The following is a 71,801-nucleotide window of genomic DNA, read 5'->3' on the forward strand; positions in this document are numbered from 1 at the left end:
GGAAAGGGGTGCGCTAACTGGGACAGCCGTTCCCAGAGGTGGGAGCGCGCAGACTCACCCCGGGAGGTGGTTAAATACAGACTCCCTGACCCCACCCCATCCCAGAGGTCCTGGTGCCTGGGTCTGGGGAGAGTCCGGGGAATCTGCATGTTCACAAGCCCCTCCTCCATTCGGGAGGCTACCGACCACACTTTGGGGACCCTGAGGTGTCCTCCCATCCCTATTCTTTTGTCTCTGTTTTTCCTTTTTTCTTTTGCCCTACCCAGGTACGTGGGGAGTTTCTTGCCTTTTGGGAAGTCTGAGGTCTTCTGCCAGCTTTCAGTAGGTGTTCTGTAGGAGTTGTTCCACATGTAGATGTATTTTTGATGTATTTGTGGGGAGGAAGGTGATCTCCACATCTCACTCCTCCGCCACCTTGAAGGTCCTCTCTAGAGTACATCTTTAAGGACAGCAGCACACATACACTGAGTGCTTACTGGGTGCCCGGCCCCCACAAGCTCTCATTTAATGCCCACCACAGGCCTATGTGTGATAATAGGTGACAATCAGGGCTGGCGTCTGTTAGTCAGAGCTACGGGCCAGCACAGTTCTAAGCACTTCAAAAGGATTAACCCTTAATCCCCACAAAGCCCCAGGAGACTTGCACTATAATTAACTTTCACTTCCAGGTGACTTACATCCCTTGACTGAGGCTGCTTGGCTGTCGACGGCTGCTGGGCTCGATGGGACCGTGTATCTGGGCCTCGGTTCTGGTTGTCAGCGGCTTCAGTTCTTCCCCTGACACGCCTGCTGGGGCTGCGATGGCCCAGATGCCGTCTTCCCTCACATGTATGTCACCTGGGATGGGCTCAGCTGCCACAGCTGGGGTCAGCAGGCATCACTCTCCCCAAGCCATCCCTCCCCTGGTTTCTTGGGCTTCCCCACAGCCCCTAACATTGGCCTCCCCCAGAGAGGCAGGGGGAGCGGGCTGGGCCCAGAAACCAGCCCAGCATCACTTCTGCCATATCCTATCGGTCAAAGCAACCAAAGACCACCCCCGTCCAAATTCAAGGGGACAAATCACACAGAACCACAGCTGGTCTGTGAGTTGTGTGTGACAAACGTCACCCAGAGGCAGGCCCCACCTGCCCCCAGCCTTGAATCCCTATCCTATCCCACCTGCCTTTCCAATAAAGCCTCTTGTCCCACTGCATGAGCTCTGCGCCCCCTCCGCACCTTTCCCCATCATCTGCCGGACCCCTGGCCCACTCAGCGTCCTCCAGTTCCAGCCCAAGCCCCGAGAAGACACCTCAGGGTCCCCAAAGTGTGGGCGGTAGCCTCCCGAATGGAGGAGGGGTTTGCGAACATGCAGATTCCCTGGACCCTCCCCAGACCCAGGCACCAGGACCTCTGGGATGGGGTGGGGCCAGGGAGTCTGTATTTAACCACCTCCCAGGGTGAGTCTGCGCGCTCCCACCTCTGGGAACGGCTGTCCCAGTTAGCTCACCCCTTTCCCACCACCCCCAGGCCCTCCTGGTGGTGCCAGCTGCGGCTGACCTCTGCCCACGTGCCCCGGGCCGTCCCCCCAGCAGCCCCGTGGCCCGAACCACCACCGCCCTTCTCCGGGGTGTCAGGCGAGGCTCAGGGGGGAATGATGCGTCCAGTCTCTGCCCTCAGCTCCACCCCTGACCCGCTCCTCCCCCTGGACCCCATCCCTGGGCCGAGGACCTTGATGGGGGCAGCTTCCTGGGTGGGGAGGGCCCTGCTGACTCGCTCACACCGGCCCCCCAGGAGGGACTGAGGGGCCCCGGCCTCAGCTTCAGAGCCCTGCGGCCCCAGGAAGAAATCGGGAAGCGCTCGGGCGTTTGTGACTCAGCCGACCGAGCAGGGCTCCACCACCGCGGCCGCAGCCCCCGCTGGCCAGGCCGGGCCTCGATCCGGCCACGGGACCCGCGGGAGCCCTGGTCAAGTCAGGGCGGAGCCGCGGCTCTACTTTCTCCCGGTACAGTTCCCGGACCTCACCTCAGGGTCCAGGTTCGCGGTTCAGTGAGAGAGAGACAAAATTACCCCGATACCGGCTTCCTAACGTTCCGTCACCAGGCGATTGGGGTCTCATGGAAAGTTCTGGAAGCCAGGCACACGGCCCCACCTGCATCGCCTCACTGAACCCTGGCCACAGCCGCACGGGGTGTGCTTCTCCCCCTTGTCCTGGGGGGGGGGGGGGGACGTGAGGCCCGGAGGGCTGTGCCTCCCGGCCACAAGGCGCGCGGCCACTCAGGGGACAGGGCAGGCGGTGGACCCCGAGCCCCCGCCGCGGCGCCGCACTCCGTCCAGCACCTCCTGCTCCGCCCGCGGCCTCCAGCGGCCCCTGGGCGGGGACGGTGCCCCGGGCTCAGCCCGCCCGGGAGAGAGGAATCACAGCCCCGCCCGATGCGGCTGTGTCCGCCGCCGGGGTCGCCGCTGCGGGAGGAGCGGGCAGAGACCGGGGCGGGGGAGCCGCCCGTCAGCCCCGCGAGCTCCGTCCTCCGAAGACCGTGGTGCGCCTGCGCCTCGTTCTGTAAATTCTGCAGCGGCCTTTGGCCAAAAGCAAGAAAATCGTGACCTAGAAAAGGTAAAAGGCCTTTGAAAGTATGAGCCCGGAGCGCTGGCCTGATGTGTGGCCGGGGACAAGGTGGCTGAGGCGGCAGGAGGAGGAGGAAGAAAGGTGCGGCCGCAGTTCCCTCCCCGCGGCTCCTCCAGGTTTGCGCTGACGTCCGCGGGCCCAGAGCCCCGACCCGACCTGCAGGCGGAGAGGAAACGAGGGGGTGGCGTTGGGGGGCGCCCAGCGTGGGGAGGGGCACGCGCAGGGTCACCTCGCCCTGAGGACCCCCAGGCCCTCCAGCCGGGACGGCCGTGCAGCCAGGAGCTCCGCAGTGAAGGGGCGGCTGCCCACCTGCCAAGGCCAGGATGGTTCTCAATATTTGGGGTTCGTAGCGCCCTGGAATTCAGGGCAGCCCACTTAAAGGTGTCCCAACAATCCAGCCATGATGACAAGGCCACGTTTTGCCATGTCCACGAGTTCCTCTCGCCCTCTGCTCTGGGTCTTTCTGTGCAGGCTGTGCTCTCCCACACCCTGACTGCCCCTTCTAGATATTTCTAGCTTAGGCTCAAAGCTTAGATGGGTCCGCCTACCTTGCTCCTACGTGAGTTGAGATTGGTTTACATTTGTCTGACCACAGGAGGGAAGGACGTTCAAGAAGGGAAGGGGGGCATAGGGCCAAGCTTGCAGTCTCTGACCTAACTTACTCAGTAGTTTTTTGGACAAAGTGGGAAAGGTGAAGTGAGTCCTGCCTACATCTGCCCACCACATGGCAGTGGCAGAAAGTGGAAGAGAAAGGCTATATGGGCTCCGGCCTTGTAGCACAGTAACCCTGTCCCCCAGTAACTGCGGCTCTGATGAATCAACTCCTCCGCCTCTGCAGGGGTCGGGGGGGGGTGGTCAGGAAGGCAGAGGTGGGCGAGACTGGAAAGGAGGGAGAAGACTCCCTCCCCCTCTGTCAATCATACACTCCTCAGATGCTGCCCAGGTCCCAGGCACATCCCCTCGACAATCCTCATCCCAGACCCTACCACTAGAATGTTCCATCAGGCACCTGTAACTCTCCATCTGAGGCTTCCTCTCGGCCTGCATGCCAGGCAGCCAGCCTTCCACCAGCAATGGGTGAGAACCTGGAGGACCCATGTGGGATAGCTGGCAGGCATGTTCTAGAATGTCTCCTAGAATTCTTCACTGGGACCGAGCCCCAGTTACCCCCAGTGGTAACTGTTCTGAAATGCGCTTGGGCTGCTGACTGAACCCTTCCTGGCTGTGCCTTAGGTAGGTCACCTCCCATTCTGACTTCAGTTTCCTCCTCTGTGAGGATGCCCACCTGGCAGCTTGCTAGGGAGGTTTGTGGTCCTGGATGCCAAGTGCTTAGACCAGCATCCGTGGCAGTAGGTGCTTCACTGCCGTTGATGTGTACTCCAATGGGCATCAGTTCTTTGCTGCCCCAGTACTCACCTCCTCTTATTCCAACAACAGTCCTTATCTGGGGAGGGATCAAAGGTACCCCCCTCCTTCTACTCTCAATCTGTGGTTCTGGGTGGCTCCAGCTAGTCAGGGATTTACATTAACTTGGCCACAGCTATTGGCTCAAGGATGGTCACAAGGCCTGATAAGAGCCAATAAGGTGCAATGAAATAAATGCTGGATGGGAATGCTGGGACTGAAGCACTTGCTCTTTGCCTCTGAAATTGAACCTGAGGGGACAGAAAGGCTGCTGCAGCATCTTGCCAACACAGGGTCTGAGGATGGAGCCAGTGGGGCAGAACCAGAGCAGGGAGAGAGAAAGAGACTCAGACCTTGTTTGAGCTCTTGAGCAAGCCATTCCTGAAACCCTCCTCTTTGACTTTTCAGTTACCTATGTCAATACTTCCCCTTTGTGCTGAAGCCAGTTTGATATGAATTTTCTTCTCATCATCTGTAACTGAAAGCAATGACCCAGATATTTTTTGTTATTACTATTATTATTTACTCTAAGGCCTCAGTTTCACCATCCGCACAGTGAAAGGGTTGAGTCTGATGGAATCTCAGAGTCCAGCCCTGAATTGCTGGGATTCTAAAGAACCTGAGGACCTGACAAGGCTTGGAGCTACCAGAGGCAGGGATGGGTTTTCCTTGCTCAGGCCACAGGGAGGATGGCAAGCTGTGGGAGGAATATTGATAAGGACAAGTCAATCATGGCTTTCACTTGCTGGCCTGCTGGGGGATTTGGTTTGGAAAAACAGAGCCAGTGAAGGGAAGAAGAGCTTCTTGCTGAGCCCTGGGATGCTCAGTGGTGACAATGATACCCAGGCTCACAATAATCCCTCTCACCTCTCAGGTGTGTAAAATGTATCCTAATCCGCTTGAACCTCCCCATTGCACTATGCAAGAAGCAGAGCCCAGGAGGAAAGGGCAGCCCAGAAAGGTTAAGTTGTTTGCCTGAGGTCACACAGCCATTACAGGACTAAGCCTCCACCAACCGGGTAGTGGCTCCAGACAAGTGGCTTCCCCTCCCCAGGCCTCAGTTTCTACATCTGACAAGTGGGCATGACCATCCCTGCCTGACAAACCTCACAGGGTTTGGGTGAACAAATGAATGGGTGGTTGGGTAGGAACTGCTCTGAGATGCCAGGACAAGGCATTGGAATATGGAAAAGGAAATGGGGAGCCTGGTAAGGCAGCTTTCTGGCACATTCAGCCCACATTCCATTCCTGTCTCCCTCTAGGGCAGGGAAGGCCATGCCGAGGTCAGGGGTTGTACAAATGCCAAAGATTGTCATCAAACTAGCCATCTTGCACCTTTGTGTCTATGCAAACATGACGTGGCTGTTGAGGAGGTGATCCTGGGGGTCGTGAGGGCTGGGTGGGAATTAGGCTTGTGTTTCTCTAGGGTTCCCCGTCTCTGCCTCACTGCACAGCAGCTCTGATTTCCAACTTCTAAAGCCTGGGGTGGAGGAAGGACCAGGACCCGGAGCTGCCTGCCCTGGGCCAGCCAGGAAGCAGAGCGGAAGGCAGGATGGCGAGTTAGAAACTGCACGACCGTGGCACCTCATCCCGCCTGGTTCCTCTCCCACTTCCCGCCTCCCGCCTCCTCCATGCAGCCTGGGTAACGTTCTAGAAAGTAAATCCAATCACATGCCTCCTGGCTTAAAACCCTCCAGTGGCCTCCCACTGAACTTGGAATAAAATTCAGCCTTCTCACCATGGCCTCCATGGCTTCCTGTCTGTCCACAGCCTGGAATGCTCTGCCCCAGCTCTCCATCCCACAGGCTTCCCTCATCTTTGAAGTCTCAGCTGAAACGGAGTCAGCCGCACATGTGCCACCCACTTATTCTCCATCCATGCCCCTATGATCTGTCTCCCTGGCTGGCCGGCACCCAGCCGGCACAGGGCCTAGTGGGTGTTTGAAAGAATGGATCAGCTAATTAATGCACTAGAGCAAATCTGTTTGACTTACTGGAGGTCACAAGATTCAAATCCTTAACTCGTCACTCCCAGGCCAGGCTCTTACTACCAACCGATCTTAACTTCACTATGAAAGTTGGGAGTGGGGAAAAGAGGAGGGAAGGGGCCAAAGGACAGATGCCAAATCCATTTCTCTTCCTAAATGAAGGCCCCTCAATCCAGGCTTCTCCAGTGTGAGAGAAGAGTTGGGAGCTGTTGAATAGATGGGGTGGGAGACATGACATGCTCAGGACCTTGGCCTTTGCTACTAAAGCCCACAGACTCTGGCGCCAGACTGACCAGGTTCAAATCCCTCATCTTCCAGTGACTAACTGTGTGACCTTGGGCAAGTGATCCAACCTCTCTGTTGGGCTGAGCACAAGAGGAACCCAGGGAAGGGTTTCGGCAGGTGGGGACTGGGTGATACAACTGGGTTTGCAGAGAAATGGGTTGGAAGGAGCCAGTTTGGGTGTGAAGAGTTGTCATCTGTAATTACACTCCAGACCCAAACAGGCTCCTGCAGAGTGGGCTTGCAGTAAATGTCAGCTAAGCTGGAGTCTGTGGGTCCCATCCCTTGTCCCACACTTGGATGGCAAATACGGAGGTGGACGCCACCTTAGTCATGGTGTTCAGGCAGCACCGTGCCCACCGTCCCCAATGTCCCCTCAACACTGACCATCTGCTACTCACCCAGGAGGCCCCCTCTCAGCTCTTCCTCCCTGCGGCCCTCTGATATCCTCCTATAGTTTTGGCAAAGATATCCCCTAACACCCCACTTTTGTCAAAACACCAGCTTTGATTTCATTGAGCAAGACACAATCTGAGATCCGACTGATGCCACCAAAATAATTTTAAAATAATGAGTTTTGATTTTGTAAAGATGGCAAATGTATAGTGTAAAACATTTAAGCAACACTGACGATTACAAAAAATAAATGAATTCAACATTTGGTGGATCTCATTCTAGGCACCTCTCTGTGCACATATGTAGCATAGAAGGAAAGATAGATGAGGAAAAATGAAATTATACACTATTTTTAATAAAAGGGTGTTAAATATAATTTTACTTAAATTTAACAGAAGAATTTAAAATCAAGGTTAAACTGAAATAAGTATTAACTTCAGATAAATGTTGCCTCACAAGATATATCCTTTTCCTAAAAATATTTTTACAGTTAAGAAGAAAGCTTGAAAAAAAAATTAAGATGTTGTGGTCATGCTTTAAAAAAAAAAAAAGCTTTATGTTTTTATTTTAGACTGAATCTACTGACTCCCTAGTAATAAAAGTTAGGAAATTAGTGCATTTATACTGTCCCTTAAAACGTTATTTTTTATCTTGTCAGGGTTTACAACATTTCGTGCTGTTATGGAAGCACAATTCTCATGGCAATTTAGAGTGAGCTTTGCATTTAAATAGAATCACTTCTCAGCCCCAATCCTTCCTTTCTTCCTTCCTTCCTTCTTTCTTATTTTAACTTTTGACTATATCTTTGCTTTTCCTTTTATCTTTTTTACTTTCAATTTTTGTTAATAAAATATTTTTTTCCAGAATGACTCATGAATGTTGTTTCCTGAGCTCCAGACAGTTGAAAATGTCCCTGTCACCTTTTTACTTGAAAGACAACTTGGCTGGGTATAATATTCGGGAGTTGTATTTTCTTTCCCCCAGATTTTGTAGACATTGTTCCAATGTCTTCTAGCATTACTGTGGAGACCTTTGTGCCAATCTGATTTCTGCCTACATGTGATTTGATTTTTCTACCTAGATGAACAGATGAATCTTTTATTTCTGAAGCTCAGTTATTTCATTCAGATTTGTCTTAGAGCTGATATTTCTTCAGCAATTATTCCTGGAAGATTGTGTGTACTTTGGACCTGAAGATTCATGACTTTATTTTCAGACTTTTATTTTAGTATAACTTTGAATATCTTTATACCATTGTCCCATACAAGGTTTATCCGTTGGCTAACCTTTGTCTGTCTTTTATGCCTCTCATCACTCTAATCTTTTTTTTCTTAATCTTATTAATTTTATTTTTTTGGCTGCATTGGGTCTTCATTGCTGAGCGTGGGCTTTCTCTAGTTGCGGTGAGTGGGGCTACTCTTCATTGCAGTGTGCAGGCTTCTCATTGTGGTGGCTTCTCTTGTTGTGGAGCATTGGCTCTAGGTTCACGGGCTTCAATAGTTGCAGCACACGGGCTCAGTAGTTGCAGCACTTGGGCCCTAGAGTGTGCAGGTTTCAGTAGTTGTGGCCCATGGGTTCAGTAGTTGCATTGCACGGGCTCTAGGACACATGGGCATCAGTAGTTGTGGCACAAGGGCTTAGTTACTCCACGGCATGTCGTCACTCTAATCTTTGACCCCCCAAAAAAGTTCTTCTTTTCTGTTTAATGTTGCATGACTTTCCATAGCTTAACCGCAATATTTCTTACTGTAGTTTAGTCATATTCATTTTATTTGCTGGTGTTTCTAATGTGGCTTAATCTCTTTTGTTCTTTTTTTCTATTTCATTCCTAAGAACAGCCAGCTTGATTTTCACTATTTTATAGTCACTTCTTTCCATTCTTATATTTCTTACTTGAGTCTTTTACGGAGGCATTGTGTCATTTGAAAATGATGAAGACTGTAAAGAACAATTGTTGTTCCCTGCTTCTTTGGGCAATTCTTCTTGCAGAGTATTTTCCTCATCTGCTTTCATTTATGTTCCTTTTCTCCCCTTTCGCAGCACCTCTGCACAGTTCCTGTGCTGGTTTCTTCTTAACTCAGTTTCGAATGGGGCCAGCTCTTTGTGGGAGGGTAGTGTGGGAAAGGGTGGGAGAGACGACCTCGGGGAGACCACAGCTTCCATTTGGGTTTGTCGTCTTAAACAATTTTACCACATCAGTTTTTTCCTTTGCTGTGGAAACACAGCTCAGAGTTTGACACCCAGCGGTCAGTGTGGCCCCTGCAAAGCCTCGAGAGAGGCTGTGACTGGGTCCCAGGGCTCTAAGCCAAAGATTTTTGGATAAAGTTTTCAGGTTTGGGATGTATCCTGCAAAGCCTCAACTTTCCTATCCACAAAACATACTAGGGATGTTTACATAGATTCTCTCTTTCCTCTGGGCAATGGTCTAGATTTCACAGTATTTGGGCAAAAGGACTTCAGTGTTTGTGGTTTGGGGCTGTGGCAATTTCTGATTTCAATAAAAATTCAGGGGAAAAAATTCCCCTATATTCCAGTTTTGGTTGTTGCTGTCTTTAGCTTATTTTGAGAGAGGAAGGTGATTCAAGTGTCCTTTAGCCATCATTTTTACCTGGAAATTAAATGGTTTTTCATCCATTATCTCTTTTAATTCTAACACCAACCTTAAGAGGTGAACTACGCTATATCACCCTAGGCTGGGTAGTGGTGGCAACAGGACTAATAACTAGAAGACACAGGGCCTGAGCATAACATAAGGGTGCATGCTCATCTTAGGTAAGAGCTCCCTGCTCTGCCTCAGGGACAAGTCCTGATATGTCAGCAAAAATTCTCTCATACTTTGGGTTTGGGTATACACAAGACTTAATGGCTAATGCATAGCACTCACACTGCTGCTTCTGTGTTCACCATCCATGGCAGACATCACTAATCAACCACAGTAATCTTTTCTTCCCCCTCCATCTTTTCAACGCTACATTATAGGCAGACATTACCAACTAACTAACATTGGCAAGTGAAATGAAGCCTATTTGCCACCCCAGTATTAGAGATTCTTCAGCTGCATCAAAAAATGACAGAGGAGTCAGAAAAACCTGGGTTGAATTTTAGCTCTGGGATTACTAGCAGAATGACTTCAAACAAGGCTTTACTTCTCTGAACCTCAACTTTCCCATCTGTAAAATGGGGATCATTGTTATTACAAAAAATTATTGAGGGAACCACATTAGATAGTGCACGTTAGTCATGGTTGCATTAAAAAATAACTCCAAAACGTATCTTAAAACAGTAAGCACTTATTTATTTCATGAGTCTGCAACATAGCTGGGGAATTCTTTTGGTCTGGATAAACTTGGCTGATCTCACCTGGACTTGCACATCTGTCTGTGGTCAGCTGGCAGGTCAGCTGGAACTGGCTAGTCTTAGGTGGCATTACTCGAATGAATGACAGTTATCTGGCTGTCATCTGGGGTAATGGGGGTGATTAGGCCCAGGGGTTCTCTCATCTTCTAGTAGGTTAGCCCAGGCTTGTCCCATGGCAGCAGTAGGATTCCAAGAGATTGGGTAGAAGAACACTGCGTCTCTTGGGGTAAGGCTCTGAACTGTCACACTGTCATTTCCATCCCATTCTATTGGGTGAAGGAAGTCACAAGCCGGTCCAAGTACAAGGTGGGGAGAAATAAACTCCCCCACTTGATGAAAGGAGCTGCAAAGTCATATCGCAAAGGCCTTGATTACAGGGACGGGTGGAGAATTGTGGCCATTCTTGCAGCGAGTCGAGCACAGCCCTTCGCTCACTAACAGCCGCAGTTGAAGCTCAATAGTGGGTTTGAGAGATAAAAAAATTAAAACTCACAAATTGCCTACTTTTTCTCTTGGTTGATGGAGCTCATAAAGACTGGATATGGGCAGTAGCTTTTACCTCACGAGTTAACTCCCGTATTGGATAAGATTGTGCGATCCACGCTTAGTGGGAACAGTGCTGAAATCCATCAACACCGTCTGCCATCAGTATGTGATGGGAGTTGGTGGTAAGTGTGCCACCATGTGCTGGGCAGTGAGACTAGAGCTCAGAGGAGACAGGTCCTGCTTCATTATGCCCTCCCCACGTAAATCACAGGTGCATGAAAAGAAGAGTCTTCTTATGACAACGTGGCATTTTTTGCTAACCTGCTGACAGTGTGTTAGCCCAAAGCTGATAGGGACCAGGATTAATGGGTGCAATGGGAAGGTCACTGGCGTAGCATCAGAAAGCCTGTGTTCTGGTCCCAATTCCCATGGACCAGCTGTGTAATGTCGGTATGAGTCTTTTCCTTCCTGGGGATGGAGGTTGGTTGGAAACGGATGGAGGAGGAATGTTGTCTGACATTCCAGATGAGCTCTGAGATGTGTAATGAGTCAGTCTATTAAAGAGAGCCTGCCACCAAATCACCGCACTCCACCCCAACCCCAACTGCGTTCCCCACCCTGCTTCCCCATTTCCTAAACAAACGCTTGAAGGTCACGGTTGGTCCCCATGGAGGTAATGGGCACAAACCTGCCTCCTAATTTAATGCAAATCTCAGCCCACCTTATTGTGCGGGAGTTTCAGTTCATTTGTACTTTCTTGGTGACACAACTCATCTCTGTCTCCAGTGGAGTCTGTAATCCCTGCAATTTCCATGGTGCTAGTAATTATGGGGGAAAAAAGTCGGAAGCACAGAAATTCTGCACCCTGTCTATGAGATTACACACTTTATGGAGTTTATTAAATTTATTTCGCAGGTACTGAGGAGATTAAACTCACTGTGTGGCTCCAGAGAGCAAAACGAGGACCAGTTGGCAGAACCTTCCAGGAGGTAGGTAAGAATTCAAAGGAAGAAGCACTTTCTGATAATCAGAGCCAATTGGTACTGAGTGAGCTGTCCCAGGGGGCCAGGGGTGAGGCCAGCAGGGTCCAGAGCCCAGTGTGGTCACAGTGGGGGTTGGTGAAGAGCAAGGGTTGATGGCCATTTCTGGGTCCATTTCCCAACTCGCATTTCTCAGGAGTTTGGAAGAGTGAGTCAACTTTCCTAAGCCTGTTTTCATAAGAGGGTGGCCTCCCTGCTTAGTACAGAGCTATGCCCGGCGAGTGGTCACACTATTATTTCATCATTTAGAGTTGGGGGGAGGCTTCCTCTCCCCTCAAGATTCCCCATTAACAGTGTGGAAACTGAGGCAGAGAGAGGTTCGGTAAATTACCAAAGGTCACGCGGCCATTAAGTGGAGGAAGAGGGATTTGAACCAGGGCACTCAGGTTCTAGAACCCACGTTCTTAGCCACTACACTGTTCTTCAGCAACAGAGGGGTGGGTCAGTTTTGACTTTAGGAACAGTCCTCTAGCGGCCAGTCTAGGTGGTCGATTCAGGGACACAAAACTTGAGCCTGGTGATAGGTTTAGAAGCACATGACCACTGTCCAGTGGACAGTGGCACTGGTCACATCTACTGGATGGGGGCCAGCTGTGGAGCGTTTGCATGGACCCAAACATCAATGTGTCAAATTCCCATGTTGGCCTTAGACCAGACTATTGGGGAAACCGGCATGGGAAGCCCCCAAGACAGTGTCAGATATGTCACAGGGGGCAACTGCGCTCCTCCAGACTGCTGTTGACAAAGACTCAGATTTAGAGCAAGAGCTAGAAGGGCCTGCGTCATAGGGAAGCGACACCCGGAGACAGAGCATATGAGCAGGAGCAGCCGGGATTCTCAGACATGAGGACCCATAGGACCCAAGCCAGGCAAGAAGGAAGGGAGGAACAGAGACCTTTGTTGGAGCCACAGCTGGATAAAGGGTTTTCACTAGTTGCCTAGTAAAAAGACATTGGAAACTCAAAAAGAGATTTCATTCAGTCATTCATTCTTGGAGACTTATTTAGCAGCTTCTACATGCTTGTTATGTACTGGTGTGCACCAAAAGGGTGGACGAGACAGACCAGACCCTGCCCACATGGAGTTTGTACTCTCCAGGGCCCCCATCGGTTGGGATACTGAATGCTGGTCAACACCATAGACACACCCCCAAATCTCAATGGTTTAATAAAAAGGTCTTTCTCATTCACATCAGTCTGATGTGGGTCTGTTGGCTCTTATAGCTTTGCTGTCTGAAACAGGTGGCCCCTAGGTCACTCTGAATGGGAAGAGAGGGATGGAGGAGTCACATTAGCTGTTTGCCATCTCAGTCTAGAAATGACATGTTACTTCTGCTCACGGCCCATTGGTCAGAACGAGTCACGTGGGGAGGACTAAGCTGCAAAGGAGGCTGGGAAATGCGGGCAGCACCTGCATTTCAGCAGATTCAGAGCTAGAAAGACATGGTCGTAATCAGAAGCATTGCTAGGTACTGGAAAAGGGCCATCCGACAGTGAAGATCAGGATTCACATCCTGGGACCCTATCCACCATGAGCAAGACCCCGCACAACCTCTGGAATGTCGCCAGCATTTCGCCATTCTGGCCAAACGATATTGGTAACATCCACAACTTGACAATGTCTTGGCCACAGGTTCCGTCATTCAAAGTTGCATTTAGTTTTACGGTGCACATATGGTGAATTGTCAACAGTCCTCTTCTTAGAGGCTGACCTGTCTTTCTCAAGGAATCATCCAATCAATGTCCTAAAGCTCTTAAGTCTGGGAGCTCCTGTGGGTCAATGGAGGAACCGGGACCACAGGACCACAGTCGAGTTCTGGAGCCCAGAAAGGGCCACACCAGAAAGACAGCCCCTAGAGAAAGTCACCTCAGCAAGGCTTCCCTTTTCCTCTGGCTGACAGACAACTTGAACACCACTTTTCTCCTGGATGTGACAGGAAGCGCAAAGAGAAACAAGACTGGGGTGAGGACTGAGTCTCCGAGAAGAGCCTCATTACTGGGAAGGACCCAGGTGCTAGCTCTGGAATGTTCCATGACAGTGACTGAGTGGCCAGGCTTGGAGCCTGCATTAAGCGTGACAGCAGGAGAATCAGGAGATATGGCCAGTTCATCACATCTCTTCACCTGAGCGGTGCTAACGTTTCTGAGTGACCAGGGCCCCCTTCTCAGGAGGCTGCAGGAACCAGGAAATCAAAGGGCACAGAGTCATGGGCCCGGCAGGGACCCCAGAACAGTTGCCAGTCCAGGCTCCTCATCTTATCAATGGTCCACAATTGTGCTATGCTCTCATATTTATTACCTCAAGAACCTGTGTGTGCGTTGGAGGGTGGGAGGAGGAAGTTCTTGTTATCCCACATGTCAGAAGAGAAAATTGAACCACAGAGAGGGTAGTGCCTTGTCTAAGGTCACACAGCTGGTGTGTGGAGGAGTTGGGTGTGGAAACCAGGGCTCTGCTGGCTTCCACGCTGCTATTCCTCTCCAGGAACCAGAGAAGTGACGAGGCCTGAATTCATCCAGCAACAGCAAGCCCTCCTGTATCCTAAAGAGATATTGTTCTGATGTGTGATTGAGGGATAACCTTCCCAGCCCCTGTAACTTTATCAGTCAGGACAAGGAAGGCTCTGCTGCAGTAATAAATAGCCCCCAAATCAACAAAGATCAAAAATCTATCACTCAGGCTTTGTGTCCATTGAGGCCCAGCTGAGGCTCTGCCCCTCATGGTCTTCACTCAGGGACTTAGGCCAACAGAGTGGCCACCATTTGCTACATTGCCAGTCGCTGTAGCAAATCAACAGAGAACTCTGGAGGGTCTCCCATCAACATCAAATGCTCCAGCTCAGAGTTGGCACACACTACTGTCTCAGTCGGCTCAAGCTGCCATAACAAAATACTAGAATAGTATTGAGTGGCTTAAACAACAGTAATTTATTTCTCACAGTTCTGGAGACTAGAAGTCCAAGATCAAGGTGCTGGCAGGGTTGACGTCTGGTGAGCGCTCTCTCTCTGTTGCAGACAGCCGCCTTCTTGCTGTGTCCTCACATGACCTTTGCTCCATGCATGAGTATGGAGAGAGGGAGAGGAAGCAAGCTCTGGTATCTCTTTTTATAAGGACACTAATCCCATCACAGGGGCCCCACCCTCAGGACTTCTTCTAAACCTAATCAACTCCCAAGTACCCCATCTCCAAACACCATCATATTGAGGGTTCAGGCCTCAGTATATGAATTCTGGGGGGGACACGATTCAGTCAATAGCAAGCACTTTTGCTCACAATTGGCCAGAATGAGTTGCTCAACTACTCCCCCCACAACCACAGGGGGCCGGGAAGTCAACCCTTCCTTGTGGAGAGCAGGAATACTGGGCAAGAGGTGCTGGTGACCCCCACACCCAGCTTTTCAGCAAGGGTGACTGGGTGGCTGCTGCTGCCTTTTAGCAAAGTCACAGGACCCTGGGGCAGGAGCACAACTGAGGGAAAGATCATGATAATGACTTTCATTGAGAAATTGCCCCGAGTCAGGCCAATGATGCGTTCTATATATACACGATGTAATGTAATCATCATGACACATGTATAGCGGAGGTGTTGACACCCCCTTTAATAGGTTGATTTGCACACAAATAGTTATTGAGTGTCTTTTGTGTGCCAAGCTATGCTCTAGACAGCAGGAAATAGCAGTGAACAAAACCAGCCTAATCTTTGAGCTTGCATTTTACTGTAGAACGTGCATAATGATCAGAAAAACACATATGCATATGATCCCATGATGTCGGAGAGGGACACGTGATAGAGAAGAATAAAGCAGAGGGGCGGAGGGAGCCACGCAGAGGCTGCAGTGACGGGGTGTTCAGAGAAGGCCCATCTGGGGGCGGTGGGGGGACATCTGAGCAGAGACCTGAGTCAGGTGGGTCGTGTGCATCCAGGTGGATAAGCATCTGGGGCAGAGGGAAGGGCACATGCCAAGACCCTGGTGTGGGACTGTACTGGGTGTGGTCATGGGATGGCCAGGAGACCAGTGGGGCTGGAGCAGAGTGAGGAAGAAATGGAGGGAGAGGAGGTCACAGAGGATGGGGACCAGATCAGGCCAAGGCCTCGGAGGCCTTGGACTTCGTCCTGCATGTGGGCTGACCTGGGGGTGATCCAGATGTGTGGGCACGTGGGCAGCGTAACTGTGGCACCAGGAAATTCTGCCTCTGAATCCTGGCTGTGCCACTCCCCAGCTGGGTGAACTTGAGCAAATATGTCTCAGGTTCCTCATGCTCCGGGATGCCACCGCATCTACTTCAGGTGACGTCTAATCAGGGAAGAGCGTATAAATGACTCTGCACAGGGCCAGCTCTTGCAGCCGTCTCTCATGACTCCACTGTGTCATCTTAACTATTCCTGACAATATTTCTCCCCCACTTCCGCCTCCAGAATACCCACCTGGCCTTGTCACCGTTGGGCGACATTCTCCCCCTGAGGGGCTCCTGGGCGGCCTTCCCAGTTAGCCTCCCCCGCTCCACTCCCCCCTCCCCCGCAAGCAGTGGGACCCACAGCCTTTCTGTGCATCACCCTGCTCCCAGCACAGCTCCCTTGACCAGAGCTGGGCCTGGCAGGAGTAATGGTATTAGACCCATGAGTTATTCTTCCCTTGGCCAGACCTATAACGTGTAAACTGTAAACTGCATAAACTCAAGGGGTCTGTGGTGGGGTTCTGTCGTGGGCCTGGTCAAGGAGGATACTGGTGGGGGGGAAGGGGGGACCACGACGTGTAAGAGGAGCAGAAACCCAGGACCGTGAGGGAGACCCCCAGCTCTGCCCACTCCCTGCTCTCCGTTCTGGGGTCTGACCACACTCCTGACCTTGGATCTGGGGGGCCACCCCAGGTCCTGGATCCCCCTCTGGGTGTAAGTTAGCTTGAGTGAGTTTCTGATTCCTGCCATCAAGAGGACTTCATTGCCTGTGACTGCACACCCTTCTTTCAAGGCCCCATTCATCTGTGGCCCCCTCCGTGGAGCCCAGCCTGACCTTCCGCATGGTGGGCTTCTCCCGCCACCTCTGAGCCCAACACCTTGAACGTCCCTGTGAACCTCCCGTTCAACAGTGATGTTTGTCCATGTAGCACATCATGCCCTCTGGAAGGTCTCTTCCCAGGGGGTTGCAAATCCCGTTTCCTGATTCAAACCCCCAAACCCCAGGCCCCGGCGCAGGCCATACATATAGCAGGTGCTCAGTGCCAGTTTATTGAGCCAAGAGCTAATCAGAGTAGAGGTGACTTCGCTGGGTGCTGTCCCCGTGCCAGGCATTTGCACTTCCTGCCTCCATCATCCCATTTAATCCTCATGAGGAGCCAGACATCCTAGGTTCAAATCTCAGCCCTGTCGCTAACTAGCTGTGCGACCTGAGCAAGTTGTTGAACCTCCGAGTGCTTCGGTTTCTCATCTGTAAAATGGGGGTAATCATGGTTCCTCCCTCATGAGGTTGCTGTGAGGATTCAATGAGTTAACACAGGGAAGGTGCTAAGACTTGTACCTGGCACCGATAGGTGCTGCGCAAACATCAGCTATTTTGAGGCTGACTCAGATAAGGCGGCCTGAGGTCTAAGGTTACTGAATACACAACAGCACAGACCCTGCTTGGGAGAACGTGGAGATGCTGGGCCCACCGCTCACTGCCACTGGCACCGCGGCGAGGTCCACCTACAAGGCTGGTGGCCTGTGGGGCAGGCTGTTCTGAGCAGTGGCCCACGCGTGCTAATAAAGATCTACGGAGGAAGTGTGCACAGATAAGCCTGAGGGTGCTGCTAAAGCCGCGAGGAGATGTTGATCTGAGAGAACAAGGTGGGTGGTCTGGGCAGAGCTGCGGTCAACAGGGAATGTTCACCAAGAGGCACTGGAGCAGCCAGAGCAGTTGGTAAAAATGTAGAAATGTACCTTTATTGGCTGGTATCAGTTGCCATTCTGAGCCCCGTGTGCCCCAACCCCTCTCCAGGTACCCTCACACCTCTTCACCCTCCAGTAACTAAATAGTTACCATGCAGCCCAGCAGGGGGCCTCTGGGGCCCTGCCCAGCTCTGGCAGCCTCCAACCCTATTGGTCAGTGCCTTGGGTCTAGTGGTTGGTAAGTATTTTCAATCTCTCCCCGATCAAGAGACTATTTTTGCCGGCTTGAAACCTACTCCCTCTTTCTCTAGAGTACCGCCTCCTCCATTTTTCTTTGGGGACCCACTGCCACCACTTCCTAGGTCCTTGGTGGTTCGGGTTCCAGGAGATGAACACATAATGTCAGCCTGGCCAATTAGTAATTAAAAATACTGCACATAACCTCTGGCCATAGCAGTTAGCTTAGAGATGGGCATATACCTCAGGACTGACCACTGAAATTCTATCCTGAGACTTCTTTGGAATTACTGAGCTAGTGAAGCTCTCCCTTCTGCTGGAACCTCTGGGGGCCTCCAGGAAGAGAGGGGTTGTGTGGTAGGGAAGCGAAAAAGGAGAAAAATAAGAGTCAACTTACAGGGAGAGATGGATTCCTGAAGACCTCATCTGATCACCTGGATCCAGCCATACCTGAAATTCCCCTGGACGTTTCATTTAATACGCTTATAGTTCCTCTTCTGCTTTTCTTTCCCTTATAATCAAAAGGGTCCTGACTGATGCAGTTATTATCCCCATGAAATATTGTCCCTGGGAAGTAACTTCTCTACACTCAGGCACCTGGTCACATACAGAGATTCAAATCCAAAGCCAGCTGTCTCTAGTGGTGATGGTCTTTGAAGAAAGCTTTAATAGTTGGGCTGAGGGAAGCAAAGTAACAGGCCCTGCTCAAGATGCAATTTGCCGAGTCTGAAATCACTCAGCAAGGCAATCTGATTTGAGGAGGCCTGTTTTGCCGGCAATCTCCACAATTTCCTGGAATCCTCACCACTCACCTCCCAGGGCCAGACTGTCCACCGACCATGACAGTTCTGTTATCAGGCTTGGCAGGACACAAGCTGTTGCTGTGGCTGCCAGCCCAATAGGTGGTGAAGTACAGTGGAAGGTAATTTTCCTCTCTCTCACTTCCTGGGGAGCAGCTTCCCTGCTGCCATCAGGACGGCCTGATGCAGGGGGTGGGGAGAGTCTCCAGGAAGCCACGCGCTCAAATGAACCTTGACAGGTAATCATTCCCCAGAGCAGCTGGTGAGTTGTGATTAGCGCTCCCAAGGAGAGAGAGAGGTGGCCGTGCCTCCGCCAGTTCCCTAGGACTCCAGCCTGGAAGTTGCTGGAACCAGTGCAGGTGAGGGGAGGCTCCAGGTGCTATGGGATCATCTTCCTGTGACAGCCCAGGATGTACCACCAAAAGGCCCTTCTAGACTGGTCTCTGTTCGGGGATTCAGGGTTAAAGTCAAGGTGAAGCCGAGACCACGATCCCCGAACAGTCCCACGTCTGTCTCTCCTTCTATATGGTGACCCCCTTGAAGGTGGGGAGGCTCTCATCCCACTGTTGGCTCCTGAAGGCCCAGCACAGTGCTAGCTCCTAGGAAAGCTTTGTTACGTATTTGTTGACTGATTGAATAAATGGAAAAATAAATGAACTAAGAGGCCATCACTCCACAGGTGGGGAAACTGGGACCTACAGAGAACTCACAGCTCATTTGCAGCTACCACCAGCTATAACACAAATGGGTAGGGGACCTTATGCCCCGCTTGGCCCAGGACAGCCCAGTATATGCCTACTGCCCTGGCGTAATAATTAATAGTGCTTCCTCTCTCGCTCTCAATAGTTTCCTCATTTGGATAATTTTTCAGGGTCACTGACAGGGTGGGGTCTTGAGAGAGGGACGGGAACCAGCATCACCAAAAACTGCCTGAGGCTCAGCTTCCTTCTTTTAATCCTCACAACCACCCCCAATTCTCCATGGCTTTCCCACACCTTGAGCTTTCAAGTGTTCATAGATGCTCCATGACAGAGGTGTTCCATGGCCAAGTAAGTTTTGGAAAGGCTGAACTAAACAACCGTAAACTGACTTTCTCACCGTAGTGTTTCTCAGTGCCCCTCCTATGCTAATACAAGCATCAGGAAGAAAGAAAAGACACTCCTCCAACACCACAACTCCAGAAAGCAGTTGGTGTGGGACAAATCTTTATGCTAGTCCCCTTTAGTTTATGTCTTCACCCAGACAGGCGGTTTGCTGTGCCTCAGAATGTTATTGAGTTAACAGGAAGGGGGAAAAAATGCACAGGCATTTTATGGGGCTAAAGAGAAGCTCAGAATAAATGGCTTTTTGCTCTGTCAAGCAAAGCAAGGGTTTTTGATTATGCAAATTTGAGCCCTAAGCTGGGGTGCAGGTGGAGGTGGAAAAAGGAGAACAGGCACGGGAGGGACATGGATAAAACTGAGAAGAGAAAGGAAACCAGGAGAAGCAGTGATCAGGAGACCCTAAGCCCGGGGGAATCTGTAGACCTCTTTGGGAATGCCCTGGACTTTGCAGAGAGCCTGAGCTGTGGTTCAAGCCAGTTTACAAGACATTAAAGGAAAGGTGGCACCAGTAATCTGGAGGACTGTGGGCAACCCAGCTGAGCCATCTGAGGCCAGGGTGTTCTGTGATTCTGAGTCTCAGTGTTACAGTGGTAGGTTGGACTTTTGTTTCCCATCTTTTACTCCCTGCCTCTGCCATGTGGATTTGTAGAGCCCTAGAACAGGCAAGCTCACGATCTTGGCTTGGCCGTATGACTTGCTTTGGTCAATGGAATGTGGGTGCAAGTGACCATGGCATTTCCAAACTGAGGCCTTACAAAGTAAGGGGGCCCTTGGGAGTCAGAGAGTATAGGAGAAAAGCACAGGGAAGTGGGGAGCTTGAGAAAGCCATCCAATAATGCTGTGTATGAAGTCCTGGATACAAGCTGGGCATGTATGTAACTGACCCAAAACAATATACTAAAGGCTTGAAGAACTGAATTACAATGTAGTGTGCCCTTGGGGGAGGGGAGGCACACACTTGGGGAATAATCAGATAGTATTGCAATCTTTGAAAACTTAACTGAAATCGAAACTGCTGGCCAGAGAAGATGGGTGAGGATTTGTGGCCTGCACCCTCCTAATCTAACTGCCTTCTTTTAAAGAAAAATCAAAGTTCTCCACAAAATTTTAAAAGAACCCCAAAGTTTCAAAATGTCCAGGATATACTCCAAAATTACTCAATATACAAAGAATCAGAAAATCTCAACAACTTGTAGGGGAAAAGAGTATCAATAGGAGCCCATTCTGAAATGATAGTCATGTTGAAATTAACAGACAAAGATTTTTACAGCAGCTATGATAACAATGTTCCATGAAATCAGGGAAAATACTCTTAAAACAAATGGAAAGATAGAAATTCTCAGCAAAGAAATAGAAGCTTAAAAAAGAACCAAATGATATTATTCAGCCTTAAGAAGAGAGGAAAATTCTGACATATACTACAATGCAGAGAAACCTTGAGGACATTATGCTAAGTGAAATAAACCAGCCACAAAAGACAAATTCTGGATGGTTCCATTAACACAAGGTGCTTGGCATAGTCACTAGCATAGAGACAGAAAGCAGAATGGTGGTTGCCGGGCCTGGGGGGCAGAATGAGGAGTTTCTATGTAATGAGTATAGAGTTTTACAAGATGAAAAGAGTAATGAAGATGGATGGTAGTGATGGTTGCACAACATTATAAATATATTTAATACCACTGAACTATACATTTTTAAATGGTTAAGGTGGTAAATTTTATGTCACGTGTACTTTACCACAATTTTAACAATGGAAAAAAAATAACCAAATGGAATTTTAGATCTGAAAAAAGCAATAACTGAAATTTAAAATTTCATTGGATAGGCTCCATAAAGCAATGGATGTAACAGAGGAATGAGTCAGCCTGAGGACAGATCAATAAAAGTTATCCAATATAAACAACAGATGAGGGGATAGAAGAATGAGAAAATAATGAACAGAGCCTCAGGAAACTGTGAGGCAATATCAAAAGGTCTAACATTTGTGTCTTTGAAGTCTTTCCAGAAGGAGAGAAGAAAGAGATCAGTGCAGAAAAAGTGTTTGAAGAAATAATGGATATAAACTTCTCAAATTTGTAGAAAGACATTATTTTATGAATTCAAGAAGTTTAGCAAACCCAAAATGGATATACCCAAAGAAAATCATGCCTTGTTATATCATAATCAAGTTACTGAAGACCAAAGACAAAGAAAAAAATCTTGAAAGCAACCATAGAAAAACAACATTTTACATACAGGAGAAAAATACACACAAATGACCATGGATTTCTAACTAGAATTCATAGCGCCAAAAGACAGTGGAACATTCTTTTTTTTTTTTTGAATTTTATTTAATTTATTTTTTTATACAGCAGGTTCTTATTAGTTATCAATTTTATACATATTTGGAACATTCTTAAAGTATTAAAGGAAAACTACTGTCAACCCAGTATTCTATAGCTACTAAAAAATATCCTTCAGGAATGAAGGCAAAATAAGGACATTCTCAGATGAAAGAAAATTAAGAGAATTTGTCACCAGCACACCTTCTCTGAAATAAATGCTAAAGGGAGTTCAGATAGAAAGGAAATGGTACCAGTGAAAAACTCGGAACTTCAGAAATGAAGCTAGAGTAACAGAATTGGTAAACATCTGGGTAACAATAATAGACTATTTTTCTCCCTTTAGTACTTTAAAATATGTATGATAGTTGAAAACAAAAATTATAACATTATCTGGTAGTATATACATGTAAAACTTATGACAACTGTAATACAAAGGTTGGAGAGTAAAAGAAATAATGGATTGTAACATTTCTAAATTTCCCTTAAGTGGTAAAATATTAATTTGAAGTAGACTGTTCAGTATGTATATTGTATGTTAAGTGTGTATATTGTTATCCCTAGAGAACCACCAAAAAAATCTGTACAAAGAGATGTAATAAAAAGACCAAGATATAAATTTAAATGGAACAATAAAAATATTCAAATAACCAAAAAGAAGTCAGGAAAGGGGAAATCAAGGGAAATACGTACAAGGAATAAATAAAATCTCAGTCTTAAATCCAAACATATCAATAATTACATTAAATGCAAATCATCTAAACACCTCAATTAAAAGACAGAGATTGCTAGATTGGATTTCTTTTAAAGACCCAACTACATGTTGTCTACAAGAAAACCACTTTTTATGTAAAGATATAGATAGGTTAAAAGTAAAAAGCTGGTAAAAAAATGTACTATGCAAACATTAATCAAAAGAAACTTGGCATGGCTATTAATATCAGAAAAATGTAGATTTCAGAAACAGGAGAGTTATCAGAGATAAAGCAAGATATTACATAATGACAAAAGAGTCGATTTAACATGAAGACATAGCAATCCTAAATATGTATGGAGCTAACAAAAGAGCTTCAAAATATAGCGTAAGGAGAAACTGACAAGTCCACAGTTATATTTGGAGACTTCAACATTCCTCTCTGTGATTGATAGAAAAAGTATACAGAAAATCAGTAAAAGTAGACCTCAACAATATGACCAACTTAGCCTAATTGTCATTTAAAAAATACCACACCCAACAACAGCAGAAAACATTCTTTTTAAGTGCACATGGAATATTCACGAAGATAGACCATATCTTGGGTCATAAAACAAAGTAACAAATTTAAAAGAATTGAAATCCTATAAAGTATGTTCTCTGGCCAAAATGGGAATAAACTATAAATCAATAACAGAAAGATATCTGGAGATTCCCAAACACTTGGAAGTTTAGCAGCACACTTATGACTAATCTATAGGTCAAAAAAAGTCTAAAGGTAAATCAAAAAATATTTTGAGCTTAATGAAAATTTGTGGGATGTAGCTAAAGCTGTGTTGGTAGGAAATTTTATGTTAAATGCTTATATTAAGGGAAAAAAGAAATATCTCAAGGCCAATAATCTAAGCTTCCATGTTAAGAAAGTAGAAAAAGAAGAGCAAAATAAAAATGCAACCAGAAGGAAGGAAGTAATAAAGACAGAAGCAGAAACCAATGAAATTTAAAACAAAAGCAGTAGAGAAAGACAAAATCAAAATTTGGTTAATTTTTAAAAATCAATAAAATTGATAAACCTTGTTCAGACTGATCAAGAAAAAAAGGGAGAAGACACAAATTACCAATACCATAAATGAAAGCAGGGGCTTCACTAATGGCCTCACAGACATTAATATGAGAATAAGCAAATACTTTGACCAACTCTACACCTATAAATTTGACAATTTAGATGAAATGGACCAATTCCTTGAAAGATAAAAACTACCAAAGCTCACTCAAGAAGAATCTGATGATCTGAGTAGCCCTCTGTCTATTAAGAAATTAAATTTATAGTTAGAAAACCTTCCAAAAAAGAAAATTCGAAGCACAGATGGTATCACTGTCAAACTCTATCAACATCTAAGGGACATAATAATAACCAACTCTACACAATCTCTTCCAGAATGTAGAAAAGGAGGGAACACTTCCCAACACACTTTATGAGGTCAGCATTACCATGATAACAAAACCAGACAAAGACCATATAGGAAAAGAAAACTAAAGATTAATATTCCTGTGTGAATATAGATGCAAAAATCCTCGATAAAATATTAGCATGTCGAATCCAAGAATATATAATAAGAATAATACATCATGGCCATTTTGTTTATTCCAAGAATGAAGATGATTGAAATTTAAGAATCGATCCATGTTATCCATGATGTCAACAGACTAAAGAAGAAAAAATATGCATACACATACATATATATACACATATACATATATATATGATCATATTAACAGATGCAGAAGACATTTTGACATTTGACAAAATTCAATATATGCTCATGATTTTTTAAAAAATCTCTCAACAAACAAGGAATAAAAATGAATTTCCCTAACCTGGTAAAGGGCATCTACAGAAAATTTACAGCTAACATCATACTTATTTTTTAATTTTTTTTTAATTGAGGTACAGTTGATTTACAATGTCATGTTAGTTTCAGGTGTACAGCACAGTGATTCTGATATATATATATATATATATATATATATATATATATATATATATATATATATCTTCTTTTTCAGATTCTTTTCCCTTATATGTTATTACAAAATATTGCATATAGTTCCCTGTGCTGTACAATAGGTCCTTGTTGGTTATCTATTTTATATATAGTAATATGTATATGTTAATCCCAACCTCCTAATTTATCCCTGCCCCCTCCTTTCCCCTTTGGTAACCAGAAGTTTGTTTTCTATATCTGTGGGTTAAATGTTTTGATGTCATTAAAATTATTAAAGTAAGAAAACTGGGAAAAAATGAATGCATCTCTATTTACATTTGGGGGGAAATGTAAATATGTATTTACGTTTAGGGGGAAAACATGGAAGAATAGACTAGAGCAATGGCTGGGAAAGGATGTCCTGAAGGCTAAATCTGGCCTGCCATGTGTTTTTATATGAGCCACAAGCTGTGAATGGTTTTTATATTTTTAAATAGTAAGGGTAAATCAAAAGAAGAATAATATTTCATAATATATAAAATTATATGAAATTCAAATTTCAGTGTCAATAAATAAAGTTTTATTGGAACCCAGCTATGCCCATTCATTTACGTATTGTCCATGTCGGCTTTCACACTATAATGGCAAGGTAGAGCAGCTAACATCATACTTGATAGTGAAACATGGAAGGCATTTCTGCTAAGATAGGGAACAAGACAAGAATGTCAGCTCTCACTATTCTTATTCATCTTTGTACTAAAAGTCCTAGACAGTCTATTAAGAGGAAAAAGACATACAGATTGAATGATTTCACAATATATGTATACATATATCAAAACTTAAAGTAGCACACTTTAAAATACACACATTTTGTCAGTTATACCTCAATAAAGCTGAAAAAAATAAGTAAAACTGTCCCTATTCACAGATGACATGACTGTCCATGTAGAAAATCCCAAGGAATCTATTTAAAAAAATTTCCTAGAACTAAGAAGTTCTGGCAAGGCCATAGTATACAAAGTTAACATATGAAAATCTCTTTGTACTACAATGAACAGCTAGAAATCAAAAATTTTAAAACAATACCATAGGGGCTTCCCTGGTGGCGCAGTGGTTGAGAGTCTGCCTGCCAATGCAGGGGACACGGGTTCGAGCCCTGGTCTGGGAGGATCCCACATGCCACGGAGCAGCTGGGCCCGTGAGCCACAACTACTGAGCCTGCACGTCTGGAGCCTGTGCTCCGCAACAAGGGAGGCCGCGGCAGTGAGGGGCCCGCGCGCCACAATGAAGAGTGGCCCGCGCGCCACAATGAAGAGTGGCCCCCGCTTGCCGCAATTGGGGGGGGGCCCTCGCACAGAGGCGAGGACCCAACGCAGCCAAAAATAAATAAATAAATAAAATTTTTAAGAAAACAATACCATTTGCAATAGCTCCAAAAAATTAGAAATACTTAGGTACAAATGTAACAAAATATGTACAGGATCTATATGCTGAAAACTACAAACAAAAAAAAAAAAACTGATGAAAGAAACCAAAGACCTAAATAAATGGAGAAACATATCACATTCATGGACTGGGAGACTCACTACTGTTAATATGTCAATTCTCCCCAAATTATTCTATAGATTTAACATGACCACAATCAGAAGTTTAACAAAATATTTTGTCAGATATAGACAAGCTAATTCCAAAATTTATATGAAAAGACAAAGGAACTGAGTCAAAACAATTTTGTAAAATAAGAACAAAATTCTTAAGACTCAACTGTCCCAACTTTGAGACTTACTATAAAGTTATAGTAATTAAGGCAGTGTGATAATAGTGAGAGGATAAACATATAGATGAGCGGAATGGAACAGAGACCCCAAAAATGACTCACAAGAATATGGTCAATTGATGTTTGACAAAGGTGCAGAGGCAATTCAATAGATAAGGGATCATCTTTTTAACAAGTGATGGTGGAATCTGTGTGCAAAAAAACTGAACCTCGAAACATACCTCACACTTTACACAAAAATTAATTCAAAATGGATCATAGACTTAAATATAAAATGTAAACCTATAAGCTTTAGAAGAAAACATAGGAGAAAATCCTTGTGAACTTGAGTTAGGCAGAGCTCTTAGATGTGACATCAAAAATATGATCCATCAAAGAAAAAATGGATAAATTGGACTTCATCAAAATTAAAAACTTACTCTGTGAAAGACACTGGTAATAGAAAGAAAAGACAAGGGACAGATTAGAGGAAAATATTACAAATCACATATCCAGCAAAGAACTTGTGTTCAGAATCTATAAAGAACTCTCAAAACACAATATAAAAATGAACAACCCATTGAAAAAATAGACAAGAGATTTGAAGACAAAAGACTATTCACCAAAGAAGGCATATGAATGGAAAACAAGCACATGAAAAGGCATTCAACATCACTAGCCATTAGGGAAACATGAAATAAAACCATAATGAGATACCACCACACATCTACTAGAATGGCTATTAATTTATTTTAATTGACAAGGACGTCAGCACATCTCAATGCAGTGCTGGTCAGCATGCAAAATGGTACAGTCCTTTTGGGAAACAGTTTTGCAGTTTCTTATGGTGTTGAGCATGCACTTACCACATGACCCAGCCATACTGCTACTATGTATTTGCACTAGAGAAATAAAAACTTACCTTCACACAAAAGCCTGTATATGAATGTTTAGAGCAGCATTATTTACCGTTGCCCCAAATTGAGAACAACCCAAATGTTCTTCAACAGGTGAATGAATAAAAACCCCGGTAGAGTTAACCCTCCAGATCCCCGGGCTCCGCATCCATGGAGTCAACGCAGATCAAAAATATTAGGAAAAAAACTTTTCTAGAATGTTCCAATAAGCAAAACTTGAATATGCTGCACACCAGCAAGTTTTTACATAGCATTTACACTGTATTAGGTATTATAAGTAATCTAGAGACGAAAAAGTATATGGGAGGATGTACATAGGTTCTAGGAAAATACTACACCATTTTATGTAAGGGACTTGAGCATCCTCAGATTTTGGTATCCACAGGGATCCTGGACCAATCCTCCTCAGATACCAAGGGAAGCCTTTACATCCATTCAGTGGAACACTACTCAGCAGTAAAGAGGGCCGAACTACTGACACACACAACATGGATAGATGTCAAAATAATTATGCCAAGTGGAAGAAGCCAGACTCAAAAAGCTACATGCTGTGTGTTTCCATTTGTATGACATTCTGGAAAAGGCAAAACTATAGGCATGAGGAACAGACCAGGGGTTACCAGGCTTAGAGGTGGGGAAATAGTGTGACCACACAGAGGCACACAAGGGAATTTGGAGGTGATGGACTGTTCTGTGTCCTGATAGTGGTGGTTGTGACACTAAGTCACGCAATGTGTTAAAACTCAGAGACCTGTACACCACCAAAGGGTGGATTTTACTGTTTGTAAATTTTTTTTAATGTTTAAGACAAAATATTTGAAAAAGAGTCGAATGTTCCTGCTCACCCCTCCTCTGCTCTCTTCATTCGTCACGGAAAATCCTCCCCAGGGGAGCTGCTGGCTCAAGAAGGACCTGAGGACAGACCGGAGCCCACCTACACCCTCAAGAAGAGCCCTCTCACCTGCCGTGAGCAAGAAAATACGTTTGCTATTGTAACCCATTGAGATTTCCAGATGACTAATTACGTAGCAAAAAACTGACTAATACAGTTATACAAACTGATCTGATCATAGAAGACACCTGCTGGCATCTCTCAGCACTCCGTGTCCCTCGGAACCTGCTGCTCTGGGAAGGGTAGACTATTCTTGTAATCAGAATGTCTCAGAGCAAGAAATAAAGGGGCCACATTAACATCAGACAACCGCCCTGCACCTACCCGAGGACCATAGAACCTCACTTCCCTCTTGGATCTCCCCTGTTAGCTCTGAGCATCCACGGTGGACGGGGACACATGCTTAGGGCTCTGACCACCCTCAGCGTCCCCTCTGCCCTCCTCCTGGACTGCTGACCCCTGCAAGCCGTCAGTGGGGCCTCCCACCTCTGCCTCCAGTGCTGGTGTCTCTGGGAGCCTGCGCCTCTGCTGAGGGCTGAGGTCTCTCCCTGCTCCAATAGGCAGTGACCCCAGAAGGCCCAGGAGGTGCTGGGCGGGTGGCCTGCTCTGGGGAGAATGCCCCATCTCTTGTCTCTGGATGTTACCTGGTCCCTGAGCCGCACTGCTCAGAAGCTGAGGCTCACACAGCATCTCATGAATACAGCCATGCTCTGGCCTTAACCCGTCTCCCCATGGAATTGGAGAACTGTCCCTGTGGCCAGAAAGAGAAAGAGCACGATGCAGGCAGCTGCTCCTCCCCTCCCCCCGCCCACCAACCATCGCTTCCCTCTTTACCCACAGGCACCTGCTTCCAGAAATAAATTCTTCTCTTCTCCTTTAATCTAATGTACTTGAATAATGAAGAAAAGATATTTATGGAAGGGATGATGCCTAAGTCTACCTGCCAGGAGAACATGGGCCCCAGTTCCGATTCGTTCAAAGCACCTCTGCCCATTTAACAGATGAAGAAACTGAGACCCAGGGAGTAAACACAAGTTGCCCAAGGTTGCACAGCTGCTAAGGGGTAACGATGGGGATGAGCCTATAGCCCTGTGCTTCCAAAGATCTTTTCCATGTAGAAGGTTCAGGGGGTGAGGTTGGGGGTTAGGGGGTCAGAGGCGAATGAGTCAGGGGCGAGTGGAAAGTCCTTTGAACTCATGTTTATCTATAAAATTTATGTGACTCCAGACAGATGTATCTATCTTGGTTTTAATAAAAAGTGTTTCATGTTTGCCCTGGAGGGTAGTATAGGGTTTTATCTCTTTATTAATGTCCCTCTGTCATGGAGCAGATCCCCAGGGCTGAGCCTGCCCTGGGTTGAGAATTCCAGAAGTACACACCCAGCTGTCTCTGGGGATGGGGGGAGAATGTGCCAGGGGCGGGGGGTGAGTCTGATTGACCTGCTATTAGAGGCTCAGGAGAATTAGCCTAAGGGGGAAGGGGGAGTGTCTCTGTGTCATCTGCCAGCACCAGGGCCAGAAACCAGGGACTTCAACCTGGAAAACTAATGAACTGTCCTGGACACTGATGTCTCCATTTTAGAGATGGGGAAATTGAGGCCCAGCAAGGGAAGGCGACCTACGCAAAATCACCCAGTGAAGTGGGAGCTGAATCCGGGCCAGAATCGGGTCTCCTCAAGCCCACTCCGTGGAGTCCAGAGGTTGGGGGCCACCCTCCCGCGTGCCCCAGGCCCTGCAGTGGTCCCTGGTGGCCTCACTGGTGCTGGTGCTGACCGGAGGTGGGAGGTTATGGGCTCTGTCCTCCAGGAGGTCACAGGTCAGGGGTGGGAGGGCGGGGAGTAGGCCACCTCCCCAGTTCCTGCTCAGGCACCTCCCAGCTGTGTGACCTTGGGCAGTGACAGCCTCTCTGAACCTGGATCTCCTCAGCTCTGAAACAGGGACAGTGATGGCTGTGTACCGAGTGACATGAGACAAGGGGCGCTGACGAGGGCCCGGCAGAGTGACCGCTCTGCACAGGTCACCTGTTATTTTCCTTATGATTTTGACAGTTGTCATTACGGTCACTCCTACAGGCAGATTCAGGCTGAGGGAGGGTCTGGACAGCACTTCAGAGCCAGACCAGGCTTTGTCTGGTTGGGGCCCGGGCGGGTTTTAAGGAGACTGCACCTGAGCCAGGCAGGGAGCACATTGGGTAGGGAATGAAATCTCAGTGCCAAGGGCAGAGGAGCCCAGCAGACAGGGAAAGCCCTGCTTTGAGCTTGGAAAGGGTGGGAGGGGACACATCCAGGGAACAGATGAAGATGCCAGTGTGACCTGATGTGGGTCCAGGGCTTGTCACATGCAAACCACGATCTCCACTGCTCAGAGCAGCCGCATGAGGCAAGTGTCACGTCAGGGCTCAGGGCAGGCCAGCCCAAAATATGCCAAAGTGGCACATTCATTAGTGTGAATTATAGCTCCTTGAAGAACAGGCAGTGCAAGAAGAACACTCTGACCCTCCTCTTTGTCTCCTGAAGGCAGAAAATAAATCTCCCGTGTGAAGGGTGCCCTCCCTGTACCAGGAGGTAGAGAGGCAACCTTATCGCCAGAGATCGGGAACTTGGGGCCAAGAAGGCTGTGTAAACAAACTGTGCTTAGATAATTCACTAATTAGTACCCAAGCCCAAGTTTCTTTGTCTTGTCAGTTCTTCATAAATATATTGTTTCTATGTCGAAAAGGTATAAAGCTGCCTGCTTTGGTCATTGCTATGAGTCTCACATTTCTATAAATTCCCGTACGCACAAAATTAAAATTTGATTTTCTCCTGTGAATCTGTCTCATGTCAATCCAACGACTAGACCAGCCAGAAGAACCTAGAGGGGTAGAGGAAAATTTTTTTCCTCCCCAACATTTGGTGTAGTCAGCAGGATAAATTTTCCTGGCTAGATGCTGAGAGATCCTGGGACCTCTGACAAGTACAGGCAGAAGGTTAGCACTCTTACCATGTCAGCCTCCTGGATCTCTGCCTACAGACTCTGTTGCAAGCAGGAGTGGCGAGAGTCCTTTTCTTTTTCTAAATTTTGATTATCAGGAGAAAATATTTGTGGAACTCGTTCCTTGTCACATAGCGACTTGGTAACAAGGACTCTTGATTTTTATTGATCCTTTTCTTCCCAGAGATGGTTACTGTTTTTCTTTGTCTTTGTTGTGTCATTTGTCATCAGGAGGAAAAACCACAGGGCAGAACACAGGCACAGACCCTACAAGCTACTCACAGACTGGTAAGCTCCCAGTTCTCATCAGAGCAGAGTTTGTTTAGACAAACTTTTCTGTTTTTCTAAAATATCCCCTATGTAAAAACTGGATGAGGTTTTTCCTTTCTTCTTGTTTCATTTCCTGAGAACTTGCTCTGTGGCCAATGAGAATATTTTCTCTGGTATCTGCCGTCCGAATAGACTGAGATTTCAAGACAGGAAGTCACAAGCAGCACTCCATTTGTCCAGCTGTTCCAGCTGGCAGGGGGGTTTGTCATGAGGGGTCCCAGTCCCCCCAGGAGCCTTTGTCATCTCAATTTTCTTTACTTTGTTAGTGCTGGAAAAATCGCATTCCAGTAGCACTTGCCTGGTGTCACAGATTAGCAAGTTTGTAACTGGAGGTGTCTCATGTTCCCATGAGAGACAGGAGACACCATTTTCACTACACCATCCTCACACCTGTGCAATGAGGACCTTTGCTTTCTTAGACTATCTTTGAGAGTGAACTTTCTGGATCTTTTGAGAGCTGCACTCTCTGATGGGACACCCTTTGCATCCTTCCTTAACCTAAAAAGGCTTGTTGGTTTGAGTTGCTAATAAGATTCTATTTGTCAGTGGCCAGACAATGGATCCTTTAAATTGAAAATTTAAATTGAAAAAAAAGAAAATTTAGACAATTGTCTTATCTGTACCTATGGAAAGACCAAATTAAAAAGTATAATGACCAAAATATATATATAGTGGCTAGGCTTAAGGACTCCCTAACAAGATGAAAGAAGAGGAATTAAATTTAGAACAAAATTAAAGTCCACATCCAACATAAATTCCCCTTCTCAAACTCCAGCCCCAACTCCTTAGCACTTAACTCCCCAAACTCCACCTTCCCCAGAAAATCCCTTAAACACCCAGCTGTTTGTTTTAACTTCCCTTTCCCTACAAGATTTACAAAGAGCACTCCAGCCTACTCTCTAGGCCTAGAGTATACAGGTTACCCATGTAAATGCTAAAATCCAAGAAAAAAATTTAACAGAAGCATCCAGAACAGACAAAAATGTTTGTTTTGCTGGGGTCTATGATCAGGCTTTGCCAGCTTCAGACCTTCCTATGCAATGTTCTTTGCAGGTATAATCCTAGAACCCCACCGAAAAAATTCATGTCCCCTGGGCCACAGAATTTAGAAATCCTTTTATTTCCATCTTAGTTGGAAATTTTCTCCCTGATATAAAAAGGAAAATTCAAATAGTGTGGTGGAATGGGCAAACCAACTTCTAAGCATTATAATGGAAATGGCTACCCAATTCTTTGAAGATAACTTGAATGAATGCAAATTAAAAAAAAAGAGTTAAAATCAACAATTCTTAATTTACAACTTGACTCTAGAAAAACAAAAGTATAACTCTGAAAACAACTCAAAATCCACTCAGACCTTTTCCTGTTTGCCTTCAGACATTTGCAGATATTGTGAAAATCACGACATTGAAAGTACAATTGTCCTGCACCTAAGAAAAAAAAAAAAAAAAAGGAAATTTTTTTTTTTTTTTAGGAAATTTTTAATAATAATTACCTTAGGCTAATAATAATAGGCAAATATACTCCAAAACTCCTAGGGAAAAAAACTTGCATTCTTTCTCTGTCCCTTGAAGTTATACAGCTTATCCTGTCTTTGAAATGTGAACACAGCCCACAATTGCCTGAGACTAAAGGGTAGAAAAATAAAAGAGAAAGAAATCTTTTTAAAATACAAACTGCAAAAAAGCTCTCTTGCCAAACTCTAGACCACAGCCTCCTTAAGGTTACTTCCAGAGACAAATACAATTATTAAAATTCTTCTCCACAAATAGTAAAAGCCTTTAGCCATCTGAGCAAGTAAACTTTACTTATTCCAACTTGTTGACTGAAAAAAAATGCGCAACCTAAAAACTGAGAGCTATGTTTTATTCGGCAGACAAAACTGAGGACTTAAACCCAGGACACAACATCTCAGATAACCCTGAGAGGCTGCTCTGAAGAGGCAAGTGGGGAGAGCCAGGACATATAGGAGTTTTTGCAACAAACACCAGGTAGTGGGAACATCAAAAGATTATGGTTAATTCAAGAAAACCAGATGTCTCAAGTTAAGGAATTTAGCATTTTTCTATGTATGGGAAGATGCGAAGTCTGGGCTCATTGAAATCATTCCTTTGATCTGCACCTCAGCTGTCTGGGGCTGGTATCTGGTACTTTCCCATCCTGAGTCCCCTCAGAGTGCACCACTGGGGGTGGCTGCAGTGACTGACTGCTAGATGGGGGGCAAATCCTGCCTCCACCCTGAGATCCTTCAAGGCTCACCATTGGGCAGCCATAATGTGATGGCTTGATGGCTGCAACTCCTTTGTTTACTAATATGGCAGGTGGCATTTTTAGTTCACAAACTGTTATTTATAAACTAGTGAGTTTTATATTGTTTTAGAACAGAAGCTATAAGATCTCTGTATGTATGTATATATGTACATCATAAATATGGTATTTTTCTATCTTTAGATGGAATTGCCAACATTAATTTGTAAAAGAGCTCTACTTAACTGACTTAAAAATAAGCACTCATATAAATTCAGTATTTGTATACTGTCAGAAATATAGAAACTAACCCACATGCATTCAAGTTCACGTGATCTAGGAAAAATCTTTGGTAAATAAAAACTTGTTTAAATGTGTTGGTTTAATTAATACAGACATGTTTTTAGAGTTATCAACATTAAATACTCTTATTCTACCTAGATTTACTAAAAGTCAAATAAGCTTATGTTATCTGTTACAAAATTTGTCATCAGGAAAAATAGTTCGGAATGGCGGTTCACTTTGTCTAAAGTCTCATGAAGTTTTCATGAGTAGTCTAAAAATAAATTCTAGGAGCAAATAATATATAGAATGATATATATAATTATATACATATATATATAATGTCGATGGGATAAGAGTTTATAGTTGAACTTTTTAACGATAATTATGTGTTATGGTATGTATATATCTTCCAAAATCTTTTTGGTAGCTTAAAACTTTAAAGCTTTGCTAAATTAAATGACAGGATTTCACTGAGTGTCTAGATCATTTCCAAATAAGATAAAATACTGAAACATTAATTGCTAAACAAGTCTAAGTTTACCTACTTTTGACACCTTACTACAGAGACTATAGACGTTTGGGTCTATTAATAAACATTAATAAACATGTTTTGTGCCACATTGAAAAAACGTGCTATGAGGAAATATATCTTTCTAGAAATTATTAAATGAATTCATGAATTTGCCAATCTAAAAAATGCTGATGTAACAGTTCACAATTGATTACTTCTTAGTCTTCAATAGAAACTAAAATCTCTAAGGGTTAGGAATTCTAGTTAATATATGTAATTAAAGCTACTAAAGTAATAAGGATAAAAGGAAATGACTGTATATGAAAAGTAGGATGTATATTTTCAATAAAAGAAGGTATGCAGAAAGGAAATACGTTTTTACTGAGGAAAATGAATGTAATTTTGTCCTAAAGTAAAATGATTGTTCCAGAACAGAAAAAAAGAAAAAGGTAAGACAAAACCTAAATCAACATAGAAAGTTATAGAAGGTTTGTGGAAAAGGAACTTTTATACATGGACAGGACTAGCTAAGATTGGAATGAATGAGTTTTAATATCAAAAGTAAGCTGGGGGGCTTCCGTGGTGGCGCAGTGGTTGAGAATCTGCCTGCCAATGCAGGGGACACGGGTTCGAGTCCTGGTCTGGGAAGATCCCACGTGCCGCGGAGCAACTATGCCCATGAGCCACAATTGCTGAGCCTGCGCGTCTGGAGCCTGTGCTCCGCAACAAGAGAGGCCGCGACAGCGAAAGGCCCGTGCACCGTGATGAAGAGTGGCCCCTGCTCGCCACAACTAGAGAAAGCCCTCGCACAGAAACGAAGACCCAACACAGCTATAAATAAATAAATAAATAAATAAATAAATAAATAAATAAATAAATAAATAAATTTAAAAACTAAAAAAAGATGAGTTTGTGTACTAAACTCATCAGTATGTGTACTAAAAAAAAATTTTAAAAAAAAGTAAGCTGGTACAAAATTAGAATTTGTTTTTCTCTCTGTTAAAAGGATAAATTTTTCTTGGACTTTTGATCTACTTTTGATAACAGATTGTGAAAGCTTCTTTACCTTTTAAGTAATATGCCTAGAAAACAAAGATTTTGTGTTTTGTCAGAACAATTTTGTGTTTGTTTTTATCAGGTCTTTAATTACCTAGGAAAACTGAGTCTTCTTAACATTAAAAGAGCTAAGTTTTGTACACAACTGTGTAAACTTTTGTATTTGTCTTTTATTGTCACTTCAGTCAGATACATAATTGAGTGTTATTTCATAATGATTTATAATCCTATTTAGTCAAAAGTCTAAACATTTTGATATCTTTTTACAAACTTCCCCAAATCAAATTCTAAATATGGTCCTTTTTTACCTCAAACTAACTTTGAAACTTTCCAGAAGATCCCTTGAACATTTCAAAAGATTTGTTCTCTCTCCTTATAAAAAGGGGGATATTAAGCTAATTAGGCTTATCTGATATGTTAAACTACATGGAAAACATTGTCAAATAAGAAGTACTACAAAGCCCTCTTTATGTTGTGTACATATTGATGTATATTATGTTATAAATATTATATAAAATTTCTAAAATTCTATGTCCTAGTATAATGTTATCAGCTATAATTTTATTTATCTTAAAATGTTTTTTGTTACAGGAATAACCAAATTTCCTTGTCAATTCTATTATAATGAACTCTCATCGGATCTTTAATAATGTGCACTTTAAAGTCTTTTATCATTTAAAGATAGTTATTGTTTTACTCAGATGCTTTTACAAATGCTTCCAACAAATGTGTTTCATCTTTGGAAAAATTCATGGAAAGGAATCTAACAAGTAATCTAAAATACAAGTTTCCAATAATTTTCAAATCATGCTGCTGAACTAGGTAAGAATGTACAGAACCCTAATGGAGAAATGGATGGTTTCATAAAATTTCTAATAAAAGATTAAGCAGAACAATAATTAATTACGTGGGACTGAATAAACTGATAGGATGATCATAATTTTTATGACTTTATTTGAAATATTACTCATTCTTTAATCTTTTGTTTTCCAGATATAAGGAAACCTTTCCTCTTAAGCTAACTATGACTTAGAACAATTTGGTAAATTATACTTTTGTAAGCAGAATTGAAACATTTATCTTTTTCTCCCTACCTGATCCCTCCAGAATTTAGAAATTCTCAGTGAATATTCTTTTTTTTTTCCACAATATAGTTATTTGCATAAGTTCAATAAGAATCTTCTCCTCCTAAAAGGACATAATTGGAAATATTGGTAATATTATCAAGGCTTTGACTAGAATGTCATATTGAGAGAGAGACACATAGACTCAGATATGACCAGATAGCTTTAAGGAACTAAGATTGACTTTATGGAGCCAATAAATCTCCTTGGAAAAACAGACTGATACCTTGCTTACAGGGTTCCCTGCAGCCAGGTGAGTAAGGAAGATCACTTCTTGGCAGATACAAGAACCCCAGGATATTTGGGGAACCTCAAAGACAGAGAAATTCACCCATATCTATAGGTATTGCTGACGAGTCTGATGACACGTTCTCGGCTTGGCTTCCTGGCCTCAAGAGGCATTTAAAAGTTCAGCGGAAGACTCCTTATCAAAAGTTCCAGCAAAGCAGATTTAAAAGAGCCTATATGCTGTACTTATGTAAATAATCAAGCCAAGCTTATTAAAACTAGACTTATTTTGCAAACAAATTAGTCTTAATATGGCTATCTTTGGTAAATATAGGGGTAATTTTAGAGAGAAAATATTATATTATATTATATATTATAATAATTATATATAATATAATATATTATATTTCAGTAATATATCATTGTGGATATCAGATTCTGGTTCTGTTAATTGTCTCTGAGGTTTGTTATCTACTTGTAAAATGGACTGAAAATGAATTCTTCTATTTTCCTCCAATCATCTGGCAACAACTCTCTAAACTAAAATGTCCAATTTTTCTCCCACACTTCTGATTCAAAGCCACTGAGAACTAAAACTGCCCTTTTTCTAAAGAGCATGTAAACTAAAGTTGGACAACTTAATGTAAACTAAAGTTGGACAACTTAATGTAAACTTCAGAGAAATCACCACAACGGCTCATGTATGGATAAACTTCATGCCTGTTGCTGTTTGGCCACACAGAAAAATCACTGGAGATATTCAAACTATGAACCAAGAGAATCTATCAGATTGCCACTGCCTGCCCTCACTCCATCTAAAGATGCTTCAAGTCTAACATCTAGAAATCTTCTTGACAGGCTACCTTCTGAATTCAAAAACTGGTTTATAATTTGTTCCAATAATTAACCATTGTTATTCTTTTGTTTCCATAGAATTAGAAGAATTAGAATACCTCCATAGAGGTATTAAATACCTCATTGCTTGTGCAATATAGCATTGGCCTAACTTTGGGAGCCCACCTGCCTCATCACCTCTTGAAACGAGTTTAACTAAACTGACCTATTCTCAGGCCTAGGAAACGGGTTCAGTGAGATATGGAATAAACTGCCACTCAGCTACTAACCTAATTTTCTCCACAGCCACCGGCTCAGCTATTAACATGAAAAACTTCCAGGGAAGTTTCAGAGGAGACAACTGTTGAGGCAGACCACCCCAAAGTGTCATATACATTAGTTTGCATTAAAGCTCCCTGAGGAACAACCACTGCAAGAAGAACACTCTGACCCTCCTCTTTGTCCCCTAAAGGCAGAAAATGAATCTCCCGTTGAAAGGTGCCCTCCCTGTACCAGGAGGTAGAGAGGCATCCTTATTGCCAGAGATCGGGAATTCGGGGCCAAGAAGGCTATGTAAACAAACTCTGCTTAGGTAATTCACTAATTAGTACCCAAGCCCAGGTTTCTTTGTCTTTGTCACAAATTTATTGTTTCTTTGTTTAAAAGATGTAAAGGCTGCCTGCCTCGGTCATTTCTTTGAGTCTCACATTTCTCTAAACTCCCGTACGTACAAAATTAAAATTTGATTTTCTCCTGTGAATCTGTCTCATGTCAACTTTTTACATTTTATTTATTTATTTTTATTTTTGGCTGCATTGGGTCTTTGTTGCTGCGCACGGGCTTTCTCTAGTTGTGGCAAGCGGGGGCTACTCTTCGTTGTGGTGGGCGGGCTTCTTATTGAGGTGGCTTCTCTTGTTGCCGAGCATGGGCTCTAGGTGCGCGGGCTTCAGTAGTTGTGGCACACGGGCTCTAGAGCACAGGCTCAGTAGTTGTGGCGCACCGGCTTAGCTGCTCCACAGCATGTGGGATCTTCCCAGACCAGGGCTTGAACCCGTTTCCCCTGCATTGGCAGGCAGATTCTTAACCACTGAGCCACCAGGGAAGTCCTCATGTCAACTTAATGACTAGACCAGCCAGAAGAACCTAGAAGGGTAGAGGAATATTTTTTCCTCCTCAGTTGTCACATGTGGGGAAACTGAGGCTCAGAGAGGGGAAGTCCATGTACAAAATTTGAGCTTGAGTGTCTGCCTCCAAGTCTTGGCCCTTTGAATAGAAATCCCAGGCTCTTTCCACTAGCCCAGATATTGCAAATCGACGGCCTCAGGCAGAATCCTGCTCCCAGACGGAATTTGTTTGACACCCACAGTATAATAAAAATCTGAAAATTTCATAGAAAGACACAAGATCTCTGATTTCTCTTGAAGAAGCAGGGAACTGAGGCACTGTATTGCAACAGTCCTCCATGGCAACAATTATGAAGAGTCAAGCTCACCTTCAAGAGCATCACAGGCTTTGGAGCCAGATGACTAGGTTACCTTGGGCAAGTGACATATCCCTTGGGCCCCAATTACAGCGTCTATATGATGGGTATATCACTGATGTCTACCTAAAGGGTTGTCCTGAGCAATAAATGAGTTTAACACATGTAAACCCAGCTGGGCTCACAGGCCAGCCTACCACTGTGCTCTCTCTGGTTCTCCTGTGATGGGACCTGCCCTCTCCCGGTGCCCACAGTTCCTTCCTCTGCCTTTTATCTCCACTGCCTTCACCCTCTCACTCATGTATGTGACCTGCCCACCTGCCCCAGGCCACTAGAGCTTGTGAGCCCTGAACACCCAGGGCCACTGCCCAACCCAATGCGAGAAAGATTTAGGCTGAAAAAGGGCAGGACTCAGATATGGGTCAGAGTGTCCAGGCCAGAATGTTCTCGATGTGAGTTCCAAGCTGGATTCTGCCCTCAGTCTGTGTGTGTGAAACTGCCCGTCTGCATCTGGGGTGCCTTCACCAACCCACGTATCTATCCACAGGTGGCGTGGAGGCCCCCAGAGCACTGGAAGAGAGAGAATGGTCTGAAAGGGGCAGAGAGCCTGGAGGACCCCCCAGTATCCTGGGGCAGCATCAATGTGACCACGGTGACAGGTTCATCCCCCCCCACATCCTCACACCTGGGGCTTCTCCAGGCTCAGCTGCTCCACCCACGTGATGCCTAGGACTTCCCTGAGCTCCCACCAGGGGCTCCAGGCCAGTGGGGGAAAAGGACCCCTTCTCCACTCTCCTGAAAAACATCCGTCACGACCAACAGGACGGTATGAATGGTCCGTGGGTACTGTCAGTGGAGCCAAGCAGGGGGCCTGGGTGAACTTGGTGGGAGAGAGAAAGATTGATTTTCAGATTATCTCCCAATCCATAGTTGTCAAGGAAGAAAAAAGACCTAAACAATCATAAAATTAAACCAAATGACTTTCTGAATGCTGAATCGTTTCTCTCCCGCCCATGGACACCTTTCACCTGTCCCTAGGGAGGCAAAGATGAATGGACTCGCCATGTGTATATTCCCCCACTGGTCCCTCTGACCATCCATGCACCTCTGCAGTCAGCAGGGATTGATCGTGCTCCTACTGTGTGCCCTGCCCTGTGCTTGGCGCCAAGAACCTGGGGACAAATGGGCAAACACCACCCCTTCCTCATGGGTCCACTGACCAGGGGCAACGCCTGGCAGTGACCAACCACCACAAGTCCCAGAAGCACTCCCCATCCTCTTGCGAGTCTTCCCTGAGTGAGCCCACTGTGACCACCCCGCTTGTAACTGCAGCCCCCCACAGCTCCTCCAACCCCACATCCTGCTCTTATCATTTTCAGACATACAGTATAATTTACTTATTCATTGTGTTTATTGTTTATCTGTAATACACACACACACACACACACACACACACACACACACACACACACACACACAGGCTTGTAAGCTCCAGATCAGCAAGGACTCTGTTGTGATTTGGTTTTGATGCATCACCTGCATCTGCAGTGGTGCCTGGCATATAGCAGGTGCTCAGGAAATATTTGTGGAATGAATGAATGATCACCGACCTAGTCACCATTCTCATCAACCACCAGAACAGTGACCGTCCTGGGCCCAGTGCCTGAGCTCAGCCCAGAAGTGGGCGTCCTCTTTCTCAGTTGCCACTGGGGGTCAGTGGTAGAAGGCGTTTGCAATTCCAGGGGGAAGGAGAGAGCTGGGGAGGTGGTTTTAGGGCTTGGGATACAACTGGGGGAACCGCTGGTTTGGAGGAGGGGGAGTGAGTTTCAAAGAGTGCACTTGAGGGAGGGGTTAGGGAGCTGAGAACATGCGTGTAGCTGACGGTGGTGGTGGCTTCAGGGAGATGCTAGGTCTAAACGAGGGCCAGACAGGGAAAGAGGAGGTGAGGAACAGGGCTTGGGGCCAGGCCAGGCCAGGGGTGGGGCCCGGAGAGCCAGCAGGAAACACCTTGACCCTTGTCGGGTACTCACATGCCTTGTGTCAGGATGAGGTAAAGGGCTGCTCCCCAGTCCTGCACAGGGGCTCAGGCTCTGGCACATCCCTTTCTCCCTGTCCCTTCCCCATCCCTTCCTGTCACCTGCCTCACTTGACCTTGGTCTGGGCTTGAGGGCCAGCCAAGGACAGTGGGTGCATCACCTACCTTCAGGCTCCCAGACTAGCCTTTGGGAAAGCCTTGTCTACCCACCCCATCACACGCCCATGGGGAAACTGAGGCCCAGAAAGGGTGAGAAGTACACTGGGTTGTTATACTCGCTTTCCCCTTTCCTGCCTCTCAAGAGTGGACAGGCCCTGGACGGGAGGCCAGGAGACCTAGACACTCCTCCTGCCGTCTGTCCCCTGTCACCTGTGCCACTGGGTGGGCTCACTCAGGACACTCTGGAGGGAAGACTTGCAAGAGGATGGGGAGTGCTTCTGGACTTTCTTTTTTTTTTTTTTTTCATGACCTACTCAATCCGTTTGGTGTATTTCAAAAGGTGCAATACTTTTCTTCATTTATCAGTGAAAGAAGTTAGAAATTAACTTCCAAAAAAAAATCAGCAAATGGCAAACAAATTTCCTTGAGAGTCACAGTCACATTATGCTGCCCAATGGCAGCAGGGTAAGTCATTATGCTGCCTCAATTTCCCCATCTGTAAATTGAGCCCAAGAGGCAATGTCTTCCTTCCTTTGAGCCTGCACAAAGCTGAACGCTCCAACTTCTGCTCACCCTGGACAATAATACACCCCTTGAACTGAACGGAAGTAACCTGTTTCTCCTTTGCTGGAGGGGAGGGGAGCTCAGAGCTACTGAGCAGCTCCCACACACCAGGCTCATTCATGTATGTTCTCTTACCTAGTGCTCACCACAGTCCTGGGAAGATTTCCCATTTTACAGATAGAGAAACTGAGGCTCAGAGATACAACACAACTTACCCAGTTACCCAAATCCAGTGGGTGGCAGAATGGGGATTTGAAACCAGCTCTGTGTAAGGCCAAGCCCACTGTCCTCTCTGCACCCATAGCCTCTGACCTCCTGTCCCCACCTCCATCCCTGCTCTGGGGAGACAGGCTGCCTCCCTGCCTACATGACCCCCTAACAAAAGTGGAGGAGTTTAGCTTCTCCCTCTCAGGCTCCCCCTGGCTGAGTCAGCCCCTCATTGTGGTGAGCATTCCCTTCCTCCGATTAGGTCCCAAGGCTTGCAGCGTCTTTACAAGCGAAACTTAGAAATCTGCTTGCTTTAACTCCACCTCTTCGTCTGAACAACACTGTCCAGGAGCGCCATGTGGGAGACACCAGGGCAGGTCAGGGGTTTCTGGGCCAGCTCTCAGGCTGGACTCCTGCCAGCTCAGGATGCTTCACTCTGCCTTGCCAGCCAGCGTCCCCCTAACGTGATGAGTGGCCCTGATTTAGAGATGGAGGGGGAGGGAGCCCCAGCTTGAGAGTTTAGACCCTGGCTCCAGCAGGACATTTGCTGAGCTAGCATAGGTTGCATGCTAAAAGCACGACCCTGATCACTAGGGAAACACGGCAGATCTGTCTTGATCTTCACCCCTCTGACAGTCACTCCCCTGGCCTCTGCTCTAGCTTGTGGCTGCTGCCCCCAGACTGGACAGTTCTGGAACCAGGAGAGAGGGCGGGCTCGGGCTTGAGGGGCTGTGTGGTGCAGTGGTTACATGCTTGGGCTCGGAGCCAGCTGGACCTGCATTCAAGTCACAGCTGTGCCCCCTGCTAGCTGGGTGCTCTCAGATGAAGTATTTATTTTATACGATACAGTAAATTTTACTTTCTGGCATCCACTTCTATGAATTTTAGCACACGGGTAAATTTGTGTGACTTCCCCCACAGTCAGGATACAAAACAACCCCATAACCCCAATAACATCCTTCACACTAATGCCTCATAGTCACACCCTCTCCCCAACCCAAAACTCTAGCAACTACTGATCTGTTCTCCATCACTACTGGTGTGTCTTTTCAAGAATGTCATATACAGGAAAGCATACACTAATTTTTTTTTAAATTTATGTATATTTATTTTTGGCTGTGTTGGGTCTTCGTTTCTGTGCGAGGGCTTTCTCCAGTTGCGGCAAGCGGAGGCCACTCTTCATCACGGTGCGTGGGTCTCTCACTGTCACAGCCTCTCTTGTTGCGGAGCACAAGCTCCAGACACGCAGGCTCAGTAGTTGTGGCTCACGGGCCTAGTTGCTCCACGGCATGTGGGATCTTCCCAGACCAGGGCTCCAACCCGTGTCCCCTGCATTGGCAGGCAGATTCTCAACCGCTGCGCCACCAGGGAAGCCCCTACACTAAGGTTTTGAAACTGGCTTTTTCACTCAGCATAATGCCTTTGAGATTCATCCAAGTTGTTACATATATAAATAGTGCATTCCCTTTTATTGCTGAGTAGTATGCCATTGTGTGGATGGACCAATACTTGTTTATCCAGTCAAACAAACATTTGAATTGAAGGACATTTGAGTTGTTCTTCTTTTTGATGATTATGAACAGAGCTGCTGGAAGCATTCGTGTACAAGAGTGGAATTGCTGGACCCTATGATAAGTACACAACTAATGTTTAAGAAACTACGAAAGTGTTTTCCACTACACCATTTTGCATTCCCATTGACAAATGTGTGAGAGTTGTTCATACATCCATCCCAGTTGTTCCACATCCTTGTCAACACTTGTTATTGTCAGTATTTTTATTTTAGCCATTCTAATATGTATGTAATGGTATGTCATTGTGGCTTTAATTCTCATTTCCTCAATGGCTAATGGTACAGAACAGCTTCCCACCTGTACATTCTCTTTGAGGTCTATTCAAGTCTTTTGTCCATTTTCTAGTTGTGTATTCTTACTGCTGAGTTTTGTGAGCTTTTTACATATTCTAGATACAAATCTTTTGTTGGCTATGTGATTTCAGATATTTTCTTCCAGTCTGTGGCCTGTCTTTTCATTCTCTTTAGAGTGCTTTTTGCATAGCAACTTTTTTCATTTTGATGAACTATCATTTATCAACTTTTTATTTTGTGGATCATGTTTTGGTGCTGCATGTAAAAACACTTTGCCTAAATCCAAGGCATGAATATTTTCTCCTATGTTTTCTTTTAAGAGTTTCATTATTCTTTTTACATTTGGATCTATGATCCATCTTGAGTTGATTTTGTATAAAGTGTGACATTTAGATGGAGGTTTACTTTTTGCATATGAATGTCCGCTCATTCCAGCATCATTTGTTGAAAAGACTCAGCAAAGTCTTGAACCTCTCTGAGTCTCAGTCTTCTCCTCTGCAGGATGGGGTTGGTAACAATAGCACTTGCTTCACAGGGTTCTTATGTCATAATCATCCCCTGTTCCCTCCTGATTAGTAAAGAAACCAGGTTCTGGACATGTTAGGATTTTTATGTTTTCCACCAACTGTTTACTTCACAGTAAGTCTGTGATGAATAAAAGATGATGTTTATTTACAAGTTCCTGGTATGCAGTAGGTGTGCAGTATATAGGAAATGCCTGCAGCCAGACAGCCTGGGCTCAAATCCCAGCTCTGCTACTCCCTGGCTGTGTGGCCTTCAGGAAGCTATTTAATCTCTCTGGGCCTCAGTTTGCTCACCTGTAGAATAGGGATGAGGATAGTAGCACCTGTAAAGTGTCTGGGACAGGACCTGGCACACAATGCAGATGACATGCTGACCCTCCCGCCTGTGGCCAGTCCCCTGGATGCCAAACTCATTTCCTGACACCTTGAGTAACGTAGGCAAACACTTATGAAAACAAGTGAAAGGAAAAAGGATTTGAAGCTGTATGTGCAGGATGACACCAGTTAAACACACACAGACAGGTATGGGCACATATATGGGGATGGGCACGTACCCGCATGCACACACCCTGGCAGCAGCCAGCTGCCTGGGCATTGCTCAGGAGAATAACCGGCTGTGGCTAGATAAATGTCTCCCTGCTGCTACTCATCCAAGTGGGGCTGCCTGGGTGAGATGCAGCTAAACAGAAATCAGTGCACCTATATATACAATGGAATATTACTCAGCCATAAAAAGAAACGAAATTGAGTTATTTGTAGTCAGGTGGATGGACCTAGAGTCTGTCATACAGAGTGAAGTAAGTCAGAAAGAGAAAAACAAATACCATATGCTAACACATATATATGGAATCTAAAAAAAAAAAAAAATGGTCTGAGGAACCTAGGGGCAGGACAGGAATAAAGATGCAGACGTAGAGAATGGACTTGAGGACACGGGGAGGGGGAAGGGTAAGCTGGGACGAAGTGAGAGAGTGGCATGGACATATATACACTACCAAATGTAAAATAGATAGCAGGAAGCAGGGAGATCAGCTCGGTGCTTTGTGACCACCTAGTGGGTGGGATAGGGAGGGTGGGAGGGAGAAGCAAGAGGGAGGGGATATGGGGACATAAGTATACGTATAGCTGATTCACTTTGTTATACAGCAGAAACTAACACACCATTGTAAAGCAATTATACTCCAATAAAGATGTAAAAAAAAAAGAAAGAAAGAAAGAAATCAGTGCACCTGCCCCTGTGACTCACACCCCGGGGGTGGGAGGGAGGATGGCAGAGAAGAGGGCGTGTGTGAAGCATCCGCTGCATCTTGATGCTTGCGGCAGACCCGCCCAAGTGCAGCCCCACAGGCCTCTCTGGTCTCTGGTTTAACCGCTTGGTGGCCGTTAACTTCTTTGCGGTTCCCCAGTGCATTTTTTTTTTAACTGAATTAAGGATTTTATTTTATTTTTTTTTAACATCTTTTATTTACGTGCATGAGCTGCTTGTAAATTTTGGAGATTAATCCTTTGTCAGTTGCTTCATTTGCAAATATTTTCTCCCATTCTGAGGGTTGTCTTTTCGTCTTGTTTATGGTCTCCTTTGCTGTGCAAAAGCTTTTAAGATTCATTAGGTCCCATTTGTTTATTTTTGTTTTTATTTCCGTTTCTCTAGGAGCTGGGTCAGAAAGGATCTTGCTGTGATTTATGTCATAGAGTGTTCTGCCTATAAACTCAAAATGGATTAAAGACCTAAATGTAAGGCCAGACACTATCAAACTCTTAGAGGAAAACATAGGCAGAACACCCCAGTGCATTTTGAGGTGACCTCATTGCTTTCAAGTCAGACCATCCAAACGAAGCCTCCATATTTGGTGAAAAACTTCAGAGCCATTTTCATCCACAGGGATAACAGACAGACAGAAATTTAATTTGATTTATAGTCATATACATAAAAGGAAACTTGAAATATGCCATAGTATGAACAGTGGTCACCTCTGAGGAGTGGGATTATGGGTACCTGCTACTTTCTTCCTTACATCTTTTTGGTGTTTTCCTCAAGAGACGTGCGTTACTGTCAGAATCATCTCAAAGCAAACATTAGTTAAGAGCCTGTCCTGCACTTGGTGTTTTCCTCTACCGACCCAGACCCAGACCCAGACCCAGGGGAGTCACGTGCTCCTGCCCACCAGGTAATCAGAAACAGGTGTGGTGGACAATCGATCATTCCAGGGAGGTCAGGGCTGGATCTGTATAAAGATTGGTACCCAGGTCAGAACTTTCCAGAAAAGCAGGTGTTACCTGCATCTTTGCAGCCTTGCTGCCGGCCTCTTTCCTGCCCAGAGGGCGCTGGGTGGGTGGGCCCTGGGGGTAGTTGCAGCCAAGGCAGTGATGGCTGTGACTGGCCACCGTTGGGTGACCACCACGGGCCTGGCCCTACAACAAGTCTGTGAAGTGGACATTGCTGGCCCCATCTGGCAGATGAGAAAGTTAAGGATCAGAGAGGTGAAGTGACAGGGCTGAGGTTACACAGCTAGGATCTGGTAGAGTCAGGATGCCAATGCAGTGGCCACCAAGGCCTGATTTAAGGCTTAGAACACCTGGATAATCTCCATCATCCCCCACAAGCCTCCTTAAATAAAAGTATTGCCTAGGGTAAATGCAGCTTTAAGGCAAGAGCTCTGCCCAACCCCCCAGAGCCCCGCTCCGTGTCAGAATCCTGGAGCAGGGGTGCCATCTCAGGGGTGCCCTGCTCCAAAGCCCAGGTGCTCCCTCCTCTCCAGAAGGTTTCTCAGACTCAACCTTCAGAGGCAGAGCCCCAGAACCTGGCCATCCAGGGCTCACTCCTGCTTAGGTGAGGCTGGAGAGAGCGGAGGGGACAGCTGGCTGGTCGGTAAGCCTACAGCTGGCTGTGTCTCCAGCCATGGCCTCTCTGAGCTGTTCCCTCTTTGTGCTTCCAAAGACCATCTTGGGGGAAAGAAGGCAGCCCACCTCAGTCATCTCTCTTGTTTCCATCCTGGAGAGCAGAGCTGGGGTCCTGGCACTTGCAGTGAACTCTATCTCCACCCCTTCTCCATGGCCTGTGATCAGGGAACATGGGAGCACAGACCACCAGGCTCCCGGTCTTTGGGGCTGGGGTCAGGCTGAGGTGAGGTGTGGAGCAGAAGGGATGGGTTTCCGCCTTCACTTCACTATGGGACACAGGTTGAAAATGAGACCGAGTGCAGCTCACTCAGGTGCTGCGCCACCGTGATAAATCACAGGTGCTGTTTCTGTTCAGCTGTGGTTTCTGCCCTGCCTGCACCTGGACAGGTCTTCAGCTCCCCACCCTGCTCTGACTTGGGAGAAAGGAGAGATAAGATCCCATCCTGACTCAATCAAAGCCTCTGCAAAAACTCTAGAGTGAGAGTCGCCTGTGGGTTTTGGCTGTCCCTGGAGATTTTAGAAACTAGAGCAGATAAAATGCATAATAATTTCTATGTATGGAGGGACGGGGGATTTATCTTACCTGTGCTCTTGTACCTGCTGTCTCATTAAACCTCATCATAACCAGGGTGGAGAAGGGATTATTATCTCACTATCTCCCTTTTAAGGATGAGGAACGGAGGCTCAGAAGGGACAGAACTGTGTCACGTCACATCAACAGCAGCAGAGCCGGCATTAGACCAGGGTCAGAGTGACTCTAGTGCCTGCCTTGTTACCAAAGGCCATCTGCAGTCACCGTCACATTCATGCTCTCACGTGTTGCGAGAGGTGGGCAGTGTGGGGACCAGAATCCCCACTATACAGACAGGAAAACTGAGATAAGACAGCATGGGTGACCTGTCCAAGGTCCTGCAGTTTGTTTGCTGCTGGGCTTATTCCAGGGCCCAGAATTGCAGCTCTTCAACTGAAGATGCTTGCAATGAAGATGGAATCGACTGTATTTCACTCTTCGTCCCTGGCTCTCAGTCTTTAGATTGCTGAAGAACCACCCAGGGGTGGGTGTGTCTGTTAAAATGCACTATCCCAAGCCTGACCCAGAGACTGACTTAGTAGAGATGGGGATGGAGCCAGGGAATCTGTATTTTATACACAGCGTACACCCTCACCCAGGTGCTTCTAGCAGGTCGAGTGCATGCAGACCACCCTTGGAGAAACACTGGTGTAGGGTGTTCCAGGCTCCATACTCGGTTCTATATGGACATTTTATAGCCTAGTGTTTAAGATCTAAGATTCTAGATTCATCCAATTTGGACTCAAGGACCAGCTCTTCCACTCACCAGCTTGAACCCAGGGAAAGTTATCTAACTGCTCTATGTCCAGTGTCCCCACCTGAAAGTGGGGATAATAATAGTACCTCCCTCATAAGGTCCTTGCAAGGAATGTTGAGCACTTAGAACAGTGCCTGCACAGAGCGAAGCTTGATGATGGTAATCCTCGAACGGCCCTGCAGTGTAGATATCCTAGGCCCACTCTACAGATGAGGAGATGTGGGCACAGAGATGACGTAAGTTGTATAAGGACACACAGCCAGTGAGTGACAGAGCTGGGACTCAAAGAACACAGTGCTCCTAAAGGCTATGTGACCCTGTCCTGGTAGCACAAACTCCCTGGCCCTGCCCTTTGCACCCGCACCTACAGGCCACTGCCACACAGGAGGGAGTCAGGAGAGGCCCCCCGGTGCTAGGCAGAGATTTGCTACAAAGGGCTAGGGATCTGCACTGTGATTCTTCAATTGGTGCTGCCCAGAGGCTCCAAATTGCATCCCTTTTTGCCACAGATACTTTAAATATTATTGGATCTGTTGTATCATAAGGCCAAAGGGATAGAGCAACATGCACTGTAGCCTAGAATTACTGCAGAGACTTCTCTTCCTAGGTTCCCACTCAAAAGTGGCAGCTTTATAGATGATCTTGCCGTTAGATGGAAGTGAATCCGTGTGATGCTTTGTGGAATGTCAAGACAGCCAAGACTACGTTATGAGCCACAGTAGACTTGCCATACCCCTTAGGCAATATTCTGACAGTATACTGTTGGCCCAGCCAGGTCAAAGAAAACTGCTTCTGGTGGACCTTGCAAAACTGGTATAGAGAAAAAGCCATCAGCAAAGCCAATAGTTGTATTCTAATTGCCAGGGGCCATGTCGATTTGCTCTAGCAAAAATAATACATCTGGGGAAACAGCTGCAATTGGAAAAACTACTTGACTACGTTTACAATAATCCACAGTCATTTTCCAAGATCCGTCTAACTTCTGAACAAGTTGATCAGATTAGTTAACACACCTATTTAGAAGCACCCCTGTTTCTTTCAAGTCTTTTTAAGTTCTTGTGCGAAGAGTTTTGGGGGTTTTTTGTTTGTTTGTTTGCTTGTTTATTTTTTATTTTTTATACAATTTTGAAAAGTTACTTTCCGTTTAGTTATTACAAAATATTGGCTATATTTCCCGTGTTGCACAATACATCCTTGAGCCTATCTTGCACCCAATAGTTTGTACCTCCCACTCCCCAACCCCTATATTGCCCCTCCCCCCACTGGTAACCACTAGTTTGTTCTCTTTATCTGTGAGCCTGCTTCTTTCTTTGTTATGTTCACTAGTTTGTTGTATTTTTTGATTCCACATATAAGTGATATCATACAGTATTTGTCTTTCTCTGTCTGACTTATTTCACTTAGCGTAATGCCCTCCAAGTCCATCCATGTTGCTGCAAATGGCAAAACTTCATTCTCTTTTGAGGCTGAATAGTATTCCATTGTATATATAATATATACTGCACCTTCTTTATAATATTTACTGCACCATTCATCTGTTGATGGATACTTAGGTTGTTTACATATCTTGGCAATTGTAAATAATGCTTCTATGAACATCGGGGTTCATGTGTCTTTTTGAATTAGTGTTTTGTTTGTGATGGTGGCGTTAATCTGCAGTCTGCACCACCACCGCCTCCTATAGGGAACATTATCACTTTGGGTTTACTACCTTTCTAGGGAGGGAAAGTTCCAGAACTTCTTCTTAACCCTTCCTGGGCCAGAGAACCAAAGTGGGAGTTCTACCAGTTGCTATGTGTGTCTATTCCAATTATACTTTCAGAAACTAGGGAAATAACAGACTTGGCCCACTGTGAGATGAGCTTGAAATAAGACCCCATCTATCACCTGGCGGTTGTAAATCCCCACTTTGACTAGTGGAGCACAGTGGCATGTTGGGTCCCCAGGATGTAGCATCAATTCATAGCCAGTATCCGAAATTCCTAAAAGGCCTGAGTCTTTCCTTTTCTCCAGTAGACAGTCACTCTAGTACAGGGATTGGCAAGCCATGATCCGTGTGCCACGTCTGGCCCATGGCCTATCTTTGTATGGCCCATGAGCTAAAAATAGTTTTACATTTGTAAAGGGTTGTTTAAAAAAAATAGCATCTTTGCTGGTCCATATCCTGAGACCTGTTCCAGTACCAATTCTATATCAGTCAAGACCTAGACAGAAAATAGGATCACAGAATTTTATCACGAAAATTTAATGTAAAGAATAATTGGCTAGTAATGGGATGAACTGCTAAGAAGTGAAGAGAACTCTAACAGAAATAGCTGATCTACGGAGTTGAGGCAGGGCACTCAAGGAGTAAACTAATTTGAAAGAACCACTCCTGCTGCCCCCCCAGTGCTGTGATTCAGACCTCATTGGAGAGGGTGTGGCTGGAGCCACTGAAGTTTGGTGAAGAGTTTGCTGAGGCCCCACAGGCTGAGGCTGGCAGAAAACAGCCCACAGCAGGACCAAACCAAGTCGCCAGGCATCTGCTCCCTGCGGTGCCACGGAACCTCGCTGGGAAACCCACCCCCTCCGCAAGATGGAGAAAACGATGGTGCCGACACCGTTGTTGTGAGGATTCAGCAACTCAAAACGTGTGAAAGGCTTAGAACGAATGGTGTTTCTCTAAGTGTGGGTAAGCCCTCCGTAAATGTTTGCTATCACTATTTTGTCATCACCTTTATTACCACTCTCCCCAGGGGGAGGAAACTCAGCCTGCTGAAGGCCACGGCAGGACACAGCAACACTGGACTCCAAGCCCCAGCCCATCTGGTGTCAAAGACCATGTTCTTTTCACCTGCACCAAGCAAGAAGCTCCTGGTCCAGTCTCAGTATTATATAGATAAACGGGGAATCTGAGGTCCAGAGAGTGGAAGGCACATGCCTGGAGTCACACAGCGAGAGGGGCCCGAATCAGGCCCAGGCCCCGCTCTCAGCCGTCTCTGGGCGGAATCCTGGAGACAACAGTAATCCCAGTCACCTGTGCGAATGTGACCCCACTCTGCTAACTTTCCCCTCCCCCTCCTTGTCTAATATTGATTTAACCTGTGGTTTTATGGTTAATCATCTCGTAGTAAATCTCTGCTTTAACCTTCCACTGGGCCACCCAGGCTGTCTTTTTATTAGGAAATAAATAGTACAGGCACTTTGTGCCACACCGTGGCCAATATGGGGAGCTTGCTGGTGGGAGTTGAGGCCATGGAGCCTGGAGGAGCCTTGAGGCCCTGTGGACAAAGATAGGTGTGAGAATAATTCCAAGACGATGCGTGTGTGGGCATGGTTTATGCAAAACACAAAAGCTGAGATAAAATTGGCTTCTGCACCAAAGCTCTAGGTAAGATTTTAAATGAAAGGATCAGCTGAGAGATAAGTCCCCGAACTGCTGCTTCCATGCTGTGCCTTCTGAGGCCAGCCTGACCCTCTCTGGGCCTCTGGGAACCTGAGGAGGGGGTTTGGGAACTGTCACTCAGGGGTAATCCACCCACTCAGCGTGGTGAGAGTGAGCAGACAAGGGCCAGCTCAGAAGGAAGTTCCCCCCACAGACCTCTGAGGAGCCCTGGGGTCAGTCCTGCCCCACCCAGCTTCCTGTCTCTCTGACTCTCTGAACAGAAAGAACACTGGACAGGAAGTCGGAAGCCTGAGGCCTGGCAACCAAAAAAAGGCAGGAGGCTGCAAATAAGAAAAGAGCTTAGGACTTCCCTGGTGGCGCAGTGGTTAAGAATCTGTCTGCCAAGGCAGGCGACACGGGTTGGAGCCCTGGTCCGGGAAGATCCCACATGCTGCAGGGCAACTAAGCCCACGTGCCACAACTACTGAGCCTGCGCTCTGGAGCCCGCGAGCCACAACTACTGAAGCCCATGCACCACAACTACTGAAGCCCACGTGCCTAGAGCCCGTGCTCCCCAACAAAAGAAGCCACCGCAATGAGAAGGCCGCACACCGCAACGAAGAGTAACCCCTGCTTGTTATAACTAGAGAAAACCTGCGCGCAGCAACCGAGACCCAACGCAGCCAATAATTAATTAATTAATTAATTTTAAATTATATATATTAACCATCTAAAAAAAAAAAGAAAAGAAAAGAGTTTATTTAGGGTCTTAAGAACTGCAATTTGGGAGACAGAGATTGAGTTAAAACCGAAAGAATGTTCTGGGGAAGAGAAAGAGTCAAGGGCTTATTAAGGAAAATGCCTCAAGGCTGTACTCTGACACAAGAAAAGAAATATTTGTCCTTAAGTGAGGGCTGTCACGAGTTGTTTTAGGGTAAGGGTCCCCTAATTTTCTTGAGTTTCTGGCAGATGTTCTGGATGCCTTCGTTAGGAGGATAAGTGGTCAAAAGGTCAGATTCCCTCCAGACTGAGCTGTGCATAGGTCACACTTGCTCAATGGTCTCCTGGCTTCATTTTAGAGAATTGTCTTAGCAATACTAACTCCATTTTTATTTTTCTTTCACAGGCCTCAGCCCAGCCTGTATGACGATTTGCTGCATAACCTTGGACAAGGGTCTTCCTCTTTGGAGCCTGAGATACTGTGATTTATAAGAAATATATAGTCTTCATGCACTGTTCCTGGCACAGCTCCTAAAACTCTTGGAATTTCCTAAGCTTTGAGAGCAATAAAGGTGCCTTTTGTTGTATGAAGGAGGTGACTTTTGGAAAGCACCTAGGTTAACCTCAGAATGGGGACTGGTTGCCAGGGGAACTAACCAGGCGATTGGAGGGTTAGAATTTTCAGTCCCTCCCCTCCCCCAGCCCCCACCAACCTCTAGGGAGGGGAAAGGGGCTAGACTTTCAGTTCAATCACCAATGGCCAATGATGTAATCCACCGTTCCTATGTAATGAAGTCTCTTCCCGCACCTTGCCCTATATACCTCTTCTATCTGGCCATTTCTGAGTTATATCTGTTTACAATAAATGGGTAATCTAGTGAATAAACTGTTTCTCTGGGTCCTGTGAGCCGCTCTAACAAATCAATTAAATCTGAGGAGGGGGTCTTGGCTCCCATCTATAGGCGGTTGGTCAGAAGCACAGGTGACAACCTGGACTTGCAATTGGCATCTGAAGTGAGGTGGGCAGGGAGTCATAGGCACAAACCCTTCACCTGTGGGATCTGATGCTACTTCCAGGGAGATAGTGTCGGAACTGAGTTAATTGCTTGGTGGTGTGGAAAAAAGCACTCACATCGGATGTCTCGTCTGTAAAATGAGGGACATGCTGGACCCCAGTGTTCTTTCCAGTGACCCAGGTTGTGGGAGCCGCTGCAGGCTGGTCCATTCGATGGGAGGAAGGTGTGCGGACTGGACGGGGCCCCTCTGCCCAGCTACCTGCTGCCTCTTCTCTGTACCCCTCCGCCTCCCTCCCTCATCCCTGGGGGCCCCATCTGGCACCATCCTCATCCCTGCTCCCCAGATGCAATGGAAACATTTCAGCATGGCTCAGTAGGATGCAGAGAACTGAGTCTGTCCCTCCAGATGGTGATGTCCTCTCCTGCTCCAAGCCCTAAACTTAGACGTGTTAGAGATGAAAACCAGAAGCTCTAGCTGCTCCTTCCTGTAGCTGTCATCCCACAACTTGTGCTGCAGAAAGCGGTGCCATAGAAGAATTGGAAACAGGGTCTGGAAGAGCTCTCTGCACTCCCACGGCAGCATTACACACAACAGCCAAAACGCAGCCCGACTGGCCACTGGCCGGTGAATGCATGAGCAAAATGTGGTCTATCCCTACAGTGGAATATCATTCAGCCTTAAAAGGGAAGGAAAACCTGACACACGCTACAACACGGATGAACCTTGAGGACATTACGCTAAGAAAGATAAGCCAGTCGCAGAAAGACAAACACTGTATGATTCCACTTAGATGAGATACTTCAAGTAGTCAAATCATAGAGACACAAAGTAGAACGGGGTCCCCAGCGGCTGCAGGGAGGGAGGAATGGGGAGATGTCGTTTAATGGGGATGGAGTTTCAGTTTTACAAGATAGAGTAGTGGGGATGGATGGTGGTAAGGGGTGCACAACATTAAGAATGCATTTAATACCACTGAACTATACACTTAAAATGATTAATATGGTAAATTTTACATTATGTGTATTTTACAACAATAAAAAAATTCAAAGATAAAAAAACAGTGCCAAATAATAATAACAACAACTGTTGATTAGTGGGCATTTACCACCTAAGTACTGGGCACTGCTTTAAGTAATTCACAAGCAGGAATTTATACACTGCTCCCAACAAGCCTGTGAAAAAGAAACCATTACCCCCATTTTACAGATGAGGAAACTGAGGCAGAAAGAAGCTAGGTAACTTGTCCAAGGTCACAGGGCTAGTAATGGCCAAGCCAGAACTGGACCAGACACTCTGGCTCTTGAACCCTCATGGTGACACATGTGATAGCCCTTATTAGCCCTGATCTGGGTTTTTTGTGCATTTGCCCAGTGAGACCCTAGAAGGAGGCTCAGGGGAAGCTGGGGGGAATCAGCTGTGGATTGCACAGGAGGACGAGGACTGTCCCCCATCAGCCCCTTCCCCACAGTCCCCAGAGCCACCCAGAGCATCCCTATGGGGAGTGAACCACACTCAGCCCGGCCTCTGGAGCCCGGAGTCCTGCGGCGTGTGGAGCAGCCAGCACCTGGCACTGGGGAGTCTGATGACTGCTGGCTCACCCATGGGTGGGGAAGCAGGTTCTGCATCAAGCTGTGCTGTACCAGGAGCAGCTTGAAGACTCCACGAGCCCTGAGAAGGAAAGTCACTGAGAGATTCAGAGATTTCCTGCTCTTAGTAAAGGGAGTGGCCAGGGCTTTCTGGGTAAGAGAAAGTTCCAGAGTTTGATCGCCTTCCAGGAGGCTGGAGGCAGCTCTGGCTGAGCCCAGGGAAGTCAGATGTCAATGCTTCACCTTGCCTCTTGTCCTCAGGAAGGTTATCAGCCCCGGAGCTGGTCACCACTGCCTTCAGGAAGTAACCACAGCAGGGACCGGCTTCCTTCCATGTGCTGGCCGGTACCTCCCTGCCTCCCACCCAGACCTTCCCAACGCGCTTTGCAGATTATCACCGTCTTAAAAAATCAAAAAGACAGAGTTTATTTCAGAGCTGTCACGGGACAGAAGGGAAAGAGGAGGGCCTGGGGTCAGGCAAGTCTAGGTCACTTTCTAGTGGAATGAACCTGTGGCCTCAAACAATTCACATCCCACCTCTGAGCCTTCGTTTCTTTGGCTGCAAATGGGAACAAGAACCCGACCTCACTGGCCACGCGAGGATGAAACGCTATCACAGCCGGTGGGGGTTGATACACTCTTCCATCACCTCTTTGCTCTTGACGGAATGTCTTTCCGTGAAAGGGAGGAGGTACCAGCCAGTGAAAAGGAACAAGAAAACATTTAAAAGTAAAACATTCAGCATTCCTAATCTTTGAAAACCAAACCTTTCCACCAGGTTCAGGCGCGGACCCTCCTGCTGGGTCCTGGCTCTCTGCCCCTTTCTCCTCACACTCAGGGGTTCCTGCTTTGCTTCTGTGCCTGGACCGGAGCCAGACAGACACCGGAGCACTACCAGCCACTGAGCCGCTGCCCAGAGAAGGGCCAGGCGCCCAGGCAGCGGGAAGGAGCCGGGAGAGGCCAGAAGCCAGCGGGGAAGATGGTGTGTGTGGGAGTGTGTGTGCGCCCGTGTGTGTGCATGAGACAGAGACAGAAAGATGAAAGAGAGAGTGAGAGAGAAGACAGCACACAGAGACAGAGACAGAATGAGAAAGAGACAAAGAAGGAAAATTAACTGTGAATCCCTGTCTTTGCCTGGCGCCCTCCCTCCTCCCTGACCCCTTTTCTGCCCCATCTTCACTCCACCACCACCCCAACCGCCCCCCAGCTCTGGTAATTCAGCTCCCCTTCTGTAAGTAAGAGTGATCACAGCACCACCCCTGGGGTCCCATGAACCATCGCACAATAGGTGTTCAGTAAACGTGGCTCTTACGATGCCCCTCGTTCAGGGAAAGATTTATTGGGTAGAATCTGGGCTGTGCTTCCCGAGGAATCAGGACCCTTCTGATGCAGCCATCACCTCATCCAGAAAACCAGGACTGCTTTCAGTTGTTTATTTCTTATAAACGTTTTGATGTTTCATTCATGAAATATGGTTTTCCTGACGCCTCTTGGAATACAGAGGCTGGAGTGAAGAATTTAATGAGAACTCGGGCCTGTGCTCCCTGAACAGCACCAAGGACACCACTCCCAGGAAGCTGTGTCTGCTCTCAGAGCACAAGTCCTCATCCTAATGCTGCAGATTAAGCGGGGGGAAGGGTGGGGGACAACCTTCAGCTACAGGACGGAGCGGGGGTCATGGACCCATTGCACAGGGAGGCAACGTGGAGTCACTTCAGCATACATAAACACACACCGTAGCTGGAATGGGGATGATAGTTCAGACTTTTCAAAGCACATAGGAGGTGCACAACGAAGACTGACAGAATGAATGAAGGACATCCCATTCGCAGGTTCGACTTGGGTCCCAGAATGCCCCTGCGGATGGGGGAGGGCAACTGCCATTATCTCATCTTTCTTGACAAAGAAGCAAAGGGTCAGAAAGGTCAAGCTACCTGCCCAAGGTCACACAGCAGCAGCTGGTCCTCTTGGCTCCTGGGGAGGACTGAATCCAACTCTCCTTTGACAGACAGGGGAGCTCAGGCTGAAAGAGTGACAGTGGTGAGTGCAAGGGCAGCAGCAAGGGTAGTGCCAGGCTGGTCAGGACTCACACCCAGGGTTTCTCTGACCCAGCACAGGCTGGGTCCCTGCATCCAGGCCTTCTCCTTCTCTTAGGCCCCTCTGCACTCCCACCTCCCTGTTCCCCTCCCACTCAGAGGCTGTGACAGCCCTCGGCCCTGCCCCTCCCGACCTCAGCCTTGGAAGCCAAATGTCTGGCGCTCACCAGGCCACTGGAGCTATGCACCCCCTTCAGCTCTCTACAGCCTCCAGGGAGATGTTCCCCTGTGTCCTCCCCACCAGAAGGTCAGGGGAACGGGGACCTCCCCACAGATGTTCTGCATCATCCCAGGAAGTGAGCTGTGGTTGCCAAGTCCAGTACTGAAATACCTCTCAGGGCACTGCCACCAGGCCTCATGACCGGGACTCACTTACATACCTCCTGTGACGGGACACTCACTCCCCTAAGTCACCCACCACAGGGAGGCAGCCCTGACTGTTAGAAAGCCTTTCCCTAGACTAAGCTGTCCCTGTGGCCTTACTCTTCCATCCCAGGCACAACTGCTGGGCCACCCAGCCTGAATCCCCTTTTCCCATGGCAGTGCTCTAAATATTTGAAGGAATGATCATGGCGGTTCCTTCTTTCATGAAATATTTACTGGAAGATAGCCATGGTGGCTTTTTTCATCCATCCATTCATTCATTCATCTTACCCTGGGCTGGCTTCCGAGGATGCAACTGTGGCACAGCCGCGGTCTCTGTCCCCAGCATAGTGGGCGAGGCAGGGGAATGGACCAGCAGGGACACAAAATGTGTAAGTGCTGTGATGAGGTTGGCTAGGCAAATGGCTGTGGAGCCCAGAGAAGGCGCCTTTGGGAAGGCAGGTGGAGGTGAAGGGAGCAAGTTTCAAGCGGAGGGAGCAGGAAGTTCCGAAGCGGAGAGAGACTCCACAGCACCCTGGGGACTGAAAAACAGAAGGGAGAAGGCCGGGGGGCGAGGGAGGGGCGGGGTGATGAGGGGGAGGGGCGGGCACAGCCCCGAAGCCATGCTGCCTGCAGCACCCTGCACCCCTCCTCCCTACCTCAGTTACCCCCATGTCCTGGATGGTCCAAGAGGCCAGAGCCCACCTCACCTTGGTGTTCAGGTAAAAGTGAAACTCAAGGACACAGGAGCCAGGACCAAGTAGAGAAAAGGCCACGAGGGTCTCCCTAGTCTGGGCCCAGGGTAGGGACCCAGGCCAAGCAAGAGGACAGAGTGACCCACTTTGTTACCCCAGAATAAGTGCCAGGCCCTGGCCAGGCTCCCCACGTGCGGCGTGGGATCTGGACCTCACTACAGTCCAGCAGGGCGGAATCACTAATCCACCTGCCGAGGAGTTCGGTGAGGCACGTTCATTCACATCCCACAATCCCGTGGGGAGGGGCTTACTGGCCCTGCATGGGGGCTCCGTGACTTGTCCAGGCTCACACGGGTCTCTGGCTCCAGTGCTCAGTCTGTGCCCAGCCCCCTCTGGGGCGGTAAACAGGAGGCCAAGATGGGAGTGACAAGACAGCCCCGTCCAGGTAAAGGTCCTGTGGTCAGACAGGAGCCAGCCTTGGCTCTGCCCTGGTCTCAGGCTCAGGCCCAGGCCCTGGTCAGGCCTGCCCAAGGCTTGATCTCTGGGGTCTGGGGTCACTGGGGTTAAGGTCTCTGCCCAGGGTCAGACAGACCCAGGTTAGAGTCCTGCCCCAGGGACTCAGTGGCTGATCCTCTACTGCCTGTGGTCTCCAGGGTGCTGGGAGTTGGGGGGGGAGGGCGGGGGGTGGTGCTTTCTGTGGGATGGTTGCTACCTGGAGGCCTAGAGGGGTAGAGGGGCTCTGGAGTCAGATGCACCAGTTCACATCTTGGCTCTGACCCTGAGCAGCCATGTCCTGGGCAAGCCACGTAACCTCTTGAGCCTCAATGTCCTCATCTGTAAAATGGGGAGATAACGGTACTCCTCATAGGCTGGTTGTGAGGGGTCAGTTACCCACAGGACGGGCATTCAGCAGAGTCAGAGCCCCATCAATGTCAGATGTGATTCCCTGACAGCCCTGAGAATGTCATCGACAGAGAAAGCCCTGGGCTGACAAATCTGGGAGCGAAGCTCTGACGTTCACTCCCCTCCACACTCTGTGATCCTCCCCAAGGCTTTGACCCTTTATATGTAAAAGGAAGATGGCGACGCCCATTTCATAGGGCTGTGGTGGGGATGAAATGGCAGTGTGAGGGCCCCCTCCCCAACCCCAATGCCTGGCACCAAGGAGGGCCCAGGGAATGAGGTCGCCCCCCACCCCGCCCATTGAACTTGCCCCAGGCATTGCTGCATGAGGGGCCTGGAGCTAGGCCAGTTTGGAAGGTATCTGGTGGGTTGGCTGGCTGGTAATCCTATAAGCTGACACTCGGCTCACTACCTGTGCCAGGTAGAGAACAAAGTGCTTCGCACAGCTATTATCCCCCTGAACCCTCCCAATACAACTGCTGATGCCCCCATTTTACAGATGAGCAGGTCAGAGGTGAGCAGTGACTTGCCCAAGGCCCCACAGGTGGCAAATTGTGGAGCCCAATTAGAACCCAGCCAGCCTCCCCGAAGAGCCTTCTCTCTCAGCCACCCACCCTCCCCGCCAGCAGGAGCAGAGATGAACAACCAGAAGGTGACAGTCCTGTCTGTGCTGATGGTGCCTGAGGGAACAGAACCCTCTGCTTCCCCTGCAGGAGACCCCATGACTCAGCAGGAGGGGGCGCGCCATCTGGCCCCGCACACGGATTCACTTTCTAGGGCAGATCTGCCCGGGACACCGTCTCCCACTGTTTCATTGTGTCTATTGAGCTGCGCAGGCCTGCAGGACAGAAGGTGGGCACAGCCCTGCTAGCATCCCTGCGAGACGGGGATGGAGGAGGGACGGAGGAGGGGTGCCGCTCCGCAGTCAGCGCTGGATGTTGAGGACGCCCACCTGGTGTCAACGGAAGAAAGCGTACAACGTGAGAGCTGTTAGTTTCAGTTTTACTCAGGGATCTTACTGGGGACTACAGCCTGGGAGACGGCCTCTCAGAGAGCTCTGAGGAACCACCCCGAAGAGGCGGGGGGAGAGGCCAGTATATATGTGATTTTAGCTAAGGAGTATGTGCAATCCAGCACACATCTCGGTAGAAGGTCACTGCTAGTCACGAGGAACAGATATCTCAGTTAAGGATTTTAGTGCTTTTCTCAGTATGGGAAGATGCAAGAATCTGGGTTCATAAAAAATTCTTCTGGAAATATATCTATCTAAGGGCCTGTTTTGCCTATTTTTCCAAAGCACAGAGTACCTCATCCTGTTCTTTGTCTTGAATTCCTTTCAGGGTGTCCTGCAGGTCAGCGACTGCAGTGGCTAATGACTTGATCCTTGTAGAACTGGGTGGTGGGTAATTTTGTTTTACACCAGGCCCCCTACTTTGGTGACTTCCCCAACCCCTTGGCAACTCAGTGACCTTGTTCCTTCTCCCCCTCATACTCTGCACTCAGGAACAGATCCACTCTCAGTGTGAATGTGGACAGAGGGGAGATGACCATTATTAGGGCTCACAGAGGGGTCTCCCACTTCATGGAAAGGGGCTTGTGGTGACAAAGAGACAAGCTTTGGGGTGTATTGGTCTCAAGTCACTTAACCATTTGGGATCAGTTTTCTTGTCTATAAAATGGTATGATATGTATTGATAATTCTTGAAGCTAATTGAGGGATTCATGGGGATTTATTACACTACTCCTTCCACTTTGTGTATGTTTGAAATTTTCCATAATAAAAAAGTTTTTTAAAAGTGGGATGATAAATCACACCTTTGTAGGAGGAAGTAGGATAATACCACATGTAGAGAGCTCAGTGCTGGGCAAGCCTACAGCAAATGCTCAGTGAGTACCAGCTGTTACCGTTATTATTAAAACAAAAACCATCCAGTCCAAGCCCCTGTAACTGTATGGAGAGAGAAACTGAGGCCCCGAGAAAGCAAGAGATGGGTTCCAGATTCCAAAGTTGTGAAGAGGGGGGGCCAGAAGAAAGGACCAGGTCCTCAAGGCCTGCATCCCTCACCCTGATAGGTCTCAGCCCTGCTGGGGATCTTCTGGGTGTCCTCAGAGAAGCCAGCAAATCTCCGGTTTCAAAGGGTAATTTTCAAAGAGAGGAAACACTCCCTGTCTCTGATATTAAACATAGAACCATGTCAGTGCCCTAAAGGGGCCCCTGGATTGGGAAGGGGCTTTTGGGGAGGGAGCTCAGACACCCATTGAGCACCTACTGCATGCCAGACATGGTGCCAGGCACTTAAGTCAGACAAGGCTGTGCTCAGATCCCAGCTCTGCTGCTGATTTGCTATGGCCTTGAGCAATTCCTTTACCACTCTGAGCCTCAGTTTTCTCATCTGTGATATGGGAAAGTAAGAGCCACTTTCTGGGAGGGTGAGAGGAATAAATGTAATAATTTACATGGGGTGCCTGGCACACAGTGGGAGCTCACACACTCTAGTTCTCTTCCCCTCAGCACTGACTTGACTGGTGACCTGGTTGACCCCTGCCCCCCTGGCTCCATCCCCTCCTCTGCTGGAAACAGCCTCAGAGCTTTACACTTCTCCCCTACACAGCAGCCCAGGGTCCAGAACACCACATTTTCTCTGTCTGCTCCTTACAGATCAACAAAGGCTCATCCTGAGAGCCAGGCTGGGGGCACAGTGGGTGCGGAGGCAGGAAGGGGGAGGGGGGGTTGCTCTTTGAGAAACAGTCAGAGGAGGGGCCAGTAAGCATGACAGGGAACAAAGAAAATCTACCCTTCACTGATTCAAGACTGGATGATGGTGGTGAGGATGATGATGGTGATGGTGAGGAGGATGATGGTGGTGGTGAGGAGGATGATGGTGATGATGGTGAGGATGACGATGATGGTGGTGAGGATGATGATGGTGATGGTAGTGGTGATGGTGGTTGTGGTGAGGATGATGGTGAGGATGATGGTAGTGGTGGTGGTGAGGAGGATGATGGTGATGATGGTGAGGATGCTGATGGTGAGGATGACGATGATGGTGGTGAGGATGATGATGGTGATGGTGAGGAGGATGATGGTGGTAAGGAAGATGATGGTGATGGTGAGGATGATGATGGTGAGGATGGTGAGGATGATGATGGTGATGGTAGTGGTGATGGTGGTTGTGGTGAGGATGATGGTGAGGATGATGGTAGTGGTGGTGGTGAGGAGGATGATGGTGATGATGGTGAGGATGCTGATGGTGAGGATGACGATGATGGTGGTGGTGAGGAGGATGATGATGGTGGTGGTGAGGAGGATGATGGTGGTGGTGAGGAGGATGATGGTGGTAAGGAAGATGATGGTGATGGTGAGGATGATGATGGTGAGGATGGTGAGGATGCTGATGGTGATGGTAGTGGTGATGGTGGTTGTGGTGAGGGTGATGGTGATGATGATGGTAGTGGTGGCGGTGGTGGTGAGGTGATGATGGTGATTCTTATGGTGCAGAGAATAGTGAGGATGACTATATCAGGCAGTTATATGGCACCACTGTGTGCCAGGCAGTGTTTTAAGTATTTTACATATATTAATGCATTTACTCTTTCCAACAACTCTAAAAAGTTGATATCAATATTATCCCCATTTTGTAGGTGAGAAAACTGAGGTATAGAGAGGTTAAGTAACTTGCCCAAGGTCATGTAGTTGGTAAGTGACAGTATTGACAGCCAAACCAATCTGGCTCCAGAGTCTACACTTTTAACCACAGTGCTATGATAATAATGACAGTAAAACAATGGACACAAATAAAAAGAGCAGCCAAACATTATTAAATGTTGATGACGCGCCAGGAGCTGTTCCAAGCACTTTATATTACCTCATTTAATTTTCACTATATTCCTTTGAAGCAGGTAATATTTCCCCTCATTTTACAGATGGGAAACTGAGACTCAGAGAGGCAGAGTAATTGGTCCAATGGCTCTGTGATGAAGCTGGGATTTGAACTTGGCTCTGTCAGACTCCAGAGCCTGTTCTCTTCACAGCTTTAGATGGTACAGGATGCAGTCTGGAGTCTTTCTCTGGAGTCTGGAGACTCAGGATCAGGCTTGGCTTGGTTCCTCACTCGCTGTGTGACCTTCTGCAAGCTGCTCACCCACTCTGGTCCCTTCTAGTTCTCAGAGTGCATTCCACCCCATCCAATGTGGCTCCTCCACTTCACAGTTGCATTCACGATCCTCTCCCCTTCCCCACCCCCATATCTCATACGTCCCTTGAACCCAGCCATCCAAAGCCAACTCCCCAGACACTTACCCCCAGCCGAACCCAAGGAAACTGCCCATCTGAGGTCATTGCTCACAGATCCTCAGGTCTTGTGAAGTGTTCGGCCCCCCTTCCAATAACTGGAGTAGAAACCATGTTATCGTCTCCAGGTCTGCCTTTTTCTCTCTTGTCCTCCCCACTTCCACCCTCTGTATACACAGCAATTGAGCCAATTTTCCCCTAATAATGCGGAAAACAGAAGCATAGGTGCTGGAAAGTAGCAGATCCAGTCTTGGGAATCTCAGCTGTGATGCTTTCTGTGTGACCTTGGACAAGTTTCTTTACCTCTCTGAGCCTCAGTACTATGCTGGCAAATTGTGGTTAACAATAACACCTACTTCATGGAGTGGCTGTAAGGATCAAACATGATAATGTAGTATCAAGTGCCTGGGTGGTAGAAATTCTCAATTAATGGCAGCTGTTAGCATTTTTAATTATCTGCCCCTCCTCCACATTCACCCATTCACCCTGGTTCGGGCCCCATCTCTCCTCTGTCCTTGCCTAATGAGATGGCCTCCTCCCCAGGTCCCCTGCCTGAGGTGTCCCCCCCACCCCGCCTCTCCTCGTCCATCTTGCTCACTACTGCTGACCTTCCTCTCCTTCAAGATCTTCAGGGGCCCCCACTGCAGGGTCGAAACCTGGCGCTCAAGGCTCTGCCTCTTGGTCCCATCGGCCACCACCTGTGTTGCAGCCTCGGCTCCCACCACTTCCCTTCTGGTGACCAGTGCGCCAGGCCAACCAAGCTCGTCCTCAGGATCCCTGACCGAGGTGCCCCACTGCCAGCCCTTTGCTCAGACCATTCCCTGGGCTGAGCGCACCCTTGTGCTTATCTCCACATCCCTCCCAAACATCAGGACCCAGCTTGAATCTGCTCTGATTTCTTACTTTACTCCTGAACCCTGAGTAAGAATTCTCCCTCTGTGTCCCCTCCCAACTTCCAGAACAGTTCCCTGGTCTTTCCTCATTTACAGCACATATCACCAGTCCGTTTAAATGTTCAACTTATACACACACTATATTCTCTGCACTATGTCCCCTCCCCTCCAGTGTGGGCTGGCCTGTCCCCTGTGTGACCAGTTGCATTTGGCGGAGGTGATGTTATGCCAGCCCTGAGCCTAGCCTTTAAGGGGTCTGGCAGCTTCTGCCATGGTCTCTTGGAGGCCTGAGCCTCCGTGTAAGAACTTCATCCCTCAGGATGCTGTCACCCTGTGAGGAAGCCCAAGGCGTATGGAGAGGGTCCGGAGGAGGAGACCCCCAGAGAGAGAGGAGCCCAGAGCACCGGGAGGCCAAGCCTGAAGTGAAGGACTTAAGCAGGCGTCTCGGGAGGGATGCTCTGGAGACAGCCCCTAGCTGAGCCCTTCCCCAATTTCTGACCCACAAAATGCTGAGCAAAATAAAATGGTTGTTTTAAGCCGCCAAGTGTTGTGGTAGATTGATGTGCAGCAATAAATAGCTAGAGCAGAATTGCCTTCCCCAGCCGAGCAGAGCTCAGTTCCTTCTCCTCCTGCATGTTCTCAGCTCCAACATCACCTCCTCAGGGAAGCCCACCTTGACCTCCACATGGGGTCAGACGCAGGGCTCTGTGTGCTCATCACCCGCTGTGCTCCTCCATCACGGTGTGCAGTCGCCCATGTGTCCTGCGGGTGTTGAATCTCTCCATCTCCCCTCCAGACCGAGCCCCCCTGCTGTATCACCAGCCTCACATATCAGGGCTCGGGAAACACCTGGGAAACGAATGAGCACGTCTCTCTGAGAGGTGGTGCCGTCTGTCCCAGCCCCACGTGCAGGGCGGGGGCAGGATGGCGACCCCAGCCCTCCTTCCCTGCACCAGACCTGATTCCCTCCTTCTTTTTTTTTTTTTTATTATTTATTTATTTATTTTATTTTTGGCTGCGTCAGGTCTTACTTGGCACACGGGATCTTTAGTTGTGGCGCGCAGGCTTCTCTAGTTGTGGTGTGCGGGCTTAGTTGCCCTGCGGCATGTGGGACCTTAGTTCCCCAGCCAGGGATCGAACCCACGTCCCCTGCATTGGAAGGTGAATTCTCAACCACTGGACCACCAGGGAAGTCCCCCCGATTCCCTCCTGACGACAGGTTGGATTCAAAGGGCTTGGTCACTGTGCCAGCCCTGAGGCTTAGTCCCGGGCTCTCCACCTCCGTGCGGCCCCTGGGGGTGGCCTTCCCTGGGGAGGGGACTGGGAGTACTGGGGGGTGGGGGAGAGAGAGGCCTGAACCAGGCCAGGAAGACACCAGCATCAACCTCCTGCTGCCCTCCCCCGACAGCACCTGCCATCTGTGCCCCGCAGCCTGTCTCGGCACCGCCTCCAGGAAGCCTCCACGTCTCCTTCTTAACCACCAGCGGTTCCTCCATCCAGTGTACACCTGTGGGCCTTAGGCCACGCCCGGGCGGCCTTTGAGTCCTGACTTCTCCTCTATTTGTTGTGCCCCTCAGGCTGTGTACTGGCCTCCAGTTGTACAACAGCCCCATTTTACTAATGAGGGAACCGAGGATCAGAGAGGCTGAGCGACTTGCCCAAGGTCACACAGGAAGTGGAAGAGGCAGGACTTGAGCTCTGATTCTCTGGCCCTGAGTCCAGTGCGTTTTCCACCGCATCCGGACAAGGTGACTCAGGAGCCCCCTGGGATTTGCAACATGTTCCTTCCCTGAGGATCAACTGAGAGCTGCCTGCTGCCGAAAACTGATTTCTCCTTCCTCAGAACTTGAGGCCCTCGGGTCCCCGTGTTAATATTAGCAGCAAATATGAGGTGGAAGGAGTGAGCAAATCAGACAGAGAGAGAGAAATTAAATGGCTCATTGAGAAACAGAGACAGAAATATCGAGCAGCCTTTATGAAACACAGACACCAGGTTCACAAACACATAAACACACACACATTCACACATAAACACACACACAAGGTGAGAGATGGGATGTGTGGAAATGAGAAATATAAAGAAAATATAAAGAGAAAATATAAAGAGAAATATAAAGAGAAAGGAGAAGGAGGGAAAGAAAGAGGAAAAAGCAGACTCAGACAAGGAAGGAAAAACAAAGAATAAGAAACAGCCACAGGAAGATCAAGATAGAAATATACAGAAACGGGTTGAAAGGTACAAAAGCCCACAACACATTTACAAAGACACAGTTACAGACACCTTCACATGAAGAGAGAATGTGAAACTCAGAAAGAAACAGAGGCTGGGCAAGAGAGAGACTTAGAGATGCACAGCCAGGAAGAGATGGACAGTCAGACAGCCAACCATATGGAGAGACAGAGGCAAGTTACAATAGACACAGGCAGAGGGAAAGAGGACCGGGTCAGGGAGACAGAAAAGGCCATAGTGAGTGAGAAAGAAGAGAGAATGAGAAGAGGATAATAAACAGAGAGAGAGAGTGATGGGGAGAGGTCATGAGAGAAGCTGGAGGGGAGGGAGCTGGAGGGATGCAGGAGCCAGCAGCGCCCAGAGCATCAGACGCTCAGAGTTCACCCCTCTCCTCCGCTGCCCGCAGCCCTCTTTCCTCCACCACCTCCTGACTCAGCTCACAGGAGCCTGAACTGTCAGCGGAGTGGAGACAGTCACCCTCCCAGATCCAGCCTCCCAGACACGCTCTGCCTCCACCCTGAGCCCTAAGGACCAAGAGGTGTTGTGGGCGCATCTGCACTGAGCAGGGCTTTCTCCTCCTGTCCTCACTTATTTTTTTTTTGACTGCGCCACACGGCACGTGAAATCTTAGTTCCCCGACCAGGGATCAAACCAGTGCCCCTGCAATGGAAGCTCAGAGTCTTAACCACTGGACCGCCAAGGAAGTGCCTCCTGTCTTCACCTTGAACCAGACTCCCTGATAGAAGGACAGAGACCTGCCCAGCATTTGCACCCCAAGCCCTGGCCTCAGAGCTGCTTGGTTCTACCTGCTGGTTTCTGAGTCACAAGGACTAGGGGTGGGTACAACCCGCATCCCCTCAGCAAACCTCTGCGGGCACCCACCATGGGCAAGACACAGCCCCTGCCCCAGAGACCCCCACGTGGGAGGCAGGCAGCCCCCCTCACTGCTGCGTGACTATGGTGCCACCTGACCTCTCAAAGCCTCAACGTCCACCTCTGTGAAATGGGGATAATGGGGCTTCCCTCTCAGGTTGATGAAAAAATCAGAAGTGGATGCTGATGAAGCGCCTGACACAAAATCTGGCATAGAGCAGGTGCTCACTAAGCACTAACTTTCTCTCATTAAGAAAGTCTGAAAAATACAGCAATAAAGGCAGAAAGTGAAACATAGCCAATAAGAGTGAGGGGGTCCTGGGAAGGGAGAGGTAGGTCATTCTAATTGGGTCAGGGGACACGTTGGTGGCATTTGAACCAGACCTTGGAGTATTTAAATGTGAGAGACAGAGATGGAGGGGGTGGTGAGCATTCACCTTCTCAGGAGGGTAGATGCTGATAAACTTCACTCTCCTGGCCACTTGGATAAGTTTGGACCTACATAGATGGGGTAGGAGCAGAGAGCTGGATGGCTCTGCGTGAGTAAGAGAGAAGAGCTTGGAGCTCCCAAAGGCCATCAATTAAGGGGGGTGGGGTAAAGGAGCAGTGAAAGGAGGGGAATGCCACCATTGTCACAAGTCAGGTCACAGAGTATGAAATTGTCTGGGACTTGAGCCAATCATTCCTAGAGCTGAAGAAGACAAAGGGACCCCAAGAAGCTAGCTTAGACTTTATGACTATATATAAATGCATATTTTCCTAGAGAAAAGATCCATAGTTTTTATCAGGTCCTCAAAGGGGTCTGTGTTAGTCAGGACAGGCCAGAATTATGCTTAGTAACAAACAGCCCCAAAGCTCCCTGACTAGGAGTCTATCTCTTTGTCTGTCATGAACTACACTGTGGGGCAGGTGACTCTCCAGGGTCCCACATGGGTTGACTCAGCGATCCAGGCTGCTCTGAGCTTATACCTCAACTATCTCAACATGCTGACTCCATGATCTCCAACAAAGAAGAAAGAGCTGGCACACCTTCCAGGGGCCTCTTCCTGCTGCAGCCCACATGACACACATCACTTCCACTCACTATTCCTTAGTCACAACTAGTCACATGGTGCACCTCACTGCAAGGGAAGCTGGGAAGACTTCCATGTGCCCAGGAAGGGGAGGAGAGCTGGATATTGATGAGCACCAGTTATGTCAGGGACCCCCCCCCCAAAAGTTAGGAGCATTAGCGTTAGAGCAGTGAGTCCCAAACTCTGATTTATAGACCACCTGACTCAGATAGTATCCTGAAAGCTTTGGGGAAATGCAGATCCCAGGCTATGATCTTAGAGAGTTATGTGCTAAGGTCCAGGAATCTGTATTTTTAACAAGTTCACAGGCGAATGTACAGAACCAGTTTGGCAACCCCTGGAGTAGAAGGTCCTTTGATCACAGCTAGGAGTTGCCTCAGAGGTCATCCCAGGTTAGAATCTTAAGCGCCTCCTACTGGCTTGCTCTCCACTCTCTATATCTTCATGCTGCTGGGGTGAAATTACAAAGCCCTCTGTCAAGGTTGATGCCTGCCATCGCTCAGAATTCCAGAACCCAGGCCTGTGCTTCTCATGCCAACACTAAGGTAGGGCCCATTTTGCTGATGTGATACTCCATCCCCAGTAGATATGGTTTTCTGGTATTTTCCAGGGCAAGTGGGCCTTTAAGACACAGGGCGCTCAGAAGTGCTCAAACACTTGCATTATGGTCAGTTCTCTCTTGGCCTCTGTTGTTTAATTCCTCCCGGAGAACAAGATTAGAAAGACAGTGCTAATTTAATTTGTCAGAATGCATAAAGATAAGATAGTAACCGAGGGTAATAAAGGGTGATAAAGTGCTGGGAGCACATAATTCACATCCACAAAACCTGGGCTCCTCCCATCCCGACAGCCTTCCCCACTCTGGAGCCGATTAAGCTAAAATGATGGCAGTTAATTATCTTCCTCTGTTGCTGAGGAAGGCTGGCTTCCCCCAGGCAGGCCGTGGGCGTGAGAGGGTTTAGAAATGGGCAAATGAGATCAAGGGGAGGAAGGAAGGAGCAGAGGCTTGTGGACCCCTCTGGGATCAGCGTTATGTGGGCGAGGAGGGCACTTGGAGAACCTGTTCATTAGTTAGCCGTTCACCAATCAGCCCCCAGGGCTTGGAGTCCGGTGCTCCTGGAAGCTGTTTCCGGGGCTACCTGAAAGCGGGTTCATCACTGAGCCCAACAACCTGCTGGATGCAGAACACGGGCAGGGACATCCGTTGTGTTCACAGAGGGCATCACTAGTGCTCACGGGACATTCACCTCCCTGTGCACAAGGAGGCTTTCCATCGGTGCACACAGGGATGTTGCCCATCAGCGAAGCAACAAGTATTTTCCTGGTACACGTTGGGGTGTGCATTGGTGTGAGGGCATGTGGGGATTCCAGGGGGCTGGTTCAGCACCGCCTACATGGTGTGATGTAGAAGCACCGATATTCAGACAGCCCTGGGGATAATTCCCTGCGCAACTGCTAACTAGTTAGTTGCATGACCTTGGCAAAGATTTTTCTCTAAGCCTCAGTGTCTTCATCTGAGGAATGGGGACAGTCGTAGCACCCACTTTATAGAGTTCCGGGGAGGACCAAGAGATGGTGCCTGGAAAAAACCCGGCTCGGCCCCCAGCCCACAGGAAGGGCTCCATGATCACGAGTTACCATCAGTGTCATTACCGTGAGGATCACACGGCTCCTTTCCGGGTGAACATGAGGCACATGTTTATCTGTGAACATGGGGGGAGGGGGCCTGATGTGCTGATTCATGGACCTCGTGGGCAGAGACATTTATGGCCACAGGGAGAGACCTTTCTGTCACCTCCAAGGTGCCATGCCACCCTTCCTCTGTGGCTCAGACAGTGAGGACTCGGTGCCTGGCCAGGAGGGAGGGAAAGCAGGTGGAAAGCCGTCCCTCCAGGGCCCGAGAGCTTGGACTTTATGCAAAGCCCGAGACCTACTTTGCTGGAACTGGAAACAATTTGCGGCAACACAAAAGGAGGTGTTAGAGAGAGAGGCAGGCGCCCCAAAGAAAGGGAAGAACTGATTGTGGGAGAGCAATTTAACTGCAGCCACAGCCTGGAATGAAGGGTCCGCATGCAGGTGCCCTGGCCCTGATGGGGGGAGGGGAGGAGCAAACCCCACACCGTTGCAGAGATTCCGTGACTAAGCTTTAGTCTCCTTTTGTGTGGAGCCTGAAATGAAGACAGCTGATCTTGGGGCCTGGGATGGGGAGACCCTTGGACCTGGGTCAGAGAAGGCTGGAATTTTGGGGGGGGTGTGAGGGAGAGGGCAGAGTCACAGTGAAAGATGAAAGGGATTTGGAGCTGAGAAGGCTGTACCAGGCACGGGTTCAAGGAGTGACCCTGGCTGTTGGGGGGGGGGTGTTTCAGGGAGTGGGAGCAGGTGGGACTGAGCGGAGCTGGGAGGCTCAGTCAGGTAAGGCTGTGAACAGGGGGATGGCAGGCGGTGGTGCCAGGTGTGTGGGGAGCCCAAGGGCTTAGAGGAACAGCAGCCTGGCTCTTAGACCCGCACCCCAGCCCCAGCTCACGACTGGGCTCTGCGACCCCTTGGGAGATTGGGCGGCCCTGGATTGAGGAAATGTAACAAACCCCACTCTCGTGGGGTGTCAACCAAGAAGACGCAGAAGGCTACAAATAAGAAAAAGCTTATTTGGGGGTCTTAGGAACCGCAATTCGGGAGACACACATTCAGGTAAAACCTGCAGTGTTCCCGGGGAAGAGAAAGAGTCAGGGGCTTACAAAGGCAGTGCCACAAGGTTAAGTTGTCTGGAAAGAATTATGATCGACCCTGACACAAGAAAGGAAATACTTGTCCTCACGGGATCGGCTGTCATGAGTTATTTTAGGGTAAGTGTCCGATAAGTATCTTGAGTTTCTGGAACCTTGGGCGGATGTTCTGGGTGCCTTCGATAAGACAATAAGTGGTCAA

General features: G+C 47.4%; 1 protein-coding gene across 8 annotated transcripts; it reads left to right on the plus strand.

The window, feature by feature from the left end:
• Positions 1-2,596: 2,596 nt before the first annotated feature.
• Positions 2,597-54,835, plus strand: LOC309663509 (uncharacterized protein). 8 transcript variants are annotated; one of them, XM_082467503.1, is made up of 5 exons: positions 2,597-2,718; positions 11,430-11,507; positions 28,036-28,194; positions 31,324-31,380; positions 39,735-41,013. In XM_082467503.1, the coding sequence occupies exons 1-5, from the start codon at positions 2,610-2,612 to the stop codon at positions 39,908-39,910; spliced, it is 579 nt and encodes a 192-aa protein (XP_082323629.1). In that variant the 5' UTR covers positions 2,597-2,609; the 3' UTR covers positions 39,911-41,013. The 8 variants fall into 8 exon arrangements, 3 of the variants coding, with proteins under 3 accessions (XP_082323629.1, XP_082323631.1, XP_082323630.1); XM_082467505.1 differs by lacking the exon at positions 39,735-41,013 and adding an exon at positions 38,014-39,702; XM_082467504.1 differs by lacking the exon at positions 39,735-41,013 and adding an exon at positions 33,299-34,583.
• The last annotated feature ends 16,966 nt before the right edge of the window (positions 54,836-71,801 follow it).

The sequence above is a fragment of the Balaenoptera physalus genome (assembly GCF_965194825.1).
Source record: "Balaenoptera physalus genome assembly, chromosome: 1".
Taxonomy (NCBI): domain Eukaryota; kingdom Metazoa; phylum Chordata; class Mammalia; order Artiodactyla; family Balaenopteridae; genus Balaenoptera; species Balaenoptera physalus.

Bases quoted from the DNA above. Each gene is read 5' to 3' on its own strand.
- LOC309663509 (XM_082467503.1), top strand. From the start codon at position 2,610: ATGAGCCCGGAGCGCTGGCCTGATGTGTGGCCGGGGACAAGGTGGCTG. The intron at 28,195-31,323 runs GTGAGCAAGAAA...ATTTGTCATCAG, and splicing joins GAAGAGCCCTCTCACCTGCC to GAGGAAAAACCACAGGGCAG. The intron at 31,381-39,734 runs GTAAGCTCCCAG...ATCTATCCACAG, and splicing joins TACAAGCTACTCACAGACTG to GTGGCGTGGAGGCCCCCAGA.